This window comes from Ixodes scapularis, unplaced genomic scaffold (assembly GCF_016920785.2).
Source record: "Ixodes scapularis isolate PalLabHiFi unplaced genomic scaffold, ASM1692078v2 PGA_scaffold13__105_contigs__length_92229423, whole genome shotgun sequence".
Lineage (NCBI taxonomy): Eukaryota > Metazoa > Arthropoda > Arachnida > Ixodida > Ixodidae > Ixodes > Ixodes scapularis.
Window position 1 is genome coordinate 71,293,731 of NW_024609839.1, and position 71,600 is coordinate 71,365,330.

Below are 71,600 nucleotides of genomic sequence, written 5' to 3' on the forward strand. Positions count from 1 at the left end.
AAAAGGTTTTTTTGTGGATTACATTTTGGCATAGACCAACAAAGTATCTAGACGACCAAGACGCAGCACTAGTTAGAGAATGTTTTAGTGTTTTAACTCGCCCCAGTTACGAAAATCTGGACGATCCGGCATTTAGAATGTTCCAGGCAAAAATATGGATGAAAATCAGGCTAGAAAGCATCACAAGTTGTCACAGGCACTTATTTAGCCAGTCTGCCTGTGAACGTCGATTTCGTCACTCTTCTTGCCCTGGACTAGCACCGTACTCACAAAGTCACTAAACGTTTGTGCTTGATTGAGAGACACTGCATTCGGTGCAGAACATAGTTTTTGTCCTGCTATGGACAGTGACAATAAATTTGAGGGATGTATTTTCGCCCACGAAATTGTGTTTAATTACATTTGTATTTGAAATACCCACGTTTTAGTATTTAAATACACACGTCAAATACATTACCCAAATTGGTAATTAAATACAAGTGCAAAATACACAAAGTATTTGGAATACGTATTTTAAATACTTGTATTTGAAATACTGCCCATCCCTGCTTATAGGTAACAAGTTGATTTGATCTCGCAAAGGCAGCAGGCCTTCAGTCTAGTTATACCTCATGGGAAATGTTCTAGGGCTACATGATGGCGCAAATGTGCCAGCCAGTCCTTTGGTCTTAGGCGGCTACAAGCGGTTGATACGCTGTTGATCACACTCCAACGGAAACGTGTGGAACAGCCTCATCGCAAACACGTAAAAATATTAAATTCACCGAGCATTCATATGCAGAAATTCTGCCTCGGTCAGCTTACGTCGGCAAAGGATTTACATGTGCCAAATCCAGTGATGTGATTCCTGCATCATTTGCGCCAACCTGCGCCGAAATATTTACCCTGGTATATCTTGCTATGATTCGCCAAAAATGTGATGAATTTAGCCAACATTGCACCAAAATGTAATTTCGCTTTATGTTTTACTGAATATACATAAGAGCTCAGGCCTTGCTACACGGCCGGATCGTTCCGGCAGTCTTCTGAGAATTTTGAGAACTTTTGGTTATCGCCCCAAACAGTGTACTACTCGATTTGACCTCTGCGTCTGACGCCGACAGCACTCGGAGGTCTCGGAATATTTATAATATTCGTGATTTGTTCTGGCAGGTTAGTTAGCTTCGTTGAGTGCAGTTCTTGCCGCACTTTCGTGCATTGCAGTGAGACGAAGACTGCAGTGTAGCTATCGCGACGCTGCGTAATTTGTTTCGCCGCAGCACACCTACGTACCAAAGGGAAATCACTCCTCTATAGCCGTATGCCGCACAGGCACCTAAGCGTCGAATGTATTAAAACTGAGATCAGTGAGTTCCTTAGCAAGTCTACCTTTCGGTAAAAAATAAGACTGGCTGGCATATATGATAGTATACAAAAAGGTTTTACAGCGAAGCTGTAGGGGGGGGGGACTCGTAGGTGAAATTTGCTCGTGTCAGCGCCCACACGAAAAAAAAGAAAAAGCTTGAGCGATCGAGGCGAAAAGTGCATATTACTCATAAAACAAACAACACAACATTCGTTTAAGTAAAGAACAAGCACCAAATAAGCATTTGAACCACATAATTGATGATAAGGCGCTCCTGATAACAATGCGAAGCACGTAGCGCTCACCGTAAACGTTTCCTGTAAAGATTGCAGTTGCGGAAGCTGCAGCGGCGACAGCACCTTGCGACGTGGGGATTGAAGTCACTAGCCTTTCATATATGTAAAAAACGTTTTGGTACTATTCTAAGCAGTGAGAGAGTGCAGGCGAGCTGGTAATTAATCGACATCATGTAAACCCATCTTAGGATTTACATGATGTCCTTTTGGTACAGTGCATTTACTTTTTTTGTGTGTCAACCATTTGGTATAGTGCAGTGGCCGATCGCAGAGCCGTATAGAGAAAGTATGGCCAATCGGAGGAGCGGGCAGAGCCAGGGCGTGTTCCAGACGCAGAAAAAGGGCTTGACATGCTCTTGTGGCCAACCAGATGCCAAGAAGAATCTGCTAGCAGCGGTAGCGAGAAACACCATTACTAAGTGCGTAAGAGTTAAATAGAGTAACTCTTTCTGGTTGAAAATATAGCCGCGTGCAGTTTGGATTATGATCACGCAAAACGATGTAAGAATTGAATGTGCCGCTCAATCTCTGTTTTGCTCTTACTCCGAATGTCGCAACCGTATTTACACAGAAGTTAAGAAAGGTTTTGACCTTTTGTGTGGAAAGGGTGGCGACCTTGGGGGAAGGATGCATATAAGAGAGGGTAGCTGAATAAATCTTTAGCTGAGTTGGAGACTTTGTCCACCGTTCTCCCTCCATGGTTGTTGCTTCTAGTACTCTCGCCCCAGTTTTTGATAATTAATCAAAATGGCTCCACAAGTTATTTTTGGTGCTCCAGATTGGATATTTCGCTGCTTCAAAACGTACTCCAAAACGGCTCAGACGAATCACATCACTGCAAATAAAATACATCGAGAGCTCCATGAACAGAAGCGTACCCTATGGTTTTTCTTAACAGGAAAGAACATGTGCTAACTAGAAATATCTTGTTAAATAAAAATTCCGCGAATCATTTTTGACAAGTTAAGGGCTTAGTATATATGTATATGCAAGGAATGGTTAACATGCGGATACTACTTAGCACATATAATAATTTAAAGCTTCGTTTATTTGTCGTTAGTTTTGTTGTGTGTTTCTAGTTATAGTAAATAGAAACGTATGCTCACCAAAGCTTTCTGTAAAAACAGCCACAGCCACTGCGAGACGCAAGCATCGAAAGACTTTCTCCATCCTGGATGTCTTTGGAGTATAGAAAAGTGTATGGCCACTTATATAGTCTTGGTTCGCCAACCTGAACTACGACAGCGGTCATTGTACTAGGGTAGAGGAGCGACACTTGAACAAAGAGATTGCGCGTCGTCCAGAACCAAAAAGACAGGACAATGCTAGCCCAGCATTCCTGCACGTATGAGTAAATGTTGAATAACGGTGCGTCAGCCCAAAGTTCGATTCATTTCCCTGGAAGGTGTTCGCCACCTTACAAGAAAATTACGACGTTGACAATAAATGTTTCCGTCCATTGTCCGTGGCGACGTTGACAATAAATGTTGCCGTCCATTTTTAGAGATCAAGAATTACACACGAAAATATGAGCCTGATTTTAGATATGATTAAATAAGAAGAAGTGAGTAAGGCTGTGATAAGTTGAAAAAATATTATAAAATATTATGAACCACGATTTAGTTGTGAAATATTTCAATCTGCGGAACAAAAGGCAAAGAGTACGTATAGTGCAATACGCCGCGCTGTGGAATAAGTTTACCTACATTTATCTCTTCAGGCCTTGCCTTTTTAGAGCCGGTGATGTTATGTTATCTGAACACTGTTAAGTCCTCCCCTTAATGCTGTGCTAAAAAGAAAAAAAGGTGAAACCACGAAAATTCAGCAGAAAGTGACTTCGAGCAGAGTTACCTGCAAGCGTTTTACTGCGATAGCAGTTAATGAGATACTGCGTTGGTTTCGCGCCGTCGACCGCGCTCCATATCGACGCGGGCCATTTCTGGCACTGGCCCAAAAAGATTCCACATTGACGTCCCGCCGCGCATCAGGCCCCCTGTTACCTGGCACCGGCTGACACCAAGACCTGACAGTATTGTCTCAAGTCACGTTGCACACTGACGCCAAGCGACATAATGACTTCATGTGACACTGTGAGCCACGTGATGTCATGACGTCACGTGACGATGCGTCATCACGTAATACCACGGCGGCACGTAGAAACATAAGCATGAGACCGCTGGTAATGAAAACATAAAAAAAAGCGTTTTCGCTAATTGTGCCAGATAGGTTTTCGGGCGATAAAACCAATAAAGCTAGGGGGACGTTAAGCCGGCGAAACCACGGGCGTGAAATTGGGTGGAGCTACACGCTCGAAACTCGAGTGCGCGATTTCGGAAGTGTTCTTCAGTGATCAAAAGGGGGTGTTATTTTGTGTACAATAACATTGCCTAAGACGTTCAGGCAGCCACACCAACGACAGGGAACGGTTCATGCATACACATGCAGTTTCGTTTTCAAACTGGATTTCAAACTTGGGCTTGTGATTTTCAAGGTGTTGTTCAATTACCACAAAGCAGTCCCCGTTTTCGTCCAATAAATTTGACCAATAAAAGCTATGGAAACTTTGTCTGGTATGCTACTCGGTTTAATACGAAACGGCGGAATCTATGATGCGGAATCGCACCTTTATCGATCATTCACTCCACTTTTTACGAAATGACTCCTTTATGACTCTGACGTTACAGCTCAGCAGTCGCACTGATTCACATTACGGGCAGCCTAAATGTTTACCAATATTTGTTTTTCCCCTTTGTATTTATGAAAATGACTTTAAACAAGTAAACAGCGTGCACTCGCACTGGCCACACGGCGTTAAATTTGGGGTTATTGGCAGAGGCAGATGTTGCAACTCAGTTTAAAAAAAAATTAAATATAGAAGTATGTACAACGATCGAGCAAACAATAGCCAGTAAAGAGATGCAGGTATCTTGCACCTTCCGCAGTTCAATAACAGAAGGCGGATTTTTTTCATCTGCAACAATGAAAGCTCCTCTCATAAAATCTAGCTGTCAAAGTGTCGAAAACAACAACACGTACGTACGTGTACAGTGACACGTCAGCGACAAAAATTAGTATCTATCTAAATTCTTGAAGCTATGGAACGAGATTTGCGCTGTTTCAAAGTAAGAGGCAACAGAGAGGAAAGAAATTGAACACGACGCACACGAGTGCGTGTCGTGTCACAAAATATATCACAAAACAAGATTTGCTATGGTTTTTGGAGTAAAAGGTGAAATTTCCTCAGTTTACGATGAAATATTTTTTGAGAGTCGTTGACATGGGCCTTGGCGGTGCTATTTGGTGTTTTAATCTCCAAAAACAAAAACTAAAAAAACAAACAAAAAAACTCGAGAGACGCGGTGTGTGGAGGCAGCTGCTACAGCTCGAAAGCCATTTCGTGACCATCTGCATTCGGCAATATACCTTATCCAGTGCTATGTATAACATTTGGTTTCCTAAGAAGACATTTTTTGGAGATGTTTACAAGATTCTCAAGTAAGATCTTCAGGTTCTTGTACAGGATGTATATGTAACAGTTCAGCGAGTATGTGCTTTGAGCAAACCTGAGTGTTAAAAATTAAAAGGGAGCGTTTTGCACATGCTTGCACAAAAAGTAGGAGCGGCGTAGTTGCACATTTAATTTCCATGGATTTCAGGAGCTTCAAAACCACGGTCAAGCTGGTATTTCGATATTAAGTTGTTAGTCTCGCGTGCTCTTATGCTGACAATTTACATCATTATTCTATAAATGTTATTGAAATCGCTTTAGATATGATTAACACTACATAAATGTTAAGACACTCATGCAGTTCTGAAGATAAGCAAATTAATAACAAACTACTCATTATTACAAAATATAACTAAACTTATTTTCTATTACATATCTTGAAACAATCTTCGTATTCATATCATCTTCTCATGGACTGTAAATTAGTTCAGTCATTACCATCTACAAATCAGGCGACCGAAATGTATGCTCTGACTATCGTCACATTTTTCTTACTAGTTCCCACTGCAAATTTCTTGAGAAGATAATACATTAAAACACCATGAAGCAAAAAAAAAATAGTTATGTTTTTAATTCGCATGAATTCGAAAATTATATTCTCGTGAATCATAACTGGGTTCAGCTTGTTCTTGAAATACACAGTAACCTAGATAATATTGTCACGAAGGACAAGTGATGAGGCGGCGAATAACGGAGTAAACTGAACGTTTAATCGGGCGAACTTGTGCCCAAAAAGGTAAAAGAAGAAAGAAAGATAACAACAGAGCGTCGCGGGCGTCGGAGGCGGCGAAGCAGCAAGTTCGAACGCTGGGGCGAAACTGACTCGACAAGGTCGTGGGTGGCCTCTTACCTTGAGTGCGTCGCTATCTCGAAGATTCGGCGAAAGCGGCTCGAGCGTCGCGTGATCGGGGCGAGAATGAACACGCACTTTCTAGAAAACAAAAGCAGGAATAAATGATAGAAGTTACGTGCGGCACATGAATAAACGAGAACTTTCTGGAGGTTCCGGATCGAGCGTTGCTTTCTCAGCCCTGTGCGCGGCAATATCATGCAGACTGATGCCATATTTATTTATCTTTCTAAAGGATTCGAGGAGGTATCCCATAGGCTACTTCGCCTTCCCCAGTGCCACAAGATCCACTGCAAATGCATGCATCTGGTTGAGGAAGACTACAAGTGCCTCATGGCTGACGGCAAGAGCAGTTATAAGTGCCCATCTTGTGCAAAGCGTCTGGACGAGTCGGGCAACAAGGTCAGTGACGATCTAGAGGCCATTCTACTCGAGGAGACAGAATTGAGTCCAGTCAACGTTATTCCTGGAACTAACACTAACCTTCCCGAGCTGGTGGTCTTGCTTTGCAAGAAAATTGATGACCTTACGAAGGCTGCCAAAACTTTGAAGACCTACGACAAATCGCTGCGCATCCAGCTATCGCGCAACAGTGAATTGCTGCGTAAGTTATGCTTGCCGGAGGAGCAGCCGGTCGCACCAGCCGTGCCACCGAAACACTACTCTGCTGTTTTGAAGAAGCCAGTGCCCTTCGTGAGTCATCATGTCGACTTTGCAGCGAACGACGACAGAAGCAGGGCAACTAAACGCCCCCCTTCCATGGAAGGCGATGACGTGGCTGCTAACTCGCAACACACCCGAGCAGGTCTTGTTGATGACGAGGGATTCACCACGGCTACAAGAAAGAAAAGGTCTCAACCTACCGAGGGCGTGAGTACTACTCGCAAGCTCGCCTCCGTACCACGATCACTACGGCGTCGTGCGCTCCTTGTCTCCAGACTGGCCCCGAGTACAACGGTTTCGGACATTTCACAAGTTGTAGCCACTGCTTTAAAAGGGGATACTGCCTTATGTACTAAACTGGTGTCTAAGCATGAGAGCTACGCTTCTTTCAATGTATCTGTTGATATTAACGATTTTGAAATACTCAATTGAACAGAAATTTCGCCAGCAGGATGCATTTTTCGACCCTTTTTCGGAAAGTTAAGAAATATGCCAGTTGATTCTGCGATCGTTGGTGATAACTAACACAAGGGAGTGCACGGGTTATTACCAAAACGTACGTGGTATCAGAACCAAGTCTTCTGAGCTTATGCCTGGAATTTTAGGAAGTTTCTTTACCGTGTTATGCCTTACGGAGACGTGGCTGGAGAAAGGCATTTCTAGCACCGATTATTTCCCCCCATGTTCATCCGTTTTTCGCCGAGATCGAAATTACGGAAGCACGGGGCAAAATATGGCGACGGTGTACTTACTGCCGTGAATACTTCTTTGCGAGCATGGAGAAGGCAAGATCTGGAGTCTTGTGACTCGGAATGCGTTTTATGTAGAGGGTTTTGGGTTCCGATTAAAACGTTAACGCCATCGAATGATGGCGTCAACGTTTTAATCAGAAACTATTATTTTCTACCCCGGTTTAGCTCTGATAATTTTGTGGCAGAGCTGAGAGCTCTAGAGCAAAGTTTAGATGTGTCAAAGTTTCGCGTTCACATTTATGGAGCCTTTAATAATCCGGGGATAGACTGGGTGACAGATGTCACAACGGATGGTAATGATCGCAAATCGAAGGCGTCAAGCCTTATAAATTTTATGTATACAAATGGGTTTGAACAGTGCAATAAGCTACAGAACTCAGCGGGCGACATACTTGAGCTTGCACTAGTGTCTTCGCCAATTGATTGTATCAGTTCAGTCGACAATCCTGTAACACGTGTCGATCATTTCCATCCTCCTTTTGTTGTTTCAATCTTTTTTCCGCCCAGTCAACATGTTTTTTATACCCAGACTCGCTTCTTATACAGCGAAGGAGATTATGTAAACATGTACTATTATCTTCAAAGTTACAACTGAAATCCTATCTTGAAAGACCGGTGCGTTGACTCAGCGACTGACGCGTTCACAAAAAATGTGTCGAGTGCCATGGATACATTTATACCGAAGCGCGCTTCACGGTCATACAAATACCCTCCATGGTTTTCATGGGAGCTGAAATGCTGCTTACGCAGAAATTTGTACTATCACCAGACTTTAAAAAAACGGGATTAGAGAAATGGTACTTGAAGTACAGCGAGTGTCGCTCTGTTGCAAAGCGGCAGTTTAAGAGATGAGAAATTTGACGTTTCTCAGACTGAGTCTGCTCTGAATTCAAGCCCAAAATACTTTTGGAAATTCGTACCCACTCAAAAAAACAAGCGTAGTAGTAGTGGTCCTCTCTTACGGGGTAGTTTCGGCTATACATCGAACCCAAATGAAGTGGCAGACATGTTTGCTCAGCATTTTATGTCACCCCGCAGGGGGCACCTGTGAATGCAGGTGTTTGGTGAGTGGCGTCACCACGGACCCGAGCCATGTGGGTTCGCCCGCCCACGCATGGCTGTGCGTGGCTTTCCCGTGTCCGAGGAAAAGGGCATCCTGGTGGTTGAGTCGAGACCGGGGTAAGTTTGAACCCTTCGGGGCCCCCCGGCCGGGTGAGACAATGCACCATTTCGACCCCTGCTTCTCGTAGACGGGAGTCCTGGTAAGGCCCGGCCAGGATGATTCAGTCTAGTCGCCTTCTCTTCTACTATCCCCTCCGATCTTTCACTTTTGCTTGTCCTGTTTCCTTCATTTCTTTCTCATTTCTCTTGCTTCTTTTTCTCCCTTCGTTGGCGGCAAGGGCTAACCTTGGGTGGCAATAGATACTCTCGTCTAAACCACACTTGGGTTACAGCGTCTTGGTAGCACTGGCAGAGCAGCATTCTCAGACAAGCCCGTACTGTTATGAGGTGTTGCCTGTCCCCTTGTTGGACTCCGTGGTGGGTGGTGCGCCACAGGTGCTGAAGATTTTTTTGCCTTTTTATGGCTGCCCCTCCTAAACCAAAACCCGTATCGGGGCGACTAGGCAAGCGCCTGCGCCCCAAACCTCTTGTCATAGCTAAAGAGTCTAAATGAGACATGTTTACGAAGTCACTCGGATGTTTGGGCAGTAAAAACATCACGAACAGATTATGGCCTCCAAATGATTAAAATAACCTTGCCAACATTACTGAACACTCTTATGGGCTGATGTCGAATCTCCCAATATGTGTTTACTCTTAAGAATTATTTTCTTTCAAATTAAACAATCTTTACTGCTGTTGATTAGCTAGCAGATTATTGCTTTTGTTTTTGCTTTGTTAATTTTTTGTTGTTGTTAAGCATTTTGTATTATATAAATTCTTGTGTATTACTTCCCCGATGCTGTGTACCTGTGGGGGGCTGAGGACCAGTCAAGCTGCTTGCACAGCTTTTTTCCTCAGTTTCCACCATACTTGTATGGTAAACATAGTCATTATTATTAAGTTTTTTGTACTTCATTCAGAAAATGATCAGCGTCCAATGTCCAAGCTCTCGCCTTTTGCTGTTGCAAAGGTCCTTGACTCGTGCCTCGGAGACGATTATAATGCGAAAAAAACTGTATTCCGGAGACCTGCTTGTGGAAGTAAACTCGAAGAAACAAAGCATTGCTTTGCTCACCTTGAACACCATTGGAGATGTAAAAGTCACAGTGTCTCTTCACCGCACCCTAAACACCATTCGTGGGGTCATCTCTGAGGACGACCTCCTGCACAGCAGCGGAGAAAAGATCCTTGAAGGCCTCCGCTCTTCTGGGGTAGTTGCTGTAAAGAGGATCATGTTCCGGAAAGATGGATCAGAAACTCCCACTAAACATATTATAGTCACCTTTGAGCGTCATTGTCTCCCTGCTTCTGTAAAGGCTGGCTACATAAGCTATCGCGTTCGGCCGTCTATCCCAAACCCCAAAGGTGCTTTAGGTGCCAGCGGTTTGGGCACGGCTCGTGCAGCTGCCGTGGAAGAGACACATGCGCAAAATGTGGGAGCACGGAGCATGTAGCTGATGTGTGCGAAAGCTCACTGTGTTGTGCAAACTGTAAAGGACCCCATCCAGCATACTCACGTGCATGCCCTCTGTAGAAGCAGGAGAAAAGTATATTGACTATCAAAACAAGAGAAAACCTCAGCTACCCAGCGGCCAAGAAACGCTACTCGTTTCAATCATTGGGCTCCTAAGCTAATGCCGTGCGCCGGGGACCTGCACGGCCAACAGCTACAACGGGAACACAGACGTCCTTGGACGGTTTGTGTGACCCTTTTTGTCCCCCTCGACCTCAGCAGGAGCGGTGCTAGCAGCTCCGTCCTCGAACCGAAAGGTGGATGCCGGTCCGTCGGGATCCACTAAAAACCAAGCACGGGGGACGGTGCCTTGTGCACCCCTTGCAGTCCAGCCACCTAAAAGCCGTGGTATCTCTCGTGCCAATGGTGGCTCCCGTATACCTGGCCAGCCGCCTGGGCTGGAGAACCCTAAGGGTCTTCCAGCAGCGGCTCCAGATGAGCCGATAGACGAGAGCGGGCAACAGTCCCAAGAGGACAGGCCCCACTCTAGTTCAGAGTCATTGCCCTCGGCCACCTGTGATACTACAGGTAGGCCGAAAGATATGTCCAAAAAGAAAAATGAAATTCGAATTAAAATTGACTACAGAGTTTAGATAGACAGTTTCTGAAAAATACCACCTTACATATGATGGAAGAAGTCCTCCAATGGAACTGTCGAGGATTGCTACATAACTATGATGATGTGTGCTATTTGTTAGACCATCATAACCCATTAATATTTTGCCTTCAAGAAACCCATTTGAATCACAACCATTCTGGATTTTTAAGACACTTTCATGTTTTTAGAAAAAACCGTCTACATTCTTCCCACACCTCAGGTGGGGTGGCAATAATAGTTCAGCGATCTACTCCATGTATTGAGGTACCCCTTAATACTGCATTGGAGGCTGTGGCAGTTTGGGTTTTGTCTGACCGCTTGATGACAGTTTGCCCCATTTACATACCTCCTAATCATCCTCTAACTCGGGACGAACTTCAGTGTCTCTATGACCAACTCCCACGACCAGTTTCAATCCTTGGAGATTTTAATGCTCATAACCCTATATCGGGTTGTGAAAGATGTAATACGCGAGGATCAATAATTGAACGATTTATTTCTTCTACGGGATTATTCTTGCCCAACAACTCGTAGGCTACATATTTTAGTGCTCGAACCCGCCCATTCACCTCCATTGACCTGTCGCTTCGTGACCCAACGTTGTTCTCTCTCTTCTCATGGGGGGTCAATCCTAACCCATTTGGAAGTGACTATTTTCCCATAATTTTAAATCGCATTGGGCGACCGGTTACTCTTCCAATGCGAACTCCCCGTTGGCAGTTTGACGAAGCAAACTGGTTAGTTTTTAAACAAGCACTCTTTTAGCGTGTACATCTCTCCATGAGCCTCCATTGATCGCATAACTGAGCATATTTTAGATGCATCAATCATGGTTATACCCATGACATAAACACATGTTCCCAAGAAACCGAAACCATGGTGGAATAACGACTGCCGTATAGCAAAAAAGAAACAGAACAAAGCTTGGGGAATTTTCGGCCGATACACTACACAAACTAATCTCATCACCTTTCGGACAATGAAATCTCGCGCTCGGTCTATTCGCAGGAAGTCTAAGCGAGATAGCTTCAAGGGATACACGCCTTCCATAAACAGCAGTGTTTCGTGCTAAGAGGTATAGGACCGAGTGCATTAGGTCAGTGGCTGCTACCGTGCATATTCTATCCCTCTTTTGACTAGACATGGAATCTGCCCTAAAAGTATTGAGGAGCAAGCTAATCTACTACGAGAGCATTTTGAGTTTGTCTCAAGCTCTGATCATTATACGCCAGCTTTCATTCGTCATAAACTCCCATGCCGAGAAAATATCTATAAGTACCTCAGGAGGCAATCAAGAACCTTATAATGTACCATTTACACTACATGAACTTAAGGCAGTACTGCATAGTCCCAAGCAGACTGCCCCTGGCCCTGATGGTATTCACTACACTATGCTATGCCACCTACATCCCTCAACGCTTGAACTCATTTTGTACTTATTCAATCGTGTTTGGTCAGAGGGTCATTCCCCGTCGTCTTGGAAGATGGCCGCTGTCATTCCTATGCTTAAGCCAGGCAAGGATGCTTCATGTGCTTCCAGTTACAGACCGATAGCACTAACGAGTTGTCTCTCAAAAACACTGGAGAGAATGATAAACAAAAGACTTATGTATTACCTAGAAAAAAGCAACCTTCTAGACAAATATCAGTGCGGCTTCCGTTCGTTTCGATCCACGCTCGACCACCTGGTTCGATTTGAGACCACTGTACGGGAGGCATTTGTAGATAAGCAACACTGTGTTTCTGTCCTTTTTGATTTATAGAAGGCATATGATACGGCCTGGCGTTTTGGAATTTCGTAGAATTTATTTTGCTTGGTGTCCGAGGTAGAATGCTAGGTGCTATTCAAAGTTACTTGCAATGTCGCACTTTTTATGTAAGATTGGGAACAACCCTTTCCGGGGAGTTTTTTTCAAGAAAATGGAGTTCCCCAGGGAGGTGTCCTTAGCGTAACCCTTTTCATTGTAAAGTTGAATTCTATTGCCCGTGCTATACCTCCTTCCGTGCAATGTTCTATATATGTATATGATATTCAAATCTGTCTCGTCCCGTAATCCTGCAATATGTGAACGTCGGGTTCAACTGGCAATTAACACGTTACAAAAATGGGCTGACACAAACGGTTTTAAATTTTCACCAGAAAAAACTGCCTCTGTGTGTTTTTCTCGCCGGCGTGGAGTTCTGCAAGAGCCTTCATTTACAAATATATGGAATACCAATAGCGACAAAAAGTGAACGTAAGTTTCTGGGACTCGTATTTGATTCGAAATTGACTTTTGTTCCACATATTAGGAACTTAAAACTTAAATGTCTCAAATCGCTGAATATCCTTAAGGTTCTATCACATGTATCATGGGGCTCCGATAGGCTGTCTGTTACGCATATACCGGGCGGTTGTTCGCTCCAGGCTTGATTATGGGATCATTGTGTATGGCTCTGCCCGAGCTTCAGTCCTAAAGATGTTGGCCCCCATTCACCACCAGGGATTGCGATTGGCTACTGGAGCATTTCGCACCTCTCCGGTACTTAGTCTGAATGCAGAAGCTAATGAGCCATCCCTTGAAAGTAGGAGGTTTGCTCTGGGGTTTATGTATTCTATTCGAATTCGCTCTGTCCCTCAGCACCCTACCTGCGATAACCTCGAAAACACCAGGTTCCAGAGAACGTCTGAAAATAAACCAACCGTTGTTCCTCCTTTTGCAATTAGGAATATGGATTATGCTGCGTCTCTAGAACTAGATCCCAGGCCTCCAGTAGTTCAATGCTTAACCACTATAGCCCCGTGGGATTATCATATCATTAATTGTGATCTTACACTGACTAAACATTCCAAAGAAGATACACCAAGTGAAGTCATGAGGCAGGAATTCTTTCAGCTACAAAATCAATATGAACAGTACGTAGGTCTGTATGCAGATGGAACTAAAACAGACTCTGTGGTTGGCTGTGCTATGATAGCGCCATCTGTGAAACAGATGAAGAGAATCCAAAATGCAGCCACCGTACTGACAGCTGAGCTCTATGGCCTGCTGTTAGCTGTTGACTACGCAACAAAAAAAAGGCTCCGCTACTCAATTGTTCACATAGATTCCTTGAGCTCATTAAGAGCAATTACATCACTGAAGCGCATTAGAAATCCACTTGTTCTAGAATTACAAAATAAAGTTTTCGCTACCTCGTACAAGAAGATTGAGATAATTTTCTGCTGGGTCCCAAGCCACGTCGGCATCCCAGGTAATGAAAAGGCCGATAGTGCTGCAAATTCTGCAAATGAGAGACAAATAGACCTACAAAAAATACCATACAAAGACTACCACATCCCTTTGAAGTGTTGCATTCAAACTAAGTGGCAACGCGAATGGAATAATGAAACACATAAACTGCATGCTGTAAAACCTTTTCTAAGTGACTGGGAGAGCGCCCGGCATCGGGAACGCTTTTATGAGGTGGTATTGTGCCGGCTACGGATTGGTCATACGCCTCTCACCTATGGGCATCTCTTGCGTGGAGAGGATGCGCGAGATCTCTATCTATATCACACATCCTACTTGAGTGCCCGAAGTATGACCAAGGTTGTTTCAAATTTTTTTTTGCAAATATATCAAGAACATTTTCCGCTGCACTTAGTTATTTTACTTGGCGAACAGCCGTTGATTCCACATGCTTGTGTCTAATTTTCTTAAAAACATCAGCCTTATACTCCGACTATGGTTTTAATTAGTAATCCGAACTCGCCTTCATCCTGTATACAGTTATACAATCTCATATACGTAGTTTTATTACATCCTCAGCTACTATAGCTCTTTCTTCCTACAAACCCTTGCTTATACAATAGTTCCACTCTTGGCGCATTTTGGCCTTAGTAGCCCTTGCGCCATGAAACCCCAATCAATCAATCAATCAATCAATCAATCAATCAATAATTTTATGTCATGCTTCTCCTCTGGAACTAACACGAATTCAGCTGTGAAATGCCCAAATACCTCTGATTTTTTTTCCGTTTGTTCCAATAGATGAGCTTGAGATAAATGCATGCATAAGAGACATGAAGTAAAAGTTATCTGCTGGCGCAGACTGAATACCGAGCTTTATTTTAAAGGGATGTGCTCATATTTTAACTCCGATGTTGCTTCATATCTTTAACCTGTCGCTACAATCGGGCAGATTCCCGTCTCTATGGAAGCACTCAGTGATAGTTCCGATATTTAAATCAGGCGATAACACAATTGTCAGCAACTATCGCCCTGTCTTTTTATTATCTAGTTTCTCTAAAGTTATTGAGATGACGCTGCATGATGGTCTTTACAAATACTTCCGCCAAAAACTTTGTCCTGAGCAACACGGATTCTTGAAGGGAAAATCGGTGGAAACAAATTTGTGCAGATTCTTAGATTATGCTGTGCCATTTGTTCCCGGCCATCAACAAGTAGACGTCATCCACTTTGACAAGTCAGGCTTTAGACAGGGTCGATCATGATCGGCTCCTGCGTAAACTAGATGACTACGGCCTATGTTCAAGGTATTGTAATTTATTTAGTTATTTATTTACCTTCAAGGTCCGAAGACATTACAGAGGGTTTATTGGTTTAGGAGCTACCTTAGCGATCGTACGAACTGTGTTCGTGTATGGGGATTTATGTCCAAAACCTCTATTTCGTCGTCAAGGGTGCCTCAGGGGAGCATCTTGGGTCCTCTTTGGTTTTCAATCTTTGTGAATGACATTGTATCTTACGTAAAAAATTCTAAAGTGCTTTTATTCGCGGACGATATAATGTCGTTTCGTCATGTTGGTTCACATTCTGAATGCACATTTCTTCAAAGCGATGTCGATAACATAGCTAGGTGATGCTTTAATAATGATCTCCTGCTTAATGGACATAAAACACAGGCTATAGGTCTCTGTAGAAAGCCAAAGCTCCTTGCGTTTAGTTATATCTTAGATGGCGTCGTCATCAAACGAGTGTGTGTTGCTCGTGATCTTGGAGTTTTTATAGATAAGGCATTGAATTTTAATTATCACGTGTCCGTCACATACAAAGCATCACTTAGGACATTGAAAGCAGTTTCACAAGACAATTTTCTTCCTATGCGTGTATCGTTCGTTTCTTCTGTTGTCGAATTCGCTCAAAACTCGAGTTTGCATCCATAGTGTGGAATTGTATAAATGAGACAGCATCTTGCTCTATCGAGCGTGTACAGAAGCGTTTTATTCGCATCGTTTTCGATCGTTTTTTGAACGTAAGTTTAATTATAATCACTATCGGCTGCTCAAAAGACTTGGTTTATATACTCTGTTTGACAGACGGCGTTGTCGGGATATCTTGTTTTTACACAACGTTGTCAATGGGCCTGTAGATTGTCTTGTCTTGTTAAGCGCTGTATGTTTTCACGCCCCACCACGTTCAAGCCGTAATATTACAGTTCAAGCCGCAAGCTATAACACGTTCGATCGTCGCTCACGCGCTCGCAGACCACCGGGTGTGGAGATTTGTGGCGCCATCTACTGATAGGCGGAGAGAGCAGACAACAAAGCGTGTCGTCTGCTCGCTGTGCCAAATGGGAGATGGCGCCGCAAATTAATACTACCGCGTAGAGTCCTTACAGCTAGTTGCTCTGATACTCCAGCTTTCGCACCCAAACGTCGTCCCTAGTGGATCCACGTTGCTTCGTTTATAGGCCGAGCAACAGGGGCTATGCGACGCAAGCTAAGCTTGCGTCAGCATAGCACCCAGCGCGTCTTGTAGCGTCTCACAAAACATCGTGAGCCATTCCACTCTGTGAAGGTGGAGGACCAGGGAAGCTGTTTAGCACACGACACAGACGCGACGCAGAAGTTTGGACAAAGGTACGAACTTAAATATTGTCTTGATCGGTGGTCATCGTTGCGAAAGGTACGCACACACATGTCGAGGACTGTAGCCGCCCCGAGGAGCCGAAGGAAACTAGATACGCGCGACGGGACTGCCACCCGGTGCAAGGAAAGGAAACTAGGAACGCAAGCGGGGCTTGGAACGACGACAAAGAGAGGGCGGTGCGAACCTTCTCTGAGTTTTTGTTGACGCACACGAAAAATCCACTGAACCCTAGCCACCCTAGCCATAACCAGCTTCGGTGTAAAAACGCGGCTCTTGCACGTGGCAGCGACGCCAAGACGGACGCCGTTTCTCGTCGAGCTTGGGCGTGCTTGCCGCTTGGGGCGGGTCGGGGTGCCACTAACGTGACGTCATGCAAAGGCCTTATTTTCTAGCTAGTATTGTGGTAACTTGGCCTCCTGAACGTGCCTGGCCTTGACTGTAACAAGTTTGTTGCCATAATTTTTTTTTTTTTTTTTCAGGAAGAGAAGTAGGTTTGAAATTTCGCAAGGTAAAGTTGACCCGTTCAACGCTATTCGTTGAAAGTGTCAGCTTTATATCTGCAGACGCCGATTTCTGCGGCTCATTTTACAGCTTCGGATCCGTTCGAGCGATCCTATTTATTTATTTGTTTGCTTTACTTTCAGAGCTCGAAGGCATTACAGAGGGGCAGAGCAAAGTTGGGATCAAAACAATGCAATGTGTATTAATTACACTCAGAAAAAAAAAAAAAAAGAGAGAGAGAGAGATTGGTTAGAGCAGATTTGAAAAATACTGTGTCAGTGTTGGATGTAATTGGTCCGCGAAGGTGGCTTCAGTCGAGGGATGTGCAAGGAAGGAAAGAAGATTGGAAAGTAGATGCGATAGCGATAGGTACAGAGCGCGACACTGTTAGCGCGAACAAGCGATCGCCGGTTTTTCCAGTTTTTCTCTTCGAAAACAAGGGATGTCATCGAAGTTATTATTGCTACAGAAAAAGCTCATTTAGTTCTATAATGTAAGCGATAAAATTTCGTGCTCGCTAATACTACTTAGAAGTAAAATGCGAAAATGCGCCGATGTCGTGTTCGCGTAACAATGTGTACCTCAACTTCATGACGAGGAGAAATATAAAAGGGACAGGTTATTAATTTGTGGCGCCATCTCCCGATAGGCGAAGCGAGCAGACAACAGGACGTGTAAACTATTCAAAGCCACACTGCATAAAGAAAAAACAAAAACAAAAATTAGCTTGTCTTTGTGAATAAATGCATATTGTGAACGTTTTACTATGTTTAGAAGACTTAGGCATATTTCAGACACCCTGAAGCGGAGTCCAGAAACAGCAACGAGTACCAGCTATTTTCTCCCGTGTGTCACGCCGTGTTCATTTGCTTAATTTACTGTTTAAGTGCACGCTTTCCCCGTGAAAATAGGAGGCTAGAAAGTACTATCTTTGCAGAAGACAAAGCCGGGAATGTCACAAAATTGTTTTAAGAAGAAGCTTGAAAAAGCCAAGTACTACTTCACTACTTCCGTATTAAAATATTAAATGTCAATGTTTTGCCTTTGCAGGACAAATTTTGGTATTGTTTTTCGACCCGGCTTTGCCGCGGTAGTTATGTGTCACGTAATTGGTGGAATCAGTTGCTATCTGCAAGACGTATCTGTAGTTCGACGGTGTGAACTCGACCATTTACAAAATTCGCGTGTATCAATTTGTTCATGCTTCCGTTTATTAGACATTATACATTATATTTCACACCATATTCACCTTTCATGCCTTAGCTATATTAACCACATCGTAATAAGTTTTGTTGTTAGACAGCCAGCTTGCAAACATTAGACTGTTTAACGCCGGCACAAAATTCGTTTATTTTTAAACGAGGCTACGGTTTTGCCTGTGTAAAATTGTGCAAATATCTAACTACACCACCCCTTCAGTATATAATTAAAATGCTCGGCTCATTTAATAAGCTTAGCTATCGATAGGATTATAAGAAGTAGGCTTATTAACGACCTCACTGAAATACCTCTCATACGAAAGGGTTTTTCAAATTCGGAAACTTTTCTGCGTTAAAATAGAGCAAGCAAAAAAGCGCCGAAAAAATACAGGGACACAGACGAAGAGAAACAGGACAAGGCGCACTCTCAACTGATGTTTAATGAAAAATTCACACGTTATATAGCCACACACACAAAAAAAAAAAGAAAAAAAAAGAAAAAAAAAATCATTTCTTTTCTATCTACTCAGCCCGCGTTTCAAAAATTCAAACTCATTTGTAGATAAGGATACCGACGTGTCACTTATACAATTCTTGTCTCTGGTCCTAATTGCATACGCCTCGTGTAATTCCCGCGACACTTTATCTTTGTATCTTGCCAAAATCTTGGTGTCATTGAAGGCCGGGGTGCAAGAGCATTTATTGCAATGAATTGCAAGGTGCCCCGAAGGCGTCGTTCTTGTAGAGGCAGCGTGCTCTCGGGTGCGATCATTAACGCACCTGCCCGTCTGGCCCACGTATGTCATCCCACACGTCATGGGGATTTCATAGACGACGCCAGTGGCACATTCAACGTACTTATTTCGATGTTTGGTAGTGCAGGGATCTGAAGATGGCTGTGGTGAATTGATCTGGCGACAAAGTCGTGCCATCTTATTGGGTGCTGAAAAAGCTACCGGTACATTGTAGCGCTGGGCTACCTTTTTCAGATTGTGCGTTACATTGTGCATATATGGAATGACAACAGGCCTCGTGGTCGGTCTATCGCTGTTTGATTTCCGATTACCTTTAATCTTTTTTATTAAGCTTTCTGCCACTTCAACCAAGGCTCTCAACGGAAAACCAGCCCTCTGCAGGCGTTCTATCTGACCCTCGAAGCTGCCTTGCGCACTGTGCAAACATGACTTTCTGAAAGAAGCCCCCAGGCACGAACTGGCTATGCCCCTTTTCACTACCTTCGAGTGGGCGGAATCAAAAGGAAGGATGCCCTTCCTAGTTCGAGGCGCGTACTTCCAACAAACATGGTCCCCCAAAAACGACAGCTCGAGGTCCAAGAATTGCAGTTTGCTTTCTTTTTGTAACTCATGCGTGAATGTCAACCCGGAGCAACACAATTTAAACACGTCTAGCAACTGAGAGACTTCACTGCAAGGGGGCCCCGCCGAGCGGCTAAGGATGAGGAAATCGTCGACGTATCTGAAGATCTTCACATTGTCATCGTTCGAAATGTTCAAAGCGATGTTTTTTCCACAGCTGCCTAGAAAAATGTCACACAAAACAGGTGCAACACAGGACCCGATGCAAACGCCTTTTCTTTGCACATAAAGACCCCCCTCGAATGACGCAAACGTATGTTTTAAGTAAAAAACCAGGAGCTCAAGAAAGCTATCAACACTGATGCCCGAAGAATTCTGGAAAGCGACAACTCCGTTCTGGTCTATGCATTGTCTCACCGCCGAGAATAGGGGTTCATGAGGAATCGAGTAAAATAAATCCTCGACATCGATGGAAAACCCACTGCGCATGCACTGGCCCCCTTGCAGTGAAGTCTCTCAGTTGCTAGACGTGTTTAAATTGTGTTGCTCCGGGTTGACATTCACGCATGAGTTACAAAAAGAAAGCAAACTGCAATTCTTGGACCTCGAGCTGTCGTTTTTGGGGGACCATGTTTGTTGGAAGTACGCGCCTCGAACTAGGAAGGGCATCCTTCCTTTTGATTCCGCCCACTCGAAGGTAGTGAAAAGGGGCATAGCCAGTTCGTGCCTGGGGGCTTCTTTCAGAAAGTCATGTTTGCACAGTGCGCAAGGCAGCTTCGAGGGTCAGATAGAACGCCTGCAGAGGGCTGGTTTTCCGTTGAGAGCCTTGGTTGAAGTGGCAGAAAGCTTAATAAAAAAGATTAAAGGTAATCGGAAATCAAACAGCGATAGACCGACCACGAGGCCTGTTGTCATTCCATATATGCACAATGTAACGCACAATCTGAAAAAGGTAGCCCAGCGCTACAATGTACCGGTAGCTTTTTCAGCACCCAATAAGATGGCACGACTTTGTCGCCAGATCAATTCACCACAGCCATCTTCAGATCCCTGCACTACCAAACATCGAAATAAGTACGTTGAATGTGCCACTGGCGTCGTCTATGAAATCCCCATGACGTGTGGGATGACATACGTGGGCCAGACGGGCAGGTGCGTTAATGATCGCACCCGAGAGCACGCTGCCTCTACAAGAACGACGCCTTCGGGGCACCTTGCAATTCATTGCAATAAATGCTCTTGCACCCCGGCCTTCAATGACACCAAGATTTTGGCTAGATACAAAGATAAAGTGTCGCGGGAATTACACGAGGCGTATGCAATTAGGACCAGAGACAAGAATTGTATAAGTGACACGTCGGTATCCTTATCTACAAATGAGTTTGAATTTTTGAAACGCGGGCTGAGTAGATAGAAAAGAAATGATTTTTTTTCTTTTTTTTTTTTGTGTGTGTGTGGCTATATAACGTGTGAATTTTTCATTAAACATCAGTTGAGAGTGCGCCTTGTCCTGTTTCTCTTCGTCTGTGTCCCTGTATTTTTTCGGCGCTTTTTTGCTTGCAATGAACCAACTGGCCCAAATCTCCACTTTACTGCAGTTAAAATAGAGCTTTTGAAACAAGTAACTGTTCGTTGGTAAGCTTGTAATATCTTTGTACTGATTTTTAAATGCTAGTGAATTAGTATTAATCCAAGTTACTATTAAAACTTGTTCAAGAAGCGATAAAGGTTCGTACGAATATATTTTTTAAACTTTAATATGAGAGAAGCTTGTGCAGAGGCCATATACAAAAATATATTAACATACACATTTGTCAGTTACGAAACAGAAAGCAGAAAACATGAAAGGAATGTACGTACCTAAAAGCAACAAATGCACCGGAAGCGATTCTTACACGCACTCGGTCAGTTGACTGCGTTTTGAAATGTTGAAGCATTTTAGAATGTTGTGCAGTGTTGAACTTGCTTCTGGGGCTCAGCGGTAAAACATTGCCAGCGCGTGAGCACATCTTCCGACGTCATTATTTTGATTCTCATCAGGGGTTCCGTCATTAGAGCAGTGTCGTTTTAACAGCCGCACCAATCGAGCGTGTGTTCAAAGTATACCATGCCAGTGGGCTCCAAACTAAGCCCGGCTGTAAATATCATGATGTATGTCTACGCATAATTTAGAAAAGCTTTCTAAGCAACAGGTAGTCTATATTTTTTGAACGAAGTAAGAGGTAATCGAGATACCCTGAGGAAGTTATAGGAACATAGATAAAGTCGCAACTGTCGATATTTCAAGATAAACAAAAACTGACAAGCTTTTTTTTCTTCTTTTTTTCCTACTGGAATGATTTTATTTTGGAGTATACATTCAAAGTAGTTCTTTATTTCTTTATTTTTACCAATGATTCTAGTAATTCAACCGAGAGATTATATTATCGTTGTTATAATTCAGATGCTTCGTTTAAAGAAGAGATTGAAAGCTCAGCTGTCTTTGGTTTTCTGAAATGAAAGGCAGGTTGGAGTAAAATGTATTAAAATGGTTCAAGCACGACTGCTATGTTTACCTTGGTGCTAAACAAGCGACCGCATTGAAGTGTGCAGTTCAGTACATATGTGTTAGACGGCAGAAATTATTCACGTTGAGTACACATACCACTTGACGAGATGAATATATGTTGGTTATACGTCAGGAATTCTGATCTGCTTAGCGTCGTCAGGAGGACCATGCTAAACACGTCACAATTACCACATCAAATTGCAACCGGGCGAAAGGTTTCTCCATTGGCCCGGTTGCAAGCCTGCACAAGCTAAATAGATAAATATCTTCTCTAGTTGAAGGAATGACACTCGAATGACGTGATACGACGTCACCACAACTGCGTCAATGTAGCGGACGATGCACGAGACTGATATGCGTGCTGAAGTAGGTGGTGTGCTTGGGAGAAGAGCATGTTGGTTTAAGTCATGAATGAAGAAAGAATAAAACAATTAAAACAGGGACAACACAACCACATCTTTCAGTGAAAGATGTGGTTGTGTTGTCCCTGTTTTAATTGTTTTATTCTTTCTTCATCCATGATAGGTGGTGTGGCTTAGCGGTGGCGAGCTCGCTCCGCAACCAGCGGACTCAGGATCGCATCCCGGAAAAAACAATGGTATGTATTTAGGGTGATTTTTTTTCAAGAACTTAGTGATATTAACAACATAATTATTTCTAGGTGGGTGGAAGAGCGCTTAGCAACTATTGCTGTAAAAAAAAAAGAAAGTTTGAGGAGATATTACTACGACAACTTGACGCATCCCTGGAGGTCAGATTGCTATGGCTCGCTACCCGTGCTCGTGGTTGATACTGACGTCACTTCTGGGTGGAAATTACGTTCATGTTTTGCGTCTAGTTTCGGTATCTGAGTCTCGTCGTGGCTTACATTTGCAAGAGAATAGCATAAGCAGAATTTAGACGGCTAAATTATAACAACGTCGATGGCATACTTTGACAACATGCAGGGGATATTCTTAATTGAAGGGGGCGCGCCAGCCAAGGCAAACATACATCGGAAAGTTAATTAGTGGTGTTAGGATAATTCGATGGCCACTTCGCACTCCTTAATCTGTCGTCCGTCGTGTTGAGTAACGTAATCCTGAAGAAATTATATTTTTACTTCAAGTGTCTTTTCAGGATTATTTCCAGTCGTTGGTGAACCGCCCTGTATGTTATAGGAATTCCCTTGCTGCTACCCGTCTCGGAGAATGGCACAACGCGCTGGATCAACAACACGTAAACAAATGGCCGTTATCGCCCGCGCCGCGGTCACAAGACCCACCGCGCCACGCGAGCGGCTGAGCGCCGCTCGCGTGACCTATTGCACTTGGCCCCCTCGCAGATCCGGCATGTGGACCACCTGGTCCAAATCCAACGCTTTGCACCCCCAGATTGCCCATAATATAAACTCTTATGTCAATGAAGTTATTTATCAAAATAATGTGAGTACGTTGTACAGAGGTCAAATAAGTATTTAGTTTTTCGCGAGGTATATATTTTCTGGTTTTTATTTATCTGTTAGTGTTCGCGGTCCTTTGAAGATTGTTTGCATTGAACGCGCGTGGATTATGGACTCTTATTGGCGGTCGAGACATACCATGATAGAGACTATATAACTGAGTTAATTTTTCGATTCTCAGAACAGCTTACATGGTACACATCATAAGATAAAGGGCATAATATAGCGTACAATTATTGTATCAGTGTCTTACATTTATGTAAAGATTCGTCTACAGGAGCTCACTGAAACATTCTAGGTTATCTTTTTATGACTTAAAAATGTTGAAGTAAAGCTTACCTTCTTAAAACTTGACAGGTTACTTCGCACGCACGCTTTGTTAAGTAGTTATTGGCATTCCCCAAGCAGCCCTTATAGAAAAAACGACTACACTGGCCACTTTTATGATCATGGTAATACCGGATGAAAGACTTTCCTTGTTGCAGACAGTCGTAGCCTTCATTTTTAGGGAGTTTGCATTCTTCTAAGTGCCCTCCTGTGGGTAGAAAAGTAACAATGTTTATTACGCACCGGTGAAAATGCCCTTACTGGCACGGTGAAACTATGTGATCAGATAACACGTATTGTTCAATTACGCCGAGGCGTGGACTTTTTTTTTTTTGTATCTCAAACAAGTTAAATGTTAAAAAGGCAGACAGAATACAGCAGCGTATCGACGATTGCCTTGACGCGAAGAAACACAAGACATTGCGCAAAATGATTCTTTGTGGCTCTACGTTTCCTCTTTCTTACGCTTAATGATGTAACAGAAAAGCAACATTGTGTGCAACATTAGAAACTGGCGCAACTACCCACTGGCGCCGTTAGCGCTCTCGTGTCGGACTAGCGCGCCTAGATTTCAGCGTGTTTCCAACATCTCGATCGGGGTGGCGTGGTCTACGGGTCGCGTTTACAATGCGAGCTCCGACGAGGCGACGAAAGCGTCGATGGTCTGCAAGCGCCCTCGGGCACTCCACCCGCTTACATCCTCGCTACACGAGTGTCCGCCATTAAATAGTAAACGATTTTCATTATTTTAATCGCCCACTCTCGTAAATCTAGGCTCTTTATGTCGGGACCTGAAGTGGCGTGGTGCGCCCTCGAATCATGCGCTTTCATGTTAGAGCGCGTTCTCGGGCGTCTGGAGGCTGTCATAGCTTTTCATCTTTCATTGGTTTTCGTTTTTGAATACTGCTGTATTTCAACCACGCATCGTAAAAAACTTATAATATGACCTAGCAGAACCCTATCCGAACATATCAGCATAATCAATACAATTCCCATAAAAATATTTAAAAAAACTTCTTTTTTATTTTAGAAAAGGCATAGGTTGCACGCTTATATTTCTAAGGTTTACGTGTATGTCTGCCATTGCGATCGCGGAGGTATACTGCCTCGCGTGAGTGGTAGTATTTTTAATCCGTCATTCTCCTCTCGGAGAGAAAATAACACATTTGTAAATAACTTCTCAAAGAGTTAGAGGAGTGATTTTACTGATGTTTGAGGTAGCAGGAGTTGCAGAGGTTTATACGTGTTTATCATAAAGCAATAAATGCACTTAATTGTTTTTCCCGAATATGTCCAGTAATTGTTTAGATGTTGGTATTTACCGTAGGGACAGGTTTCCATGCAATCCTTTTCAGTCCTGAAAATGGTCATATTTTCTTCAGGATATGCAGTCCTAATGCAACGATGCTGTTTACGACTGAAATGCCAGACGCTCCCCACGCTTCCAATGGGTTCTCCTTTACTGCTTGGCTGATAACACACGGTGTCTGCAATTATAGAAGAAACATTTCACTTCATTAAGATATATTTTGGGAATATATCTTTTGTTTTTCTTTCCTTTATGTTTTTATGCCCATATTTTTCTTTCTTTTATTCACTCTTCAATTATATTCACTTTGATAGGTTGTATTTGTTAGTTAACCGAAATGTTAAATATGCGCCCCGATGATCATCCGAAGGTCCTCATGCAACAGATAGGTCATATCATTTATGTTTGGTCTTTGTGGTTTGCACGAAAGACGTTCAGTGGCAGGACACGTGAATCACTTCAGGCACGGTGCCTAAAACGCGTTTCTCAGGGGTGTGCTTGCGGCGTCCTAAAAAAGGCTGGTTCCTTGATTTCTCAGGAAAGAACCGCCGAATGATGGTGCATTGAGAGTGCGTGATTGGTTTAGCCGGCGATGGACGACGCACAAAGGCGATGGGCGACCGGAGAAGAAGCTTTTGGTGCTGTTTTATTGACTCGATCTGACTGCAGCGTCGACTGCGTTCGCACTTAAAGTGAAACGGAGAATTAGGGACGAGGTGGTTCGGTGGCGCCCTCTTATGGACTTCCCTCATGACATCACGACCAGGATATTCCTCACAGTGACATTGCGAGATGTAATCATTGACTAATTATCATCAGTTTTGAGCTACAAGTTTGACGGTATCTAAAACAATGGCAGTCCTGTCGTATGTGTGCCCCTGCGGCGTTGTTCAGTTTGCGCTATGTATTTTATTTATGTCAAGTGTGAACCAACTAGACCGATCAAAAGTCGTGTTATAACAATGGAGTCATATCATTCTTAAGTTGACGTCGTCCAAGTTGACACTTAAATGTTGCGCTGAGTTTTGTTGCTGAAATAGAAATTAGTCCAGATAAAGACGTCGCAGAGACTGTTAAGTCAATCGCGAATTGCGACCCCACCGATGTTTTTGTTCGCGCACGTCGCTAATATCTAGCCGTGCGAGCCACCTATAGGATACGTCGACCTGTCGCAAATAAATATTATTATCAATTTATAAAGTACATAATTTTTTGGGAACTTCGACCTGTCTGGCACGTAATCAGCTGTGAATGCGAGTGCGATTATATCAGCATATTCGCCCTTTTTGTTTGGCAACAAACTCAGTGTCGCCATCTATTGTGTGGCCCCGGCACACTTTCGGTTCACGTATCTCTCCTAATTTTTTTACTTATAATTATTTTATCATGAGAGGAAATTATGTCGGCCTATGCTATAAGGTTGCCATTTCCTGAAGATAGCGAGGTATATTTGATTTCGCAAATACTGCTAAACCCGGTCGTCTAGTTCGGAACCGGAAGTGGTTGGGGGCTATTCGCGCGCTGGCACCATTACGCTTCAACTCACGCGAGAAAGAGCGAATACAGAAGCACACACACAAATACACAGACGCGCGCACGTACGCACTTACGCACGAGGCACGCAGGCACTACCACGCAGCCATAATCATGCGTGGTAGTGCCTGGGAACCATAAGACAGTTTCCACCAATATGAAAGACCCACTCGACGGCGGTGACTCGTGGATTTGCGGTGCGAATTACCGACAATTTTGTATTGGTCCGAGGAGAGAGAAATGCGATAAGACAATAGCCAAACTGCATCAGCGCTCTCTGACGAAGATCCATCCTTTCACTCACCGCGATATTGAAATGCCACGAGCGCGAGCAGCGCCCCCACCTGCCGCCAAGTCTGCCACGCCCTCCGATTAGATCTTTTTCTATTGATATAGACTTTGCGCGAGTCGATTTGTGACTAAAAGGTTGCCGAACACACGAGTTCGCGCATAAAAGGCTCAATCGTATTTTACGTTTTCTGCAGGCCGCTTGGCATTCCCTCTGCGTTTGAAAATCTGCCTTTGCGAAGGCGCAACCGGTGGCCGAAATGCATGTGTTGGTGAAGGGACTCAGATGCCACGTAGTTATTATTGCAGCGTCAGCACTGCACGAAGTGTATGGTCTTGGCATAGTGCAGAACTGATCTGGAGGAAGATAGACAGTGTGAATGATCAGAAGAAAAAACAATAACAAAACGAATACAAATCTGAAGTATTTTGTTAGGTCTGAATGGCAGTTGTCGCCACTGGTGTGGAGGCCCACATTATTGTAAACGTCCGCGTCATTCATTAGTCGACATGAAAAACGAAGAACCTCCGCACACTCCTGACTCGGCTGCACCAGCATGCACCATTTGTAAATATTGTAAATAACCTCCTACCCTCCTAGCGCCTCGTATCCAGCGGTCAACAACGTCTAACACCATGTTGAATTTGCTTATAATCTTGATTATTTACACCACGACTGACGTATTAGCAACTAGTATGTGCGTTGCACGTTGAAGTTTACAACAAGATTTTAAATCGGCATAATTATAGCGGGCATTAGTCAATATGCCTATTAAAAAGGCGTCTTTTGGTTCTATATATATGGTTCTATATATATAACGCTATATATTACAAATATTCAATTGATCAAAATATCAAACTTTATTTTTTACATTTGCGTAGGAAATGGACCAAGACTTGTACTTTAAGTGTAAACGAACGAGGTGCGGGATCGGAAAACTAGGATAAAGTTTTTATTACAGTTAAAAAAGAAGCATAGAGTCTTAAAACTAAATAAGTATTTGACTAAAAGAGAAACCTTAGAGAGACATGAGAGGGGCAGTCGACATTTCGTTAAAGGGATGGTGAACCGTAATCTGGATTTAAAAAAAAAAAAACAATGCAGGAGCTGTAGGCGGGATGCTCAATCCCTACAACACTACTAGTAAGGCGATATCTCAAATGGACGGCCGTATTTTTGGAAGAAGTCGAGATTGAACCAGGCCGACGAGGCGCGTGACCGCCAAGATACCTAGTTTCCTCCTCTCTTTGCTTCGCTCGCTCAAGGCCGCGAGGCGGAGAAGACGCAAGGCCGTTCCCTCTCCTTCTCGGAGAAACATGACGTCAACATTCCTGCCAAATGCGCCTCTTTTTCTGAAAAATACGGTCATCCGTTCGAGATATCGCTCTATGAGTGGTGTCTTCGTGTTTGTAGCATCCCGTTGCACACTTTTGCCGCGTGTTTTGGGGAATTTAGATTTCGGTTCAGCATCCCTTTAAGGCTTTGCTTCTTGTCGAAAATTCCTGTGTCACTCCTTTTCGCTTCTACAACCTTCATGTTTTATACATATATGAATATGAAAAACAATATCTAGAAGGTTTGGAAGCTGGAAAAAAGTCGCAGTTAATATTAAATTGAAAAAAATTCCAGTTTAATTTCTAATATATACACCAACTCATCTCTGTTACGTCACGCCGCGGTGGTGGCGCGTCGGACGCACTTCCGGTCCGGGGCTGTGGGCGGAAGTGCCCATGTGAGACGTGTATTCCTGCGTTGTTTTGAAAGGAACCAGACAAAAACCTGCCTTCTCGTCAAAATGCTGCGACTGGGGCTGTACCAAAAGTGTCGAGAAAGATTTGAAGGTCAGTTTTCATGCGCTCGGTTCGTCCGAGAACGCAGATATGTGCCGTTAAAAGGGAAAACCAGACGCCGTCGGACCACGATTGCTTAGGCGGGAAGCATTTTGGGTTGAATTCACGGATACTTCTGGTCATCAAATTTATTTGTTTTGTTTCAAAATGAGCGCCGCAAAATCGTCAAGTTGTACGGACCACCTGCGGACTACGTTCAGTACGTCTTCAAGTTCAAACGGCCGCCTGATCGTTCGAACTGTCGTCTGCTCTTTCAAACGTTTCTGCTTGTCGTCTGCTCTTTTAGAGGACACCGGCCCGTAGACCAAACGTGTGCCTGGTACTTGCGATAAGAAGTAAGTGCAGGCCTCAAAAGACTTAAGTTTGAAGGTTGGTAAGCAGGCTGGACGTAAACAGTAGATACAAGGAGATGTTGATCATTGTTACCAGTGGCCATCACCGACTTGTTACGCCTGATTCACTTGGTTAGATTCTGCTTGCGATTTTCAGTATCGTCGTCGACATCTCAGCTACGGTTCTCGCTTTTGCAGTCCGACCGACGTCGCTACTGAAAATTGCGAGCGAAATCTCATCATGTGAATCAGGCTTTAGCGTACATCCTGCGGCGTCCACGCTGAATGAATCGCCGCATGTCAGATGATTGACGGAAGTTTTGCGGTGTAACGAGCCTCAGTAATTTCGCTGGCGCCGCTCAAGTAGTCAGACATCGTTAGGAGGACGTAGAATCAACAATTTCAACGCTAAAAAGGGCGCGGGAACTTAAACCGACGCCGACAACATCGCATTTCAATGTTTTTTTTATGGGCGACGGCGAGCTTCTTGCCCCCACCCCCATCGCGCATGCGCGGCGCCGGTGGCGTCCGCTATTGGCGCTTCGGGCACTCGTGTTTGTTTGTAAACATGAGTTGGTGTATATTAAAGAAATGCAGGAATAGAGAGCGCTGTGGTGCTCGTCGATACGATTAATAATAGCGTAGCCTTACGATAGCACTAGTCTCACTGGCTATCACACAGAAAAAGGTAAGGTCTTTCGAGCGCTTTTTTTTTGAGAAATATTAAGTTTTACATATTTTAATGCAAAAAAATTAGCTATCCCATGGAGTGAACCGGCGTTATCAACTTTTGAAGCTGCGCCAAACGGCACCTACAATCCTCTGTTCCAATGGAGCGAAGCCTGTCGTCCGTAGCCGCGATTTGATGGATAGGCTCCCATTGGCTAGAGCGCGTCATAGTTTCAAGGAACGAGGCTCCCATTTGCTGCTGCGGGGCGTAGTTCCAAGGAACGCCACCCCGCAGAGAAGCCCTCTCCATGGCGGCGCAGCGCCCCTGCCGCAGGTGAGAGGGAGTGGCTGGCCGCAGAATGAACACCACCTAGAGAGAAGGCCTCCGCAACGCGTCATCAAAGTCAGATCGATCGAGGCGTGAGATTTGGGCACGAGTGCTGTGTCAGTTTTCGGCTGGGGTCCGTGTCCAATTAGCGCGTCGAAGGTCGGGCTCGGGCTCAATAGGCAAGTTAGCGCGATCCGACCTGATGACGTTTCATAGAAGGAGAGGAGACCATGCGGAGGCCTTCTGTCTAGGTGGTGTTGGCAGAGCCTGCCCAGGCACACTCCGGATAGGCTGCACGGCCGAGCTCAGCGCGGCGCGACCACTTCACGAGAGTACGCGCTCGGCCGTCGGCCGCCACCTCGGTAGTACCGAAACATGGCCTTCCAGGCCAGTACACCACAGACGAACTAAGGAAGCGAAAAAGCGACATTCATGCTTTCGCATTCACAACTCATAAAAAGTGCCTGTCCTCGGAATCTAATTTTTTTTTTTTACAGTTTTTGACTTTGGGGCAGTGAATTCTTTTGAATAGCTATTTTAAACAGTCTAAAGCCTTATGTTTTCGAGCAGTTATTTATTCGAATCATGGTCAGTAGATTGTCCAGTAAGTTATTTTGAGCCTTGGTTTTTCAAAAGCGAATTTCCTTGGCTCTGCTTACGCTTGAGTGTTATCGAGACAGTTCATTTTATCATATGTAAAAGGTACGGATCATTTTATGTTCGCATAGTTTTACTATAGTCCATTAATTCAGTCCAGTTTTCGAAAAAAAAAAAAGGTTCGTCAGATGTTTTAAGGCACACATGTTGCCACTCTTAAATGTTCTAGTGTGGAGTACTATATTGTAGAATATGATACCTACCAATCGGACAGGTTTGCTGGCATTGTTGTTTAGTATCGAAGATATTCTTAGTGCCAGCTTGGCCGCAAACATAAGCAGGTAGACATTGCTTCGTGAATAGGTCGAAAGTAAACTTGAGTGTGCGATTACTGCAATAACCTGGATTAGGCGGAGCATCGTTGCACACATCATGAAGAACGCCACCTGCGTACGAGAACATTGACGGGTGCATGAGTGCAAGTGTAAACGTGAAATCAATAGACGATCTTATGAACGCTCACTCTTGTGCATACGTAGTTTGTTCGCATTTTTTTCTTGTGAAACATTGATAAATAGATGTGAAATCGATGGCATTCATTGTCATGAAAGCAACAGAAAGCAAGAAACCGTAGCACACTGTCAAGGTAACTACATATATCACTAATTGATTGTATCCAATGAAGCCTGACGGCTTTTACTTGACCTCCTTGTCAACGCTTGGCGACATCAATTAACAAGGCTTACTTGAGTGTTCTAAAGGTTTCACATTTTCATGACACTATAGTGTCATGAAAATGTGAAACCTCTAGGAAGCTCAAGTTAGCCTTGTTAATTGATGTCGCCAACGTACGCACTGTAATGTATCTAAAGCCTATGTTACAAGCGTAGTCTTTTCAATGTCACACCAGAAAGGCATAATTTGGCGAGGACTTAAGCAAATAGTGCTCTAATAAAATTCGCACGCGACTTATTGTTGACATAGTATTCGTGATCTGCGGAAAGAACTTAAGAACGACCACCCACTAAATTTGTTCGGTTCAAAAACCCGATTTGTGCAGGGACAACATGCACCAAAACATAGTCATTGGATATGGGAAGTGAATACGAATGTAGCGTATTACATGGACGAGAAGGAACGGCTATGATTGGACATATCAGAAGGAGGGAGAGGTACAATTGTATAGTTGGTCGAAGATCTTTCTGAGAGTATATCACATTCGTGGAAACATGAATCTTGTTTTAGGCCGATCGTGTTTCTCAACTAAACCCAATTCCCGCACTCGTTATTCGTTAGCACTTTATCGATTTCGGCGGACGATTCACCAGAGGCCTTGCGGGGAAGCAGACGCACAAGGACTTATTTGACGTGAGCTTATCTGCTTTCATCCAGATAACGAGTACACGGATGTGCGGTTCAAAAAGAGAAAAAAAAAAATACGACGCGATAACTTCGACTAAACTAAGGCCTCTGTGCCGATCAAAGCTACTGAGCTCAAAGGTAAGAGGCAGGATATTTGACCTATTCGTCAGCAAGGGCACACATCCTGCCACAGAAACAACACGACCCTATCGCCCTAAAAGCTGATTCACACCTTTGAGTTTGAGTGGATCGACTGCGTTGCAACCGCTTTTGGCCCGCCTACGACGAGGGAACGTATGGACGCCACTTATTGAAAAGCCCTAAATGTTTCGGATCTCCGCATCAATTACTATTTTTTTTTTCACTCGATGACCTTGAAATGATCTTGACCACATTACAGAGGTTATTCCTTATAGGTAACAAGTTGATTTGATCTCGCAAATGCAGCAGGCCTTCAGTCTAGTTATACCCCATGGGAAATGCTCTAGGGCTACATGATGGCGCAAATGTGCCAGCCAGTCCTTTGGTCTTAGGCGGTTACAAGCGTTTGATACGTTGTTGATCACACTCCAACGGAAATGTGTGGAACAGCCTCATCGCAAACACGTAAAAATATTAAATTCACCGAGCATTCATATGCAGAAATTCTGCCTTGGCCAGCTTACGTCGGCAAAGCATTTACATGTGCCAAATCCAGTGATGTGATTTCTGCATCATTTGCGCCAACCTGCGCCGGAATGTTTACCCTTGTACATCTTGCTATATTTTGCCAAACATATGATGCATTTAGCCAACATTGCGCCAAAATGTAATTTCGTTTGATGTTTTACTAAATATATATATAAAAACTCAGGCTCTGCTACACAGCCGGATCGTCCGGTAGGCTTGTGCGAACTTTCAGAACTTTCGATTATCGCTCGAAACAGCATACTACTCGATTTGATCTCTGTGTCAAACGCTAAAAGCACTTGGAGGTTTCGCGATATTTATAATTTGTTTTATTTGTTCTGGCAGGTTAGTTAGCTTCGTTGAGTGTGCTTCTTGCCGCGCTTTCGTGCATTGCAGTGAGACGAGGACTGCAATGTAGGTATCGCGATGTTGCGTATTTTGCTTCACCGCAGCACGCCTACGTACTAAACGGAAATCACTCCTCCATGGCAGTTTGCCGCACACGCAACTAAGCGTCGAATGTATTAAAACTAAAATCCGTGAGTGCTTAACAAGTCAACCTTTCGGTGAAAAATAAGACTGGCTAGCATATATGATAGAATACAGAAAGATTTTACAGCTAAGCTGTATATGACTCGTAGATTGAATTTCTTCGTGTCAGCGTCCTCAAGAAAAAGAAAAAAAAAAAGCTCCAGCGATCGAGGCGGAAAGTGCATATTACGCATAAAACATACGGCACAACATTCGTTTAAGTAAAGAACAAGCAGAAAACAGGCATCCGAACCACGTAATTGATGATAAGGCGCTCCTGATAACAATGCGAAGCACGTAGCGCTCACCGTAAACGTTTCCTGGTAAAGATTACAGCTGCGCAAGCTGCAGCGGTGACAGGACCTTGCGACGTGGGAAGTGACGTCACTAGCCTTTCATATATATATATATATATATATATATATATATATATATATATATATATATATATATAACAAAGTTTTGGTACAGTGCATTTACTTTTATTTTTTCGTCAACCATTTGGTATAGTGCAGTGGCCGATCGCAGAGCCGTGTATAGAGAGAGTTTGGTCAATGGGAGGAGCGGGCAGAGTCAGGGCGTGGTCCAGGCGCAGAAAGGGGGCTTGACATGCTCTTTTGGCTAACCAGATGCCATAAAGAATCTGCTAGCAGCGGTAGCGAGAAACACCTTAACTAAGTGCGTAAGAGTGAAATAGAGTAACTCTTTCTGGCTGAAAATATAGCCACGTAAGTTTCGATGATGATCATGCAAAACGATGTAAGAATTGAATGTTCCGCTCATTCTCTGTTTTGCTGTTACGGAGTTTAACCCCAAATGTCGCAACCATATTTACACAGATGTTCAAAAAGGTTTTGACCTTTTGTGTGGAAAGGATGGCGACCTTGGGGAAAGGATGCAAATATAAGAGAGGGTTACTGAATATATGTTTAGCTGAGTTGGAGACTTTGTCCACCTTTCTCCTCCAGGGTTGTTGCTTCTAGTTTTCTCGCCCCAGTTTCGGGTAATTCATCAAATTGGCTCCAAAAGTTATTTTTGGTGCTCCAGATTGGATATTCTGCTGCTCCCAAACGTACTCCAAAACGGCTCAGACGATTCATGTCACTGCAAATCAAATACCTCGAGAGTTCCATGAACATGAGCGTACCTGTTTTTTTTTAACAGACAAGAACATGCGCTAACTAAAAATATTTTGTTAAATAAAAATTGCGCGAATAATTTTGACAAGTTAAGGGCTTAGTATATATTTCTATGTCAGGAATGGTTAACATGCGGATACTACTTAGCACAGAGCATTTAATGTTCAGTTGGCGATTGTTAGTACCTAGAGAACTTGGCGAAAAGAACAGGAACAAACCTAAGCTCGAAACCATAAATTAATTTAAAGATTCGCTTATTTGTCGTTAGTTTTGTTGTTGTGTGTTTCTTGTTATAGTAAATAGAAACGTATGCTCACCAAAGCTTTCTGTAAAAACAGCCACAGCCACTGCGAGACGCAGGCATCGAAATACTTTCTCCATCCTGGATGTCTTTGAAGCATAGAAAAGTGTACGGCCACTTATATAGTCTTGGTTCGCCAACCTGAACTACGACAGCGGTCATTGTGCTAGGGTAGAGGTGCGACACTTGAACAAAGAGATTACGTTGCTTCCAAAACCAGAAAGACAGGACAATGCTAGCCCAGCGTTCCTGCACGTATGACTAAATGTTGTATAACGGTGCGTTAGCTGAAGGTTCGGTCGGTTCATTTCCCTGGAAGGTGTTCGCACTACGTTCATAATAGATGTTTCCGTCCTGTTTTAGAGTTCAAGATTTAAAAATAAAAATATGAACCTGATTTTAGATATGATTAAAAATAAATAAGTAAATTAGGTTGTGATAAGTTTAGAAAAGCATTATAAAATAACATGAACCAAGATTTAATTGTGAAATGTTTCAATCTGTCGGAATAAAGGGTAAAGAGCACGTAGTGCAAGACGGTGCGCTGTTGAATGAGTTTACCCATATTTATCACTTCATGCCTTATTTTTTTTTAGAGCCGGGGATGTTATAATATCTAAACACTATTAAATCATCCACCTAATGTAGTGATAAAAAAAAAAAGAAAAAAAGGTGAAAGCACGAAAATTCAGCAGAAAGTGACTTCGAGCAGAGTTACCTGCAAGCGTCTTACTGCGATAGCAGTAAGTGAGAGATTGCGTTGGTTTCGCGCCGTCGACCGCGCTCCATATCGACGTGAGCCATTTCTTGCACTCCCACAAAAGATTTCACATTGACGTCTCGCCGTGCATCACGCCCCCTGTTACCTGGCACCGGCTGACACCACGACCTGACAGTATCGTATCAAGTCACGTTGCCTAGTGACGCCAAGCGACATAATGACTTTAAGTGACACTGTGAGTCACGTGATGTCATGACGTCACGTGACGACACGTAATTACGTGACACCACGACGGCACGTAGAAACATAAGCATGAAACTGCTAATAATGAAAACATAAAAAAAAGCGTTTTCGCTAATTGTGCCAGAAAGGTTTTCGGACGATGAAACCAATAAAGCTATGATGTTAAGCCGGCGAAACCACGGGCGTGAAATTGGGTGGAGCTACACGCTCGAAACTCGAGTGAGTGATTTTGGAAGTGTTCTTCAGTGACCAAAAGGGGTTGTTATTTTGTTTACAATAACATTGCCTAAGACGTTCAGACAGCCACACCAACGACAGGAAACGGTCCATGCATACACATGCAGTTTCGTCGTTCCCTGGATTTCTAACTTGGGCGCGTGATTTCCAAAGTGTTCTTCAATGTACCACAAAAGAGCCTCCGTTTTTGTCCAATAAGAAAGCTATGACAATTTCGTCTGGTATGGTACTCGGTTTAATACGAAACGCTTAGGCGGACTCTATGGTGCGCAATCGCACCTTTATCGATCATTCACTCCATTTTTTTACGAAATGACTCCTTAGTGACTCTGACGTCACTGCTCAGCTGTCGCACTGATTCACCTTACGGGTAGCCTAGGTGTTTACCAATATTTGTTTTTCCACTTTGTATTTATGGAAATGATTTAAACAAGTAAACAACGTGCACTCGCGCTCGCCACACGGCGTTAAATTTGGGGTCATTGACAGAGGCAGATGTTGCAACTCAGTTTAAAGAAATGAAATATAGCAGTATGTACAACGGTCGAGCAAACAATATCCAGTAAAGAGATGCAGGTATCTTGCACCTTCCGCAGTTCAACAACAGAAGGTGGAATTTTTCATCTCTAAGAATGAAAGCTCCTCGGATAAAATCTAGCGGCCAAGGGTCGAAAACAACAGCAACAACACGTACGTACGCTGCGCACAGTAACACCTGAGCGACAAAAATTAGTAGCTGTCTAAAGTCTTGAAGCTGTGGAACGAGATTTGCGCTGTTTCAAAGTAAGAGGCAACAGAGAGGAAAGAAATAGCACACGACGCACACGAGTGCGTGTCGTGTCACAAAATACTTCACAAAACAAGATTTGCTATGGATTTTGGTGTAAAGGGTGAAATTTCCTCGGTTCACGCTGAAATATTTTTTGAGAGTCGTTGACATAGGCCTCGGTGGTGCTATTTCGTGTTCTAATCTCCCAAAACAAAAATTAGACAAAAAGTGAAAATAAAAACCGAGAGACGCGGTGAATGGAGGCGGCTGCAACAGCTGCTTTTGATGTGTGAAAATGTTTACAAACCGAAAACCATTTCGTGACCCTCTGCACTCGGCAATGTACCTTATCCAGTGCTATGTATAACATTTGGTTTCCTAAGAAGACATTTTTTGAGTTGTTTACAAGATTTTCAAATCAGATCTTCTGGTTGTTGTACGGGATGTATACGTAACAGTTCAGCGAGTACGATCTTTGAGCAAACCTGCGTGTTAAAAATTGAAAGGGAGCGTTTTGCACATGCTTGCACAGAAAGTAGGAGCGGCGTAGTTGCACATTTAATTTCCATGGACTTCAGGAGCTTCGAAACTGGTATATCGATATTAATTTGCTGGTGTCGCGTGCTCGGGCTGTTACATTGAGTGCTACGTCGTGAAGCAGTTCTTCAGCTGCCGCAAAGGGGTGATGGCGGTTTATCATTGTCGGACGAGCAAAGTCCCAGCAAACTTAATCAATACTTCAGCTCCGTTTTTTGGCAGATGCTTGCAACATCAAGTCCCATGTTAACAATTTACATCATTATTCTATAAATGTTATTTAAATCGCTTTAGATAATCAACACTACGTAAATGTTAAGATACTCATCGAGTTCTGAAGATAAGCAAATTAATTTCAAACTACTCAATATTACACAATATAATTAAACTTATTTTTTATTACATATCTTGAAACAATCTTTGTATTTTGATCACCTTCTCATGGACTGTAAATTAGTTGAGTCATTACCATCTACAAATCAGGCGACCGAAATGTATGCTCTTACTATCGTCACATTTCTCTTACTGGTTCCCACTGCAAACTTCTTGAGAACATAATGCATTAAAACGCCATGAAGCAAACAAAAAATAGTATTGTTTTCAATTCGCACGTGTTCGAAAGTTATATTCTCGTGAATCACAACTGGGTTCAGCTTGTTCTTGAAATGCACAGTAACCTATATAATATCGCACAGAGTGATGCCATATTTATTGATTTTTCTAAAGATTTAGAGGAGGTATCCCATAGGCTACTCATGATTATGCTAAACCAACTGCGCCTTCACCAATGCCATAACATCCCGGAATTTAGAATTTTATCAAATCCCACACAGTGCACCGCAATTAATGTTTCATCGCCTTCACATTGTCCTGACAAATCCGGAGACCACCAAGGCAATGTTCTTAAACCGTATCTTTATTATTAGTATTTGTAAATGACCTCCCCGTTCATATATTGTTCCTAATTAGATTGTTCGCAGATGACTGCGTGATTTACGATGTTGTGCCTAACCATAACTTTTAGTTATCTCTACAAACTGATCCTAACCAAATAAGTTACTGGTGCGAAAAGTGGCAAATTACAATTAGTTCTCCTGAAACGCAACTCATTTCATTTACGGGCGTGCAGAGTATGCTCACTTTAACACATACTCTGTGCAGCCACTCCATCTTCACGTGCTCGTCCTATAAATATATTGGAATTCACTAGCGACCTGTCATGGAACAGCCACATAACGTAACATACACTCTGAGAAAAAATGACTACCCTGTGTAGTCAAATGGCGCTTTGGAGGCGTTGACTACCCCAAAAGGCGAGTTACTAGCCTTTGGGCAAGGTGACGACCCCAAACCGCTCTGGAATGACCACCTTTCTGCAGGTGACCACGTGGGAGGGGGGGGGGGGGTTCACTTTCCCATCCGATATTCACGTGCAGGCAGTCGTAAATGATATTTGTAACTTAGATAACTACAAAACGACTATAAATTATATTCTTCCTTAGCTTTCGTGAACCTTTAAAGGAATACTACAACGAAATTTCGGCGCTCATTTTTTGGTCTATATGTATTCAAAAGAGCAGTATCATATAGAACGTACCAATATCTTGTTAAAAAAGTCTCGAAAAGGAATTTTAAAACGAATTAAACGATTAGCAAAGAGCACCTGGTGGATGTCGCACACGCCTCGTTTGTAATGCTCGTCTAGGAACCTTGACAGCTAGTGACGGAGGTTGTCTCGTCTCCGGCCACGACGAGAGAAGGGGAGAAGGAGGAACTCCCCTCTTCCCGAGAATCCCTTTTGTGTGTCGCAGAAGTCGCTATTGTCCCCCTAGAAGATTATAGAAGATTAACCCGTCACTCAAAATTCGTACAAAAGCAACCGCTTCGGTGGCTGGAATGACTAGGCCATCCTCTCGACGTCAGCCTCGCCGTAGCTTTGCTCGTCTTAAGACGACCTACGTCACGATTGCGTTGGATGTCACGTGGTCTCCGCTGGGCCTTCTCCGAGCGCTTGCCAGAGTGGGCCGTTTATAACGAAAAATACAGCCACCAGGCTCAAAATACAAACGTGCGATTGTCATTTACGGATATTGTGGATCATATTCAACCTATTTTTGAACACGACGGGAATATTTCAAATTTCGTTGAAGTATCCCTTTAAGATCCGCCAAGATAACATCTGTTGTGCAATTCGCGTAAATTGGTGGAATAAACATTTTGTCAGCGCGAGCAGCAACACTGGTCTCGACAGCTGTGGACCTTGGTATGATGCACCGTACTAGCTGTGGCATCATAACAACAACAAACGTCGTGGGTGTTTGCCTAACGCAGGTGAGGATAGCTTTTTGTCGTATTTTATTGCAAAGAATATTTAAAAAAATATATTAGTTGTATATCTGATCGTGTTGAACCCTTGAACACTGAGACCGAGGATCGGCGGGGTAAGCATGCTCAGAGAGTACGTGACTGTGTCGCCCGTACTCTTTTCATCAATCTCGGACTGGTTGAATTTCTGAGCTGCAACCGTCGTGGTTGTGATCTCCTGTCTATACGTACAAAGTGTGAGAACTTTCCAATTCAGTAGCAGGTTGAAATTCAGTGGCAGAGTAGTAATTGGCTTTTACTATCGGGTGATTGAAGAAGCGCCCAAGCTCTTTAAATCGACCTCAAAAATCGGTTTCTTAACCTATCGTGCTCCGATTTTGTACAGCGTTGGCCACAGTTGGTGCATTTTTTTTTCTATAAAATTCGCAAAGATCGAGCTGACACGAGGAGAACGTAAAACAAAAAAGGCTTAACTCCTTTGGAAACGCAGAGAGGCCACCAGTCTTCAAACCATTGGGCGGCCTGTGGTTTGAAGACCGGTGGCTTCGCTGCGTTTCCATATGAGTTAAGCCTTTTTCTTTTTTACGTTTTTCTGATCAGGTAGCTCGCTCTTTGCAAATTTTATAGAAAAAAAGCACCACCTGTGGCCAACGCTGAACAAAACCGGAAGGCGATAGGTTAAAAAGCCGAATTTGCGGTCGATTTAGAGAGCCTGGCCGCTCCTTGATATCGCGCAGTAGATTTTTGCGTCGTCAGGGGAGCTCTTGGTGCCTTTTAAAGCACCTGCGCGAGCCCGAACATGCGCCTCTTTCGCGGTTTGCGTTCTTCAGTTTCGATGTTCTGCTCTATTATTTATTAAACCTAAACCTAAAAGTTCAGCGAATTAATCACCTCTGCCTCGTCACCCGTCAAGGCGCCCCATAACGCTGCCACTCTACCGGCCTTTCCTGGATGTCTCCAGCTGCCAAGTAGCAGCCGGATCGTCGAACCACCGCCATCGTCGTCTGTTTACCAGCGGATCACTACATTTTGGTGCGTCAGCTACCACTATATTTTGGCGAGTCAGCTACCCATAAATGTTGGGGCGTCGACCAAGCCTGTCAGACAATTCCGATTTTTCGACTGTTTTACTCTTTTCTAGGCACAAAAAGAGCCCCTGCGGTTTTCACAACGTTCTTGTGCTCGTGCTCGGTCAGTTTGTTTTTTTTTTTGTTTTTTTTCGGGGCAGTATATAAGCCTCTGAGGTTCTTTGCAGTGTTCCAACACTTGTGTTCCTTCAGTTCTTTCAAGAAAGTAAATAAGCCCCTGATGCTCTTTACAGTGTTCCAACGCTCGTGATCGTTCCGTTTACCAGTCTGCCCTGCAAGACGTGGTCTTTCAAACCTTCTGATATTTTCCCCTTGGCCGGTCGCTGCGCTGTGCCCGGTTTTGGACTTTACGAAATTTCATTGCATTGAAACATGCTGCCCTATACTCCGTTCGCCCCTAAGCTGAGACGGAGCCATATATGTAGAAAGTTTGGCCATTCGTTGGGAAGTATAGGAGACAAATGAGGAAGTGCCATTGGCCGAAAGCGGGCTGGGCGTGTTCTAGGGCGTCTTCACAAATCTGAATGTGGCCAATCAGAGACTGGAAATAAAACCCTGGTGGTGGTTGTGAGAAGCGAACTTAATAAGTGCGTCGGAGTAACTCTCGGTGACTGAAAATGTGGTGCACGTGATGTTTCAATCACGGTCATTCAAAATTATGGTGGAAGAGTGCGACTGGCAGAACGATCGACATAATCCGTGCGCCGGGGGCCGGGAATCTACTGTCCGAGCGGTTACACTCTTCGCAAGCAAAAAAAAAGTTGAGCGGCACATTTTTGTTTCTTACATCTTTCTGCATGATCATGATCGTAATATCACGTCCACCCTATTTTCAGCCATGAAGGGTCACTACGCTTCACACTTACGTGCTTATTAGAACCATATACCAACATATATCTATGATTGAAACAGTTTCTCGCTACTGCCGCTAGGGATTCTTTAGGCTTCTGGTTGGCTAGGAGAGAATGTCAAGCCCACTTTCTGCTTCTGGTGCATACCTAGGCTCTGCCCGCGCCTCCCATTGACCAAACTCTCTTGATACACGGCTCTGGGCTGAGACTGCAGTGGGAACTACGTGCCCACCAAACCAATCAGCCACCTCCCTTTTGTCACCTGGCCCAGTCCTCGGTGTGTGGGAATGAGCGGGAGCGTGATCACGTGGCGAAAGAGGGATGTATGACTGGTCCATTGAGGACGTAGCTTTCACCGCAGTCTCACCTTAGGGATGAATGGAATATGGTCAGCGCGCAAGATGGCCACCCAGCTCCGGCCTCCTAAGAAGTTGGTGTGTGCAAGACGGCCGCTGTCTTCATTGGCCTCCTCGCTCTAAACCTTACGTCGAAGACCCAGCGTGCACCAGGACGCGACACGAAGCTTAATCGACGGCTGCCCGTACGCGGAGGAGCTAGCATCTGCTCCGTTCAAGACGGGTGCTTTTGGTGAATCGCAGTGCTGTGTAATCAATTGTCTTTCTTTCGGTTTTTCTTCTAAGAAGACATTTTTATCATAAATGCCTGTGACCTCTACAGCAGCCGTTAAGCCGACATTTTCCTCTGACTGCAACTATTCTCAAACATGACTAACGTTCCTCGGATATGATGTTTTTCCAATATCATTTCTCATTGACTACTTGTGTGTATTGGAAGATAAGTGTCGTGTTCTGGGTATCTTTATTATTGTAGTCTCCCTATAGCTAATGTTAAAGAAAACATATTAAGAATGGGAGAGTAGTAGTTTTTTTGTTCTGCTTTAATGGCAACATTTTAGCGCCTATTTCGTTGTGTAGACATGGTCTGCTTCATGACAGCAGCTCACAAACAGCAGTCTTTCGTCTCTAAATGCAAAAAAAAAAGCAATTTTAGAACAAATAAAAAAATTTCCTAATATCACCTGGTAGTTGAGGTCTGAGCTTTGTTGGAACGTCTTAAGTCACGGGCCCATCAGGAGCTACGCCACGGTGTGGCGTGTCCGATGGAGGCGTGCAGGAGCAAGCGGCGCTTGGCACACCTCTCAGTTCTAGTCACTGATATCTATGTCTATTTGCTGGACCGCGTTTGCCCGCTCCGCGAATGCGGCCATTGGCGGCCATCTTTTTGGTAGAGTTATATTAACTCTAGCCAATACATAGCTGGTGCAGCCAATACCATTCATCTATGGCAGACGGCTTGTGGCAAAAATAGCGGTGGTTTTTATTTCGTTCTTGATTATAATTGTTTGACGAAACATATTGCTGAAACCCGGCGTGAACGGTAGCTCGATCTTTGAGGACCCGGTGAAAGTTTCGCAAAATCGCAGCACCGGGGAAAAGCAGCACAGCACGCATCGAGAGCAGACGCCGGTGCGGCGTCTGCTTTCGATGCGAGCTGCGCTGCTTTCCCTCGGTGCTACGCTTTCGTAGCAATTTTGCCGGGTCCTCAAATATGGGGTGTACTGTTCCCACAGGGTTTCAAGAATCTGCTTCGTCGAGCAACTTCAATCAAGCACAAAACATCACCCACGGTACAGTGTACTAGATCCACGGCTATTTTATGGCAGCCTGCCGCGATAGCGCTGTCCGTCATATTACTATGATGGCTAGAGATAATATAACTCTACCAAAAAGATGGCCGACCACGGCCGCATCCCCATCCATAGGCGGAGCTGATGAAACGAGATCGAGCAAATTGACATAGAGATCAGTACGTCTAGTACACCTACACCCTACCTCGGGCATTGCCACTCGGAAGAATTGTAACGCGCTGACGATAAAGCTGGCGCCACCTAGCGACGACGATCGTAATTACTATACCCTTGGCCTCGTATGGGCCCGTGACGTTGGGAGCGTGACGTCACAGGCAAATATATCGAGATGCGTCGTGCCGACTCGACGGCTGATTTTGAAGCGCTCACTAGACTCTGTCGGTTGGAAAAAAAAATATAGCCATCTGCTGTAAATGCAAGCGTGTGATTATCATTTACGGATATCATGGATCAAATTTCACTCATTTGGAAAGGTTTGTTTTTTTGTTTGTTTGTATAAGTTTATTTGAGACAGAACTTACAGAATGTCTCGGGGGACATGGCTAAAGGCACTTTGAAGTGCCTGACCAGGCCACGCCGCCCTTTTTGGCAACAGCGGTAGCAAAACAAAACAAGAGTGACATGCTTTCACTGCTATACAATAAAAAAACAAACACAAAAGACCGGTTCCGGGGATATTCCAAGTTTTGATTTTCCTTAACGATTTTCTTGGGGTTTTGTTAAAGAATATAAGGGAAGGAGAATCTAATAATTGGCTTTCACTGATTTGTTACGTCGTCACAGACACCATTTGTACTATTATGAGTGCAAGTTCGAGCCCGAGCTTGTGCCTCTTTTGCCATTCTTGTTCTTCAGCTCTGATGTTCGGCTCTATAATTAATTAAACCTGAACCTAAAAGCCAATCACCTCTGCTTTGTCGCTGGCAGGGTTCGCGCTGACAGCGAACCATGGCCACTACTCGTCTTCCATCAGGGTACCCCGTCACCTGGCCGCCCTACCAGCCTTTTTTGGATGTCTCCTGCTGCCAAGAAGCAGCCTGATCATTGAACCACCGAACCTCCAACATTGTTGCCTCTCCGTCAAAAAATTACTTCAGGCAGGCCGGTCCACTTGTGGGGAAGCTGTGTCCAGAGCTGATCCGCCTGCTGTTGGTGCTGTCCCCTTGAAGTGCCTACAGTTGTCATTCGTATACCATCAAGTGAGCAGACAGTTTCAGGAATCCACCATAGGCCTAAACTGTGTGCCCACACAGTCTGTCCCACACCAAAACGATGGTTGCCTCGTATGTGCGGGGGCGAGTTCGAATGCATATAGACAAAAATCAATCTGGGATCTGATGTGGTAGCCAAATAACAGTTTAGAAGGATACTTCCTATCTTTTGCTGAGGTTCTGCAGTAGTGGAACTTCAACAACAGTGGGAAAGTGCTTCCAAGCCTTGTTCCAAGACTGTGAGGTTCATCCTCATAAGTGCCCCCTTGTCTCCACATATCGCATGCTTGGATAACCCGATGAACTGCGGGTGATACAAAGTGGTGGTGGGGTGACGTACACGACCGTTGTAAAAAAACCGTTTGAAAACAGTACTATTATTCTGGGTCCGTTGTCAAACACAAGTGTCCGCTGTCCAAATCAATCAAAGATCTCGCTGTGGGCTTCCACTGTAGTCTCGGCCGATGCTTCTATCTGCTTTGTGTCGAAGTGGACCACGATCAGTGTTACGTAACTCTCCAGCAGTGTGGCATAATATAAGCCATCTTCAGTGTTGCTTGGTATCCAATCAGCTGACTCGAACGTGCAACAGGGGCATTTAACAGGACTGCATGGGCACATGTTTCGCACCTTCTTACATGGTCTTAAATGTCTGTCAACACCGGGGTACAGAAGATAGTGCGTGCCAAGCTCTTCATGACTGACCTGCCAGGATAGGTGTCATGGAGCATAAGTAAGATTAAGATTTTAATGGTCATGGAGCATACCCAAGCAGCACCAGAAAGTGCATTTCGATCGGCCGACGGTTGGCCAGTGTCTGGACAGCTTGGCCACTTTAAGTGCTTGGCCACAGGAGGCATAAACAAGGCCGGCAAGGGTCCGGCCACAAACTAGTTGTTTTTAGCTTGTCCGCCGGAGACATAAACACTGCCGGCAAGCGCCTGGCCAAAAGTGCTCATTTTCAGCTTGGCCGCCGGAGACATAAACACGGCCGGCAAGTGTTTGGCCAACAGTGGTGATTTTCAGCTTGGCCGCCGGGGACATAAACACGGCCGGCAAGTGTTTGGCCAGAAGTGCTTATTTTCAGCTTGGCCGCCGGGGACATAAACACGCCCGGCAAGTGTTTGGCCACAGGTGCTGATTTTCAGCTTGGCCGCCGGAGGCATAAACACGGCCGGCAAGTGTTTGGCCAGCGGTGCTGATTTTCAGCTTGGCCGCCGGAGACATAAACACGGCCGGCAAGTGTTTGGCCAGCAGTGCTGATTTTCAGCTTGGCCGCCGGAAACATAAACACGGCCGGCGAGTGTTTGGCCAGAAGTGCTGATTCTCAGCTTGACCGCAGTGGACATACACATGGTCGACAAGTGTTCGGCCAAAAGTGCTGATTTTCAGTTTCGCCGCAGGGACACCCATAATCTAAACTTTCATCGCGTTGACGAAACTTTGGCATAATGACGGGCAGCGAGAGAAGCATCATGAGCGAGTGGTTGGCAGGATATTAGTGCGTGCATCGCGCGAACACTGTTAGCGCAACCAAACGATCACCGTTTTATTCAGTTTTTTTTCGTTAGACTTGAAAGGCTATTGTCTTAACTAGCACTGTCGTGCGATATGTTCATTTGGAACATTACTAGAAGTGGGAAAATATTGTGCCCGTCGTTGTTCTATGAAAATAAAATACGAAAGCCGTGCCGACGTCATCTTCGCGCTAACAATACCGCTCTGTCGCTGCGCGGCACTCTTAGCGCGAATACCACATCCGCGATTTTTCGGTTAGCGCTCCACATATATACTTCCCAACTGCACTCGAAGAAAAAAAAAGTTGTAGTCGGGTGCATCGGGCGCACATGCTCCCCTTTCCTGGAAGACGCACCCTCCGTTACCCAGCCAGTGTACCTGTATACCGACCATAAGCCCCCTTCTCTACCTTAAAAACCTATAGGTGTATCAATGCACTCAGCTCAGTAAACCGCCACGCTAGCCACGCACCCCGATCAGCTTGTGCTTGAATCGGATAAGATTGGATATTTCAGGCTTTGTGTTTTGGAAGAGCCTAAACAAGACGTCCCTCATATATTGATTAAACTTAAGCTAGTCTCAGTAATGTTTTAATTAGGTGCTAGGATACTGATTTTCTGATCCAAGGAAAGCTAACAGCTTCGGTTAAAACCACAACGGAAACGTTCAAAATCGAACCACACGTAAAAGAAAAAGAAAATGAACATCCCGACCTAGATGTGCAGGACGCTGGTTTTGTTGTTAACAACGTGGTTGTTGGCGGGTGGTGGGCAACGCCGTGACGCTATCGACGCTATCGTGGTGATTGACGCCAGTGACGCTCGGCCGTACTACACAGTAAAAGTTTTTACACCTTTAAGGGTGTAACAGGGGTGTTGTAGCAACTTACACCCTCGGCTACACCCTTTTAACACCCTAAGAACTAGGAATACAACCTCATATTTTACCGAAAATTTGCTGTTTCGTGTTAAACCCTACATTTAGTGAAGAATGTGAGAAGGGTGTAGAGGAGGGTGCTAAATAAATACTGTGAAATGGTTTTGAAAAGCTTATACATGGCTCTGTACATAATGTACAGGTAAGATTTCTGCTTGAAAAGCAACAGTTGTTAGCAGTCTAGTTTCTTATAATGTCAGTTGTAATTCATGCAAATAGCTGATAATAAAGTGCCTCTTTTGATTACAATTTTTATGTTTGCAAACAAAATTTTATATATGAGTTTATATTTAATTTTCTTACAAATCACTCCATGCTCAGAAATCGGAAAGTAGGGTGAAATGCTCTATACTAGCATTTTTTACAAATATTTATTGATGGAAGTGTACAGTAAGAAAATCAGTTAGTCTCGAGTTTATATCTGGCAACATGAAATCAAAATATTGTGAAAATGCTTGACAAATATTCATGACATGCTGCTAGAACCTGTCCCATGACCATGTCAACCCCAGTAAAATATTTATTTGAGAATATGGTGACATGCACAAAAACTCACACACATAAAGAGGCAAATCCCATAATAAACCAGTCCGAGACATCCCATAAAAAATGGCCTATGGTCGTCTATGGGAAATTCAATGGGAGGCTATCACCCCCTGTAGCTTTGCAAGGTCGGCCTTAAAAATTTATAGATACAGCTACAGCCAGCTATAGAAAAGTTTAGGGCCTTGTGTCTAAAGTCCCAGGGCTATGTTTCAATAACAACAACAACAATAATAATAATAATAATAATAATCAATAAGTTAGTGTTTTAACAGTGTCCAGGGACATCCAATTGTTCTTCTTGCGGGCGCAGTGCAATAGAACGCACAAACAGACGCTTGCGCGCTCGCAGTCGCACACATACACGCGCGCACGCACGTACACACGTATGCACACGCGCAATCCCACGCCCGCGCGCAGAGGCACACGCACGCACAACCAGAAACGCACACGCGCATGCACGGGGACGTATCCACACGCGCGCGCACCAACACACGCGCGCGCACCAACACACGCACGGGCATGCACACACACACACACACACGCGCGCGCGCGCGCGCACACACACACACACACACACACACACACACACACAAACAATTACGACGAAGGAAACGTTGCTTAAGTTAGTTTCGGTTTCGGTTTACACAAAAAAGAAACAACCTGAAGTTTAAATAAAACCTAAGATTTACTCACTTTTTGTAATATTTTACATTATTATTTTAGTGACATTCTTATTGTTACTAATATAATAATATTTTGCTTAGTATCGTTCTAAAAAAATTAACAATAAATAAAAAGGAAAAGAGACTCTTAAAGGCTGCGCAAGACCATCGCTATCGCAATCAGCTTCCGTTGGGCTCGGTTGAATGATTGTTGAAGTTCCAGAGGCTTCGGAAATTTCCTTTTTTTTTACGTTTTAGCCGTTTTAGTGGATATTTTAAATATCTTCCTTACGAATACCGTGTTCAAGAATAACAATCGGTGACTGAGAGCTGAGAGACGCTGCCTCTTGCCAACGCCCGTATGTTCAGAACCGCCCATGCACGACTCGTGCAAACGCCGGTTAGCAACTTTCTTTTGTTTCTGCGAAGTGGGCTGCTGTTTCAAACTTTGCCGTGTACCGTGCGCTTGCTAAGCTATGCTTGATTCTAACTATGCTTCTGCCCTGTGTTATTTCGTTATTTGAAAAGAGCGTATCTTCTTCAAAATCTGTGGCTCGCTCCGCAGTGTGAGAAAGATTCTCGCGCGGCGGAACCGTGGGCATGTTCTGGCCGCCGTCGTGCGGCGCTCGTCCGACGACGCTTGTGCGGAGCGTTCAAGTGCCGTCTGACGGCAGTTCAAGCATTCTGTCGCCGTCCCAAAGTGTTAATCACAGGTCACGCTAGTTCTGACGTCTTGTCCTAACAGCTGCTCGCCACCGATTTGTTTCATAAAGCGGGAGCGAGAAAAACGTTACAAGAGCGGGCATGCAGCATGGTTTTTTGCATATGCTAATGCCTGTGCGTTGAGACGCGCGGTCTCTTCGTCATATTTCCGAGGGTAAAAGCGCTAAAAACAAAGGACAAACAACGCCCTGTGTTGTTTGTTTCTTTTACTTGTCCGTTGTTTTTAGAGGTTTCGCCCTCGAAAATTAGGTCTCTTCGCGTTTACCGAACCGGCACACTTTTTAAGTTTATGATTGTGTGATGCAAAAAATAAAAGGAGTTTAGATGTCACGTTTTTTAGTAGTGGCGAAAGCCCTTACAAAAATCAGAGCAGCTAGAAAAAGCAAAAACATGAAAAAAGGCGGAAAAAATTAACTAATGTCAAACCTGAATATTTGATGGCGTTCAAAGACTACCACCGCACCAACTCGCCCGGTTATTCTTTCTGTCAAAGAATAATAGCCAATAGTAATAAACAAATAAATGCCAACTATTAATTGGTTACAAAGTCGTAATTGGTGCAGTGCAGCCCTACCCTACTCTACTCTACTCTTTTGGTGATATCAGGTAATGTGTAAATGTATAGGGCAGTTCATAGCAACCATTTATGCCCGACCCATTATATTGAGATTTTTTTTATATAAAAGTTATATGAAAAAAGGTGCTCTTCCTAAATTAAGCCGCACCACTGAATGTACAATAGCGTGTAACGTTTATGTATGTTCTCAGCAAAAGAAAAGGATGCATTAAAAAAGGCCAATCATTTTGTTTCCTCTCTGCTGGAGCTTCTTTCACGTACACGCAAAATGTGGGTGTCTACGTCTAAAAGAGTGGAATTGACATTTCCTGCAGGGCTGGAAGGCCTGACTCAGTTTGGCTAGCAGCTTGAAACCTATGGGAACCTGGGGAACTGAACCACAAGAGTGAGAGTGACACCCGCCTTGCACTTCCTGAACGATGGCACCATGAGGAAGGGGGAGCTGCCCTAAAGTGAATGCAATAGCACATGGGTCGTTCCAGCGAATCCCTATACAGATGATACCAAGCAGAAAATTATTAATAAATGTGTTATTAAAAACATGGAATGTGAATGGCACGGACAAGAAGGAGGAGATGAACACAGCGCTGTGTTGTGTTCATATCCTCTGTTCCCATATTCTTCATTATTTCTTTTCAATAATTGGCTACTAACTAGTCTAATCATCAGCACTAGTCAATAAAAGTATGCTGCTATTTATTAGTATGCATTAACACGGTGCTTGAATCCTAGTCATCCTACAGTTGAATCCTACAGTCATCCTACAGTTGAATCCTACAGTCATTTATTAATAAACAAAAAAAGCTAGCCAAACAAGCAAACAAATAATTTATTAAAGACGGGTTCTCTGAATGAAGGATGACACAAACGCAGAGAAGTATCAAACACAGATGAGTATTAATGGGCAAAAAATGAATAGGTGACCCAAAAAAGAAAACGTAGGGGAAGACATGAAGTCAGTTTTTACAATTTCTCTTCTGCTTGCCACCACTTTACAAAGGGAATTCCTTCCTGTGCCTTACAGCGTTTTACTGTTCACAACCCCTGACATACCCAAGGACAGTAAACATAAAAAAGCAACCTACTAACATTTGGGTAAATGTGATTGAACAAACAACAAGGAATGCCTTGAGCTTTCAACCTAGGAAATAAAAAATATGCACAACATCAAGATTTAAAAAGACGGACGCATCACACCTGTTTCTAACAAAAATATAGGCCAAGAAACTTCTTCCACTCAATGGCAAAACACAGGGAAGGCACTAATAGATTTCTAGGTTTCATCATTGTTAGTGATTCTTTCAGTATACCCCTGTGGTCACTCTCTTTAGTCAAAATTATTTCATCATCATCATTCATTAAATCATCATCACAGTTGTGTTCTTTAAAGGGGTACGGAAACAAAAATTGAAATATTCAAATTTCGTTCGGAAGGGAATCAAGTAGGAGGGATAATAACCGTAAATGATAATCGCACGTTTGTATTTTGAACGACTGGTTATATTTTTCGTTCCAAACGGTGCACTCGAGCAAGCGCTCGAAGAGAAACGAACGGAGAGCGCGATGCGTCATGGGATATCCGGCGCAAACAAAACCAGAAAGAAAAGATTCCCCGCGTTCGTGGAGTAGCAAGGCGGGCGTGGTTATCAGCTTTGCCCTTGGTGGCGCTGGCAGCGTTGTGGTGGTGTCAATAGCGTCAGCGCGTTACAACCGAGCCGTTCGAAGTACCCGTGGCGTGACGAGCGTCTGGCTGGCCCACGTGGGCTGGCCCAAGGAGCACGTAGCTTCCACAACACTGTCAGCTTAGGGCTGAACGGGGTGGGGAAAGCAACTTTTGTTCGAGTTTTGAGCGACGGGCTAATCTTCTAGGGGGAGAATGACTGTTTCCGGTTGCACGAACGAGGGTCCGAGAATGAGGGGAGTCCTTCCTTTCCGTCTTCTTGGACCGTTTGGCACAATGCGCGATTTGTGTGTTGAGCCAGATGCGCGTAGGAGACAAGTGATAAGTGAAGCGTGGGTTGCCTGCAATCCTCTGAGACAAACAAAACATGTCACTTGATCTCCAAACAGGAAAGCTTTACATGCTTCGTTTGTGGCAGACCATGATGTTCACAATGGTTCAGCCATGCAGTGCCATGCTTGGGGCCATTGCTTGCTCACTTAGAGTTCGAGAAAGGGGGGTGCCGTAGCACTTCCCAATTGCCCACGGGGTTATGATGTGGCTTGCAAGGAGCTCTTTTGTATTACTTCATGAAGTGAGTTGTGTTTAGTGTGACTCAATATTTCTTTATCACATGCCTCGTATGTGGTGATGTGGCAATCCCTCTAAGTGAAAAAAGTGTAAATGTGTTCAGTAAACATGATAAGCTGTAAATCACGTAATAATAATATAAGAATATGCAATACCATATATGATTTTTGTACAATTTACAAGTTCTGATATGTGTATTGGACACATTCCAATGAAATGTTCACTGGGGTCTATACTTCATTTCCCCCTTCGTCCGAGCGCGGCGGACGCTACCAGCCAATCCAGCGTCGAGAGAGCGTCATGTGACCTTGTACTCCACATAACCAAAACGTCGCATGACACCCTCCCGGCGCCAAATTGGCTGGGGTGGCCCAGCATCCACTGGGCCACCCCAGCAGGTGCTCATCTCATGCCAAGCACCCTTTACCAAGGGTGTTAGCAAGCACCCTTCATGAAGGGTGCTTGCCTGAACGCCATAAGGGTGTTAGCCCAGGGACAAACTGATTTACACCCTTAAGTGTGTAAAACCTTTTACTGTGTACTCAAGGCTTCTCTTTCCCATTAGTGCCAGTAAGCTTGTGTAAAGTGAAAAGTATTGTAACCGAACAGTAGAGAGTTTTAGTAGATCGCTCCCATGACTCCGATAACGATACCCGATACTCCGCTACCGCCTCCCTTGCGCATCCATAGTACCTTTATCGGGGCTATCGGAGGTATCGGAACGATCTACTAAAACTCTCTATTGTTGCACTGTCCCTTCACCTAAAGTTACTTCTTTTTATTTTTTTTACTGCTGCACTACCGCGGGATCTTAATGGTGGGATAACATACCATCCCTGAACCCACGACGACTGGAATTGTGGTCGCAACCAGCGTCGTAAGACTTAGTACTCAAAAAGTCCAATAAATATTGAGCAGCCTTGCATCAGCTTCGCGTGTCAATACTATGTAAAATGTTTCTGGGGTTGAGTTCTCAAACTTGACCTCCCGAAACTCTTGACAGTCTTCTGAGCAACACCCAAATTTTCTGGCGGTCTGTGATAGATTATGTATTAAGTGTATAACTACAGCCACTTTCGGCCAGTGACTGGCCGGAAGTCAATGGCTAGTGGCTGGCCAAACGTGAATGGCCAGTGGCTGGCCGAAAGTGACTGGCCTTAGGTGAATGGCAAGTCACTGGCCTAAAGTGAATGGCCAGTCACTGGCCAAATATGAATAGCCAGTCATGGCCAAAGGTGAATGGCCAGTCTCTGGCCTAAAGTGAATGGCCAGCCACTGGACAAAGGTGAATGGCCAGTCACGGGCCTAAAGTGAATGGCCAGTCACTGGCCTAAAGTGAATGGCCAGCGACTGGCATAAAGTGAATGGCAAGTCACCAGACGAGGACGAAAACACTGCTATTGCCGAGCACTTTGGCCAAGCTTGGGCCATCGAAAATCTGGTTGGCCATAGTACACTTGCCAGCGATGGCCCATTCACAACGTGCAGGCTATAGCCTCCTGTATACTGGTATTGCCTGCTCAATTGCCAGTTTCCGGCTATCACCACAAGGGTGCGTCATTTTCCTATACAAGGCAGATAATGTGAATAAAACAAGGCCAAGATTCCGAGACATTCGGGCTAGTTTCAAAACTTCCCACCACGCGGCGCTCAAAGACCAACCTGCAGAATATTTTTCAACGAGAAAAAAAGTTCCCCTCGCCACACTTCCCATTTCCTCCTCTCCCATAGTTAACTTGACGGCGGGGAGACTCCTTTTGTTGCTGCATCTCGGGGCCAGATAAGCCAAGCTAAGCGCATAAAGGCTGGACTCCATGGAGCGAACTTTCACGACGAAATTCAAGCGGCAAAAATCTATAACGACGCGCCGCCGCGTTCACGCTCACCACTGAACTCCAAGCGACGAACAAGCGACGAACGCCGCCGGCGGCGACCAGCGCGACTGTCAGTGTTGCCAAGAGGGGACGTGATATCAACTAAAACCAAGCAATTATAAACCTTTGTTTAAACACGCCATATTTGTAGAAAGCGCAAAAAAAATTCCATGAAACGAGAAAGTAACTTATAATAATGTACTCTTGAGTTTTAATATGCCTTTAAGTGTTTGTTTGGAAAAGGATTTTCCAGATGAGGCGGGAAGCATGATTGGTCTGTAACACTGTGCATCGAGTTTCTATGGTTTCCTTTTTCAGCATTGTGAAGACTTTTAAGCTTGTTTAGAGGTTCAGAGCAGAGTTCTTTCCTGAAAGCTTCGCGAGTATGAACCCTTTTAACCGCCGGCGACGGCTTCTTCTGCTGAAGAAGAAACTGTTACTCTTGAAACAACTCCAACAAGAAAAGAAGAGGAGACGGTTCTGGGTACACCCCATATGGCAGAAGAGAAAGTTAGAAGGCGAGTTCCACACAGCGGTAAGTAACCCAATGCAAGCGCCAACAGACTCATGCATACGGGGCCAGCTTACGTGCCTATATCCGGCGTCAGCGTTGCTAATAAAGAATATGGAGGACTGGATTTCCTTGGAAAATTGAGCGAGTGAGCGGCACGGCAGTGCTAAGTCAAGACGCTCGAGACCTTGTCCAGCAAGAGGAAGAAAATTATCTTTTAATTTTATAAGCTCGTGCGCAAGCCTTTGATGTAGTACTCGGGGCTGCTTCACTCCTTCTCACTTTAATTGAGAACGCAAAACGAAAGGAGTAATGCTATGTGCACTACGTAGTGCAGCTCTATCGAAAGTTGCTATATATACTACGCGAAACTCGATTTGTCAAAACGAATTTTTCGAAGCTGCAGCTTACTGCAGCGGAAAGGTGTCTGCTTCATACGCAGCAGGTTACGGGTTCGAGCCACGGAGCAAAACTACATTTTTTTTTTTTTTTCACAGTGCATTTGGCAGAATTTACAACATTATTATTTTTTTTTACACATATCACTGAAAAAAAAATTTCGACGAAACTTTGCTGAACTAAATGATACCATTTAGTTCAGCAAAGTTTCGCCGACATTCCCTTTCCGGAGATGCAGTGGTGGATAGCGGGTTGCCGGCTGCACACCGCGAAGCGTCCTGTATGTGGGGCCAAGTGGGCTAATGCGGAGGGCAAGTTCGTCTGCTTCTTGCGCAGGGGGTAGCGGTGGCGTCAGAACGCCGAGCCCTGATTGGCTGATCGCGACCCCCTATCTGAGCGTCGTCTGCTCCTTTGCAACGTCGCCTGCTCACAACGTCGTCTGCGTCTGTCTTACCTTTCCTGCGACTTTCGGAAGTGCAGAGGCCAGATTCACGAAACGATCTTACGCCAAAAATGTGTGTAAGACAAAACTTAAGAACAAATTTGTATTCATGAAACAAAATTTTCGTAAGTTTTGCGCAGGTTACGACGGAATCCTACGACAGCTCCGAAGCTGTCTTACGTACTTCTTACGATCAAATCGCATGGCCGACAGCGTCGCTGTCGCGACGACCCACTGACGTTTATTTTTCTACGTGCGCTTCTCACGCGTCCCGACTTCAAGCAGCAAGAAAAAAGTAAAAAGTACTTGAAACAGATTACGACGAACAAGAACGCAGAATCCACAAACACCCGGGAAAAGCTCCAACGGCCACGATTACACCGAACACGACCAAACGAGTATGGCAGTTAGGCCTAGCAGGCACTCCGCGACTCGGCGACCGTCTGCCCACAACTGGCTGGCATGCTGAATGGAATATGCCCGCGCGACCCTTGTGAACCCTTCCCGTATTATACTTTGATTGCTGACCTCAATTTTAGATTAAGAGGTCACTTTCTTCCTCTTGTTATCTCCTTATTTCCCGAGGCAACGGTGACTCTCGCCGGTGAAAAAGTGGTGAATCTCCGACAGACGCAGGAAAGGTAAAACAGCCATCGCTTTGACTAGCAGACATAAAGCAGACGACGTTAACTGCGCCAACGCGTCGACGCCGTTAAAGAATGAGGGGTCTCGCCACACACGAAAGGACGGAAAAAGTATTTGGGAGGAACTTGCGGGCACTAACACGCTTACTCTCGGTTCTTAGCAAACAAACCTCGGCGCCTCGGGACACCTCGCCAGTGAGTCCTTTGACTTCCCTCCTTGATGCGCGTCTGCTAGTTGTTAGATATAAACAACGTACCGCTCAGGTTATTTCGTCTGCCCTCTCTGAAAGGCGAACTCGAGCTCGCTCGTAAAGACCTGCACTTCCGAAAGTCGCAGGAAAGGTAAGACAGACGCAGACGATGTTGCGAGCAGACAACGTTGCAAAGGAGCAGACGACGCTGAGATAGGGGGTCGCAATCAGCCAATTAGGGCTCGGCGTTCTGACGTCACCACTACTTCCTTTCTCATGCGCAGAAGACGAAAATGAGCCCACTTGCGAGGCGTATAAGACAGACGCAGACGACGTTGCGAACAGACGACGTTGCAAAGGAGCAGACGACGCCGAGGTAGGGGGTCGCGATCAGCCAATCAGGGCTCGGCGTTCTGACGTCACCGCTACTTCCTTTCTCATGCGCAGAAGACGAAAATGAGCCCACTTGCGAGGCGTATAGGTTTGTAATTAGTAGCCGCAGACCGACGGCGCGAAGCAGCGTGAACGCAGGTGCGGGGTGGGTTAACGAGCTGCCCAGTGACTCACGTGCCGTCTGAAAAGGGTGACCCAAATGGCATGAGCTCTCCGCCCTTCGCATAAAGCAACTTCCGTGGGAGCTGCACTACGTAGTGGATATAGCATCGCTCAAACAAAAGCCCTCAACGACGCATGCATTGCACAAGCGCGCGCGTTCTTAGCAATTTAAAAGCTCTCTCTTTTAGCTACTCCTACGTTCGCGCTTTAAGTAGGTTGGTTCAATATTTTTGTATTCTATATATATTCGCTGAATCGTGTGCGGGCAGAGGCCAAGTTGCATACAAGATCACAAATGCTCGCGCTGCAGAACCTAGGCATCCTGGGTAGTCCTACCCGTACCGTACCAGCCTACTGTTGTGTGTCAGCACTGGGTAATGCGCGTTAAATGTAACATAATCGTTGCACATTGCTTTTAAACGAAATACATTTTCAGGCAAGAATAATCTAGCTATTACCTATAGAACGCCGCTAATTACGTTCGTTATACGAATAATCTTGTGATTGGTTCATCTGATTGCTTTGTTTATCATGGTTTTGTGCTACTCTTCCAGATGCAAGTCATGAGAAATGATCCTCCTCTATTCTTCAAATTTTACCGTATGATGCCAGACAAATTCGATCAACTTCATGCTCTTGTTCGTGACGACTTGACGAAAGAGTTTCTCTGCCGTGAGCCGCTATCTTCTGAACAGAGGCTTGCCATCACTCTTAGGTACAACCACAAATTAAAAGAAATCTTCAGATGTCTGTTAAGGTAAACAAAAACCTAAAATTTCAGATTATTCCCATGTCCAGGTACCTTTCCTCTGGCAGCGCCATCAAGGATGTGGCCCTGGCATTCAGGGTTGGTCCCCAGACTTGCCGAAAGGTCATCCACGAGACCTGCAGAGCTCTTTGGAGTAGGTTGAGGGCAACATACCTTCCGGTAAGTAGGATTGTTGTTTTTTCATTGATTTAAAGAACTAAGTAGAGGGAAAGTACGCAGACAAGCTGGTTAGGAAACATCATTGAAAGAAAACATGAGACTGGGACAAATAAAATAACTGGCAGCACGACACAGAATGTCTCAACAGATTCTGTGTCGTGCTGTTCGTTATTTTATTTGTCTCAGTCTCAGGTTTTCTTTCAATGGTGTTACCAACTCAACTCTGTTTCCTCACGCCGCGGTGGTGGTGCTTCAGGCACACTTCTGGTCTGGTCTTGTGGGTGGAAGTCGCCTTGCTGGATGGGCATTCCCGTTTTGTATTGGAAGAAACCAGACTAAAACTTGCCTTCTTGTCAAAATGCCGCGACTGGGGCTGTACTGAAAGAGCCAGGAAAAGTGTGAATATCCGTTTTCATGCGTTTTCTGCCTGCTCAGTTCGTCCGAAAACATGAATAGGTGCCGTGAAAAGGGAAATCCAGACACTGTTGGACCACAATTGATTGTGCGGGCAGCTGCTTGGGTTGAATTCATGGATACTTGTGGTCGTCAAATTTGTTTGTTTTGTTCCAACATGAATGCGGGGAAAACCATAAAGTTTTCTAGTCCACCCACAGACCACGATCAGTATGTCTTCACGTTCAAATGGCCGTCTGATCGTTCAAACTGTCGTCTGCTCCCTCAAACTTGCTCCCTCAACTTGTTTAAACTGTCGTCTGCTCCAAACGACAACGGCCAGTGTACCAAATATGCCAATACAAAAGGCGGGCCTCAAAATACCTACGTTTAAAGGTTTTTTGGATAAGTAGGCTAGGTGTAAACAGCAGATACAAGGAGGTGTTGAGCATTGTTACTATAGTGGTGATCACCGACGTGTTGTGCCCAATTCACTTGTTCAAATTCTGTTTGCAATTTTCACTAAAGACGTTGAGCATCGCAACTGCAGTCCGCACTTTGGCAGCTCGAGCGACATCACGATTGAAAATAGCAAGAGTCTTATGTGAATCAGGCTTTAGCGTCCATTCTGCAACATTCACATGGAATGAATTGCAGAATGTCACATGATGTACCCACAGTTTTACATTGTGACCAGCCTTGTTAATTTTGCTAAGGCCATTAAAGTAATATAATATTTCTAGTAAGACGCAGAATAAAAAATTTCAACGCGAAAAAGGCACAGGGACTCACACCGACGCCGACAGCATCACATTCCAATGGTTTGTTGATACGGGTTGCAACGCCGGTGGCGTGCGGCTAAAGGCGCTCCACTTTGTTCGTAAACATGAGTTTGTGTATACGGCATGTAAGCATTCATATGTATTTGTAGTGTATGACTTGGCCAGTTTCCTTATTTTGCAGGGCTTTCCTGTTACCTGTTATCTATACACGAGAACTGCATGGTTGACCACAATTTGCTGTCGTGGCTCAAATTTACTTGTTTTGGGGTCCCACTTTACAAATATGTCACTGTTCTTAGGTGCCAACAAATGAACAGTGGTTGAACATCGCGGATGGCTTCAAAAGGAGGTGGAACTTCCCGAACTGCCTCGGAGCAGTAGATGGGAAACACGTCCACATAAAGGCACCGCCAAACTCGGGGAGCACCTATTTCAACTACAAGGTACCAGATGTGTTGTAATAAGGTTGATAGCTGGGCTAGTTGGTAATCGTTGTACATAATAGAATAAAACAGCGCAAAAGATACAAAGGAAGAGACAAACTGGACAGCACGGAGTGCTGAAAAGGAGAAAAAAAAACACGTTGATCCACGCAATCACACGCGCACCTTTCACCCATGGTAGCTGACTACGGCACGCGCTGGACCCTCTTTGTCAACTTCAGGAATTCCAGTTCATTGCCAGATAACGCCACTGATGCTGCGCTGATACAATTTTCTTCTCTACTCTAGATGTGGAAGGCCTCCAGCGTCTCGCGTGTCACTGTGTCGTCCCAAGATGGTGGTGGCACAAAAAAACGGCTCGCACAGGCTCTCTTTGCAGTGAACTGGTAGGTTTCCTCCCACTGTTGCTTCGAGAGAGTACCTGTGCACGCGGAGCCTATCATTCAAGCAATGTCCCATTTATCCCACATTGGTGCAGCCACACAAGAGGGGGATACTGTAGACTACTGCCGTAACTCATGAGACGAACGGCCTGACTTGCTTCTTACTACACTTGTTCCTTGCTATTCCCTCCACCTTTGCATTAACTCTGGGGTAGTAGGGAAAGGGAATAGCACGGAACAAGTGTAGTAAGAAGCACGTCAGGCCGTTCGTCTTATGAGTTACGGCAGTAGTCTACAGTATCCCCCTCTCGTGCGGCTGCACCTATGTGGGATAAATGGGACATTGCTTGAATGATAGGCTCCGCGTGCACAGGTACTCCCTCGGAGCGACAGTGGGAGGACACCTATCGGTTCACTGCAAAGAGTGCCTGTGCGAGCCGTTTTTTTGTGCCACCACCATCTTGGGACGACACAGGGACACAGGGACACGCGAGATGCTGGAGGCCTTCCACATCCAGAGTAGAGAAGAAAATTGTATCAGCGCAGCATCAGCGGCGTTATCTGGCAATGAACTGGAATTCCTGAAGTTGACAAAGAGGGTCCAGCGCGTGCCGTAGTCAGCTACCATGGGTGAAAGGTGCGCGTGCGATTGCGTGGATCAACGTGTGTTTTTCTTTCTCCTTTTCAGCACCCTGTGCTGTCCAGTTTGTCTCTTCCTTTGTATCTTTTGCACTGTTTTATTTCAGATGTGCGGTGTCTATTTGGGAATAGGTCATTAATTGTATGACTTGTGAGTTGGCTTTTTGCATTGAATACTGCATTTCGAAAAGAAAAAATGTAGCAACTATTTGTTATTGTTTCATTACACAATAATTATGTGTCTCATAATGTAGAAAAATCATTGTCGCCAGCATTGCATGACATTCTACTTGTGACACTGGTGCACCACATTGTGCCACCTGAAGGTACAGAGGGCAGGTTTGGTCCCAGAGGTTCCACAACTTGTACTCCATGCTGTCTGTAAAACACGATTTGATATCACTTTTGTCTGCACTACTTAATCTTCGTGGAATCATCATAAAGGCCCCTTTAATGGTTTGTTAAGTTGTAGTAGCGTAAAATATTGATAATATATCTATGCCATAATAAGCACCCACTTGGCAGGTTTCAAACGTTTGAAAAACTCGCTGAGGGCATATTGAATGCCCACGTCAGAAACATAAGCTTATTCAGCTAACTTAGGTGCTCCTGTGTGTTGGTTGCTTCTTCGAGTGCACTGGGGCAGTAGGAGAAGCCTCGTGTGTGCACTGGTGCGAGTCGGTAAAGCCTACTCTACCTTGTACATACCTGTATCACTACAGTTAAAATGTTTTCTGAAGGTGTTATGACTTTCTTGTCCCAGATTTTATCGAACAGAAATGTGCCGATTACTTTGTTATAATTGATTGTGAAATAGAGCTTGGAATGGCCAATATTAAGCTGAAGTCCCCACTATGACATCTCGTAAGCGGTAGTTTCTTTGGAACATATGCTGACACTATAATTGATGCAATGCCATTTTTTTTTCAGAAATCCTTTTCCATTGTACTCATGGCAGTGGTGGACGCAAATTACAAGTTTGTAATGGTTGACGTTGGTGCCCCAGGGAGACACAGCGATGGGGGTGTCTTTAAGGCCTCAGAGTTTGGGAGACGGCTGGAGAACGAAACATTGGAACTTCCAGGCCCAGCGAAGCTTCCGAAGAGCACAAAAGTGACACCGCACGTGTTTGTGGGCGATGAAGCTTTTCAGCTTCGCCATGACTTCATGCGCCCGTTTCCTGGAGCCGACCTCGAGCCAGGCCATAGGGTCTTCAACTATAGGCTGAGCCGAGCAAGGTACGAAAAGACAAGATGTGTCAGATTTAGAAACAAATATACTATGCTAGGAGAGAGTGATAATCAAAAGTTAACTTCTGTTTACTTAAAGAATAACTCCACTTCATTTTTGTTTTTGAAAAAACAGTGCAGTCCTCTTCAGTATCACCTAGGAAGACCACACATAAAAAATTATGTCCTAGTTCTGTCTAAATGTTTCTTAAGCGCTCTGGCAAACTTTGCAATTCGCCAAGTTGTCAAAATTGGCTTACTCGAGAGGGCGAATTGAGGCGCAACCAACAGTGCAGTCAAGGCTATGGCATGGGCATAGGCAGCATTGAGCTAAAAGTCATCACCATTGCCCCCTTTTGCTTGTTTTTACTTCTCCGAGCAAGTGTAACGGGTGACGTCAGCAACGTTTCCTTTCGGCGCTCAGCAGTGTCCACATTATTGGCATAACATGCCTGCGCAGCACGCTTCTTAGGAGCTGTCCGGCCGCCCCGCCGTGGTCCTGCCATTACCATTGTTTCCGCGTCACAACCGCCATCGTCGTCTCATTGTTTGTGATTATCGCCTCGGAGTTTCGTCCGCACTACGTATGCTACGTGTGCGGACTTCTGTCACAGATTTGCAGACGTCGTCGAACGTCGTAGACACCAAAATATGGTAAAGGGTGCGGTGCAGACGACGCTTACGCTTGGCACACGCCCGCCCCGATTCCGCCCGTCGTTGCCTAGAGGATCACGTGACATCTCGTACCACGTGATAGCCGTGTTCTTGGTGGCCCTAGGCCAGTGTTGGCGGACGGAGCCGAAGGTTCGATTTCAAATTTTGTGCTCGCGTTTAAAATTATATTTAAAAATATAATCCCATTTTTCGTGAAGCAAATAACGTAGACAAGCATTTATTACTTTTATAGTTAATTTTGGGGGACAGCTTTTCTAGCTCATGTATGTACACACTACTGTTATGTTGTCACGAAGACAAAAATATTATGTTGCAGACGCATCGTGGAGAACGGCTTTGGAATTTTGGCAGCCAGGTGGAGGGTCCTTCTCGGTCGACTGAACCTCCTTCCACAAAATGCCGAGTTTGTCGTCCTGGCATGTTGCGTTCTTCATAACTTTTTGTGTGCAGGACGAGAACAAGCATACATGCCAGCAGAGTATGTAGACACTGAGGATAAACAGGGAAATGTCACTCTGGGTAGGTGGAGATCTGAAGTAGATAAAAGCCACTTAAGTGACTTGCAGCGTACTTCTGCAAAAAACTTTAAGAAAACTGCTGGTGGGACGCGGAGCACCTTCGTAGAGTACTTTATGAAGGAAGGCGCAGTTCGCTGGCAGTGGGCACACACGGATCTTCAGCCACCACCAATGCAATGAGGTCCAAGGCCAGTCTGGCTACTTACAAGGTGGTACAGGGTCTCTTAGCAGAAAACAAATAAGCTTGAATTTTTTATTAAAATTGAATTTGTGTTATTACCATATTTTCCTGTCCATACATGTTTAAAAGTTGAAATTTCACCCGATTTGGACTAGCTATGGGCACAAACTATACAAAGATTTGTTTTTTTCTAGATCGTTCAGGTGTCTCAAGGTGGGAAGGGTTTTATTAATAACGGGGTACATTAATGTTGATTTATATGTGATACAAGCTTCTTTGTGAAGCTAATAGGGCTCTTGCTCGAGACGATGATGCAACACTACCACCGGTTCGTATATCTCGCCCAAACCCCCCAGAATCTTGTCGCTGTTATACGTTTCATTTGTCAAGGTGTGCTGCATATGATAATTTTTACATTCAGACGAGGCACAGACTAAGCACGGCTTGCGGACTATCCAAGCAAAAACTTATTTTTGACCTTAATTTCGCCTTTGCAGACTATAGTTAGGAAAATACGGTATATATTTTTATTGCATGGAGACCTGAATGCCAACACAAACTGGTAGTGGTTGTATTGATCTGCACATAAGCAGAAAGTGTACTATAATCAAAGACATTAAAACATGTATTCCCTCTCACTTGTTTTAATTGCTATTACTGGCGTGATGGGACATGATCATACTATTTTGCAGTTTTAGCCTACTTACCGTATCTGGCTCTACAATGAACTAAGAGCCAGAGCTACTGGCCTCCAGGTCTAATCATTGGCCAGCTAGAAAGCAAGTGCTATATTTCTCACATGACACGCACACCGGAACAATAATACAACACGGTTTCTAGCTGGCTCATGGTTGGACCAGGCGGCTTGTAGCTTTGGCTCTTTGTCCACTATAGGACGAGACGGAACATAGTTGTGAATAACACCGTTTACTATTAGCATTGAACTGCAGTGTCAAGCTGCACATCAGACACAGTCTTTATCGAATGACACTTTTAGGCAGACTGCATCAGGCAAATGATTTGTGTGCACAAGTGGTTTATTGTTCCCCCTCAAACGTCTTGGCTGCCCCAAGCACACCTATCTGAAAATCAGTTCTCAGTCGCTGTGGGCACAGCCTCATCTTGTGGGCCATGATTTGACCGAAGAGGGCGCACTCGTCAACCTCTTCTACTTGATCGAGCTGCTCGTCGACCTTGTCTAGTTCAACATCAACTCTGCTTTTCTTTCGGTTTGACTTTACGACACATCGCTTTTTGGGAGCAGTTGAAGTGCTGGCCTTTGGTGGTGCCTTTGGTGATGCAGCCTCACTTGACAGGCTGCAAGAGCTGTCTGAGCTCAGGATGTCTGGTGCATCACCGTGCTCCAGCGGGTCTAGAAGAAAAATGTGCCATAAAAGTCATAACAATAAATTAACACTGCCTGTATTCATAATTCATCAGGTATAGAGATGTCTTGACAACTTATTGTCAAGCAGGCCAGGCTGTACAATAGAGCATTACTATAAGAGCTCTAAAAGTGTACAGTAGGTACAGTTGTCCCCAAGGTGGCTGGTGCATTAGTGTACCAATAATGTTCCTTCTCAGTCAATACATTGTTTGTTACCTTTTGGCTCACTGTAAATCTCCATGAGGACGGCCTCTGCGCTCTCCTGAGTCTTTGTGCACCCCTGCACCATGCTGCTTGTGGTGCTAAAAAAAAGTAATGTAGAAAGGTAAGCAATAATTATTGTACTGCTTAATAAAGCATTTGCCACTGCCCTGTTTTACCATGTGATCGAAGCAAAAATTGTTTATTCCTTTTGATATCAAGAAGAGACAAACTTTCATGTAGGCAAGCAGATTTGTGTTACTTTTTACGCCGTGTTTTTTGTGTTGTGGATGCTTAAAATTCCCTATATATCGGGCATCTCGCCTAAAAAAAAGGTAGAAGGTAGCCTGACATGGGGGGGAGAACAAAATTTGGACTCAAAGAGAAAGAGAGTGCACACAGTGAAAAATTGGGCCCTGCAGTAATCAATCTGCAGATGTGCTTGGTGCGGATCAACTAAATCTGACCTAATTTCCGATATCTCTAAGACCTGCACACATACCTTGGAACATCGACAAAGTCCTTTAGGAAGAACATCATTTTGAAGTAGCACCAGCGGACTTCCTTGGCACCATCTGCGCCGGAACCACTTGGTGCGCCTACCTTCCATTTCTTGAATTTCTTTGTGAATGTGTCACGAAGACTCTTCCATCGGAATTGCGGAGTGTTGCCTAGAAATCAATACAATTCATGTAAGCAAATTTCCTTGCAACATCCCCCTACAGTAAAGTACCAGCCGGCTAATCGTACAAATGCGCAGTGGTAAGTCCATTAGGTAGAACAGCATCTTGGATTAGCACTAGAAGATTTTCTTGGCACCTGCGCCGGAGTCATCTGGTGTGACTGCCTCCCATTTCTTAACGTGTCAGGCGGCCAACCCCCACAAAATGTTTTTGTTTTAGTAAAGGAAGACAAATATTGAATGCCATGAAAGGTACTGTACATCGCCTACTACACGCAAAGATGAGAAAAAGCCCTCTCCACCCTCCCGAATATAATTGCTGGCTACGCCACTGACTTTTTGTCAAAGAGTCTTCCATCTGAATTGCGGAGTGTGACTATCCCCACAAATCGGTACATGTAACCAGCTTTCCGTGCAACAACCCTCTACAGTACAGTACCGGTCGGTTAATCTAACAACTGCGCAGTAGTAAGCTGCGTCATGATGCCACCAAACCAAAAGTAGTCTTGCCTTCGGGTTCTTCGCCGACCTCCTCCAACACGTCGTCCCAGATCGAAAGCTTTTTCCTGTGATCTTTGTAGTCACCCAGGGTAAAGTTCCACAAAATCGGCCGCTTCTGTACCGCACAAATGAGCTTGTCATTATAAGCCAACCGCGCTGCTTTTAAGTCTTTTTTCGACTTCGGCACCGCGCACTGCGACTCCATAGTACACGCTGACAGAATCACGGAGGTGCGCCAAAAGCGCGCTCACCTTCGAACTTCGGTGCCAGGCGGAAGTGGGATCGCGTACTACGTCCTCATTGGCCCGCGTCCTCCGCCGCGCATCGGCCGCTTCCGGTAGCGGCGTTCGCCGGGCGCACAATATCTAGCTCGGCTAGATACGCGACGAACAGCCAGTTTTTTGACGCCGCGGCAAGAGCGAACGCCGCCGCAAAAAGTTCGTCGGTTATTCGTCGCATATTCGCTCCATGGAGTTCAGCCTTAATGGGCGATTTGCGGCGGGAGGCACAGCGACCCCTTTCCTCCGGCGATACCAGAGAAGCGCCCGAAACCGAACTCTCCTTTCTGCAGCATTTCAGAGCCTAGCCTCTCGGTTTTGTCTCTGAATTTTTATTTTGTTTTGCGATAAGCATGCTTGGCTACTCCGAGCATTTGACTGCTTCTGCCGTCCATGTAAAGTGACCCAAGGCCTTGTGAGGATAAGCATAGGCCAAGAGCCATCGTCCAAAAACCCTAGAGTTCGAAGGAACTACCGCATTTTCCGGACTATAGCCCGCACCCGGTGCATAGTCCGCAGGGAAATATTTTGCGTCAAAAATAAAAGTGTTTTCTTAGATAGTCCGGACCCGGTACACAATCAGCACCCAGTGCAAAGCCCGCACTTAGCACCTAGTCCGAACGTAAAAAGTATCATACTCAGCTCATCTTGACAAACGCCTACTGTATTCGGTCACGATGAAGTTTTATCGTACGTAAATCAACATTAGTATAGTCCGTTACTCATGAAATCCTTCACGATTGTCATAGTGAAGGATCTAGAAAAATTAAATATTGTAATGTCCGCACCTGTAGATATTCTGCATCGGGTGAATTTTCAACTTTTAAACTTGTATAGTCCGGAAAATACGGTACTACAGAGTGTATTGTGACCCTGGGTACTTGAAGAGGAAGCGGCGAGCCTTACAAAAAGTGTTTACGGGACGGGAACTCATGCCAGCGTGCGTACTCTAACATGTCCGGTGCTTTTACCCCAACCCACCTGGTGTTGCTTAAATGGGACACACGTTGAAATAAACAGTGCTGGGGGCTGTCAAACCGTTGTTTTTGTTCTGAAATTTGACCGAAACTCCAAATATTGAGATCTGCAAAAATCCATAATACGAAACAGCCTTTTTTTTCCGGTTCCTTGCATATTTATATTGCGTTTTGAGATCCTACTAGTGACCAGTGCCGCGTTTAGACGTCATATTGCACGTGGCCACACCGGTGACTAGAACTCACCCTTCCGTAAGCAAAAGCTTAAAGTACAAGTTCACCCGTCAAATTTTGGAAGTGTGATTACAATATTGTGTTAATTTTTCTCAACTCAATATCTCTTCTCGAAATGGTTAATCACTTTAGTACAGTCGCCCTCTTGAGATTTCTAGGCGAGAGATGGCAACAGCACTTTCCAAAACTAATTGTTTTACATTACCGATTCCTTTCTTAAAAATCACTAAAATTTAATTATATCACATTACAAATTACTGATTACTAAAACTATGGGCATTCTCTTCGTATTACATTTAATTTTTGCAGGTAGAGTTTGCTTGTCGATAATGAAATATCAGTCTGCTGTTGCAAACAGTGCAATGTAGGCGCAATATAATACATTACTGTCATGCCGCGAGCTTGTTCAGGAAGCCGCCGATGACAACGAGGTTTTACGATGCGCTAATAACTCCAAAGTATCTGAATCAGTGGTGTCGCCATGCTGTACTACAGCGCAACATATGAGATGAGACCATAATCGTGCTCTCGCAAGCTCGTTTTTAATAAAAAAGAAGATAATATTTTTTTCCATTTAATTCTCTACTTGTGCTTGTAAGTTGCAACACACCAAGAGCTACTCAAGTCTATTGTAATGTATCACTGATATCCGATAAGCTGAGGTGGCGTAACCTGTGCAGCATAAAATGCTTTGATGGAATCGTTTGTTCTTAGGATCACGCGTGAGGTGCAAGCTAACCTAACCTATCCCAAGCAGCACATTACGACTGGCTCAAGCTTGAGCCAGACTGGGTAGCCAGGGAAGTTTCACTGGGCCTAGATTGTTTTGCACCACGGCGCTAGGCAGCCCCCTCCTGGTATGCCAGTCTGGCGACCACCGGCAGTTCCCTGTGTAGCCATGGACTGGCTCACCACTGTAATTATGGCCTGGGCCAGGCGGGAAGCTCAGTGGTACCCCAAGCTTGGCACTTTATTGTATATACAGCATGGGCCAGGTTAGTGGCAGGGTGGTCAGCCAAGCTTGGCTAGACAATAGAAATTCACCATGCAGTTAAACCAGTTTAACTGGTCATATTGACGACACACATCGTAAATTAAAAAAAATTCAATTTATTGCCACAAAAAATACATACTGCAGGCTGCAAAAATAAACATAAAAACATATGTACAATGCAAAAAAAAATCGCATGATATTATTCATGTGTCCCAAGCGGTTGGCGAGATTCTCCACATCATCTGGAGTGTAGGGGTTCCGGTGGTGGCTAACAAGTACCGCAAGGCATCTGAAAAAAAGAATAAACATCAGTAATTAGAACCATGGCAGATTTATTTGCACCCGTCTGTTCTAAAACGGTAAATAACTAATGCCACTAAAAAAAATATACACTATCATAAACAGTATGAGAGGGAATATCGAAGCGTGTGCCAATCGTACATGTGGTGCCAGTCTCGCGGCAATTAAGTAGAAACCGCATGTAAGAGATTTGACGAGTCACGAGACAAGCGACGACGATACGCTTCACTATCGTTCGGTCACTCGCGCGACGCGGCAGACCGCGTGAAAGCGACGGGAGCAAGCGACCAAGGCGATGAGCGCCGATTTCTAGAAATCCAAAAAACGAGCGATGCGACAAGCGACCGTGGGAAATCTCCGCCGCTTGTCACTGACTCTCGTCGCTCGCTTAATCGCTTACATGCGGTTCAGCCTTTACGTTGCATAACGGACGACAGACTAGGAAGGCAGGAAGGGGCAACAACAGCAGGATCCTCTACCGCAGTGGTTAACCACTGCGGTAGAGGATCTCTGAAGCTGAATGTGTACACTGGCGGTTGTATTACTAGCATGGCTGTTCCAAATGGGGTTGCAAAAAGGTTCGGTTTCACATGACCCTGATTATGAAAATGAATCCAAATGGTCGAGCCTGCTTACCTGGCTCGCTGGCGCCGAGACAGAGACAGCCAGTGCCCGCGCTGCAATGAGGACGGAGCGAATTCCAAACACGCCGTTCTGAGAGGCAGACATTTCGCCCGCGAGCGAGTGGAACTCAGGCGAACTCAGGCGGAGGACGTCATCAGCCACAGTAACCATCGGCAGAGGCAGCACTCAAGGCACCGTCAAACTATCTTATTCAAACACAGCAACTTGTAGCCGCCCCAAGCAGAACAGCAGCGCGAACAAAGACCCAAGTTCGCGTTACTAACGCCAAATCCGGTTTTCTTTTTTCTTTTTGTTTTTGTTTTCGGAACTGCGCCGCCGCCGTCTCAAAACTGGCGCTTCGAGCGGACGCGAGGGCCGCGCTGATTGGCCCGCGCGGTCCCTGTCCTTGCACGTGAGCAGCTCTCCTCATTCAAGGAATCCGCGCTACGCGCAGGGAGACTGCATCATCCCCAGTCCCGGGGCACTGACAGTACTGGAGCATTACGGGCGCGTGATTCTTCTGGAGGGTGCGGGATCTTTCCCGCGCTTTTCCAGGCACTCCGCCTCAGGCACTTGCGCTTGAAGCGGCTTCTCCGTGCAAGCCAGGGTAGATAAAGGCCGCGGTAAAAAGCGGGAAAATGATAAGGGAGGAAGTGTCCGAGTGGGCTAACGCGTCTCAGCTCGGAGCGTGGAGCGAAACCTTGCGCTGGGAACCTCCTGGGTTCGATCCCCACCGCCCCCGCCCGTTTCGATCTGGATGAGTTTCGTACCGGCACGCGTTCTTGTGATCACTACTGTGTGATGCACGTTAAAAATCCCAGGTTAGCGGTTGTACCGCACTGGCTAAATTTCTCATCTACAGCTAAGAGACCGATTGCCCGTTGAGGCGCATCTGCATCAAGGCTGTATAAACATAAAGAGCAAGCCAATTTTTTTTTTCGGGAAAATGATAAAGTTCGGTGCGACCAATTTCGATAGTTTTATTTCCAATTTGTCCGGCACAATTCCACTACAACCAGTTAATTTTGGGTTTTGCCTGTTCATATCCAAACTGTTTTCAAATAGTTTTTTTTTTCTTTTTCAATGGGGAAAACGTGTTCTTTTTTATGACTCAAGCTAAAACAGACTTCTTGCACTCAAACGTCACTTTCTAGTACGAGGGCTCTTGCCACAAAGCACCAAAAATATGTTAAGAAAACGCTCATACGAATTAAAAAAAAAAAATGGAAAAAAGTTAAACGAACTATAGAGTAACAGTGGCTTCCAGCGGGCATTCTGGGTCCGATAAAATACGAGCTTGAGCCACGGAACATTGCATAGCGGCAATTCCCTGACATTCCTTGGCTCACCCTATCTTCGATCCGGCAACATGCCCGAATATTGGCTGTTGCTTGTGTTGAGCGGACCAGGGAATTCCTGCGAACTACCATGGAACCCCAAAGCTTGGCAGAGGCATTGCTACCCTGGCCATCTCCGACCGAGGAAAATCAATACACAGCCAGGGTGCATCCAATACTGGCAGCGGCCTGTTTACAATGGCCATTAGTGACCAAGGAAATTGATTGGTCAACCAGGGAAGGCGTTCCCTGGCAGTTCCGTGGCTTTCTGGAGCAAGGTAAGACTATGAAACGCCAGGCTGGCATACAGGCGTAAATGACTGGGCAGTCGGGGCCAAGCTATCACAACTAAGTGCCAACCCTGGCCCCAGCTAAACCAAGCAAGTGTGCTACCTGGGATACCATAGCCTCCTCTATACGGAGAAAGCCTGGCGCGTCGCGTGAAAAGACGGCCGCCGTAAATGGGAAAGGAGGGGCGGAGAAACGGGAGCGGAGAGAACCTTGCCCGCTAGCGCCACAAAAGAGCGAGCGGCCAAACGCAGAAACAATCTTTTTTTTCTTTTTCTCTTTTCTTGTTGTTATCGCGGAGAGGAGAACCTCAACGTCCACCCTTTCCCGTTTCTCCCTGCGCCCTTTCGAATCGCCGCGCCCGTTTCTCCCGGAGTACGAAAACGACGGTGACGAAGACGCAAAAACAAGCGTGGTTCGGGGAGCGGCCGCTCATGACCCAAGCGCTCGCTGTCTAGGTCTGCCCTTTCTGCTCTGCGCTACCATATTGGTCACCGTTCGGCGCGCTCCTCCTCTCCTTTTTCCTGCGGCCGCGCGCTCTATGGCTCCGTCGTCGATGTGCCAGGCTTTCTCCGTATAGAGGAGGCTATGCCTATACTTACAGCCAAGAATAAAGGCTCCGAGTATTAATTGGAATGCGACGGAAGCACTTCGACTTTCCGGACTGCCGTGACTATATCTGGAATGACTTCTCTAATCAAGGTGAACACACGCACACATATAAGGGAGGCACTGTTGAAATTTCAGGGGCTCGGGTTTGCGTAGAGATTATCATTTGCGCCGATACCCGGTTTTCGCTTTGCTAAAATATTTCAACAACTGCCAGTCTTGAACGGGTCAACGAAAGAACTGATCGTTTTCACGTAGTTGGGTTAAAACTATGTGGTTAGGCTACTGTATGGGTGCACTACTAAAACCAATTATAATGACATCTAAAGCGACAATCACTCTCATGTGTACTTTATCTCGTAAATAACACTTTTGCGATTGAGAAGTACTTTTGCGCGCGTGCACCGTCGGCAAAAGTCGCACCATTAAATGATCTCCCTTCTTTTTCTTTTCTTTTTTTCTGAGCGAGAAAAAAGGGGGAGGGGGAGAGAAGGTTGTTGACGGTAAAAAATGTTGGAGATATGTGCTCTGATTGTCATGATTGTGCATTTTTGATCACCTAACCTTTACAGCTCCCACATGAACGCGACGTCCCATGATGTCAACCGCAGAAACAGTTTGATCACTACTCGTACATCAGCCACTGCATTCGGCTTTCAGGTTATTGTGTACCTTCGTGCGTGTGTGCGTGCATGTAACTTTGATATGTGTATCTGATGTTTGCGAGTGCATATCTCGTAATATTTTCTAGA

At 44.8% G+C, this 71,600-nt stretch overlaps 4 protein-coding genes across 4 annotated transcripts in view; 1 reads left to right on the top strand and 3 right to left on the bottom strand.

Annotated features, from left to right (window-relative positions):
• The window catches only part of LOC115314296 (carboxypeptidase inhibitor SmCI-like), an 11,274-nt gene extending 8,463 nt beyond the window's left edge, over positions 1–2,811 (bottom strand). The window contains exon 1 of the mRNA XM_040214176.1: positions 2,748–2,811. Coding sequence (XP_040070110.1) covers positions 2,748–2,811 — 64 coding nt within the window. The remainder of the gene's footprint in view (positions 1–2,747) is intronic.
• A 21,073-nt stretch (positions 2,812–23,884) lies between these two features.
• LOC115316580 (carboxypeptidase inhibitor SmCI-like) lies at positions 23,885–34,865 on the bottom strand. The gene is made up of 5 exons (XM_040214184.1): positions 34,802–34,865; positions 31,047–31,229; positions 27,193–27,363; positions 25,199–25,363; positions 23,885–24,084 (listed from the first exon to the last, which is right to left on the bottom strand). Exons 1-5 carry the CDS (start codon positions 34,863–34,865, stop codon positions 23,885–23,887), a joined length of 783 nt encoding a protein of 260 aa, XP_040070118.1.
• Positions 34,866–53,838: 18,973 nt separating this feature from the next.
• On the top strand, positions 53,839–62,756 carry LOC120842946 (protein ANTAGONIST OF LIKE HETEROCHROMATIN PROTEIN 1). Its single transcript, XM_040214183.2, has 6 exons — positions 53,839–54,058; positions 56,820–56,980; positions 57,064–57,193; positions 58,668–58,811; positions 60,764–61,071; positions 62,054–62,756. Exons 1-6 carry the CDS (start codon positions 53,909–53,911, stop codon positions 62,433–62,435), a joined length of 1,275 nt encoding a protein of 424 aa, XP_040070117.1. The 5' UTR covers positions 53,839–53,908; the 3' UTR covers positions 62,436–62,756.
• A 717-nt stretch (positions 62,757–63,473) lies between these two features.
• Positions 63,474–65,618, bottom strand: LOC115314677. Its single transcript, XM_040214175.3, has 4 exons — positions 65,217–65,618; positions 64,527–64,695; positions 64,040–64,125; positions 63,474–63,808 (listed from the first exon to the last, which is right to left on the bottom strand). The coding sequence occupies exons 1-4, from the start codon at positions 65,410–65,412 to the stop codon at positions 63,474–63,476; spliced, it is 786 nt and encodes a 261-aa protein (XP_040070109.1). The 5' UTR covers positions 65,413–65,618.
• Between the last annotated feature and the right edge of the window lie 5,982 nt (positions 65,619–71,600).

Excerpts from the sequence above, each read along its gene's own strand:
- LOC115316580 (XM_040214184.1), bottom strand. The coding sequence starts at position 34,865 with ATGGAGAAAGTATTTCGATGCCTGCGTCTCGCAGTGGCTGTGGCTGTT. Across the intron at positions 31,230-34,801 it reads TGTTTTTACAGAAAGCTTTG|GTGGCGTTCTTCATGATGTG; the intron begins GTGAGCATACGT and ends TCTCGTACGCAG. Across the intron at positions 27,364-31,046 it reads CCAGCAAACCTGTCCGATTG|ATCAGTTCTGCACTATGCCA; the intron begins GTAGGTATCATA and ends ATCTTCCTCCAG.
- LOC120842946 (XM_040214183.2), top strand. The coding sequence starts at position 53,909 with ATGAACCCTTTTAACCGCCGGCGACGGCTTCTTCTGCTGAAGAAGAAA. Across the intron at positions 54,059-56,819 it reads AAGGCGAGTTCCACACAGCG|ATGCAAGTCATGAGAAATGA; the intron begins GTAAGTAACCCA and ends CTACTCTTCCAG. Across the intron at positions 57,194-58,667 it reads TGAGGGCAACATACCTTCCG|GTGCCAACAAATGAACAGTG; the intron begins GTAAGTAGGATT and ends CACTGTTCTTAG.
- LOC115314677 (XM_040214175.3), bottom strand. The coding sequence starts at position 65,412 with ATGGAGTCGCAGTGCGCGGTGCCGAAGTCGAAAAAAGACTTAAAAGCA. Across the intron at positions 64,126-64,526 it reads GACTTTGTCGATGTTCCAAG|CACCACAAGCAGCATGGTGC; the intron begins GTATGTGTGCAG and ends ACTTTTTTTTAG. Across the intron at positions 63,809-64,039 it reads GATTTACAGTGAGCCAAAAG|ACCCGCTGGAGCACGGTGAT; the intron begins GTAACAAACAAT and ends TTTTTCTTCTAG.